The sequence below is a fragment of the Schistocerca americana genome, chromosome 2 (assembly GCF_021461395.2).
Source record: "Schistocerca americana isolate TAMUIC-IGC-003095 chromosome 2, iqSchAmer2.1, whole genome shotgun sequence".
In the NCBI taxonomy this organism is placed as follows: Eukaryota; Metazoa; Arthropoda; class Insecta; order Orthoptera; family Acrididae; genus Schistocerca; species Schistocerca americana.
Window position 1 is genome coordinate 323,074,536 of NC_060120.1, and position 72,089 is coordinate 323,146,624.

Here is a 72,089-nt window from a genome sequence, read left to right on the forward strand (position 1 = left end):
CAATGTATTTACCTTAATAGTGGTGGTGGTTAGTGTTTAACGTCCCATCGACAACGAGGCCATTAGAAACGGAGCGCAAGCTCGGGTTAGGAAAGGATTTGGAAGGAAATCGGCCGTGCCCTTTCAAAGGAACCATCCCGGCATTTGCCTGAAACGATTTTGGGAAATCACGGAAAACCTAAATCAGGATGGCTGGAGACGGGATTGAACCGTCGTCCTCCCGAATTACCTTAATAGTTGGTTCAAATGGCTCTGAGCACTATGGGACTCAACTGCTGTGGTCATCAGTCCCCTAGAACTTAGAACTACTTAAACCTAACTAACCTAAGGACATCACACACATCCATGCCCGAGGCAGGATTCGAACCTGCGACCGTAGCAGTCGCGCGGTTCCTGACTGCGCGCCTAGAATTACCTTAATAGTGTTCAAAAGTCATAATATACAGGGTGTTACAAAAATGTACGGCCAAACTTTCAGGAAACATTCCTCACACACAAATAAAGAAAAGATGTTATGTGGACATGTGTCCGGAAACGCTTAATTTCCATGTTAGAGCTCATTTTAGTTTCGTCAGTATGTACTGTACTTCCGCGATTCACCGCCAGTTGGCCCAATTGAAGGAAGGTAATGTTGACTTCGGTGCTTGTGTTGACATGCGACTCATTGCTCTACAGTACAAGAATCAAGCACATCAGTAAGTAGCATCAACAAATTAGTGTTCGTCACGAACGTGGTTTTGCAGTCAGTGCAATGTTTACAAATGCGGAGTTGGCGGAAGCCCAATTGATGTATGGATTAGCTCGGAGCAATAGCCGTGGCGCGGTACGTTTGTATCGAGACAGATTTCCAGAACGAAGGTGTCCCGACAGGAAGACGTTCGAAGCAATTGATCGGCGTCTTAGGGAGCACGGAACATTCCAGCCTATGACTCGCGACTGGGGAAGACCTAGAACGACGAGGACATCTGCAATGGACGAGGCAATTCTTCGTGCAGTTGACGATAACCCTAATGTCAGCGTCAGAGAAGTTGCTGCTGTACAAGGTAACGTTGACCACGTCACTGTATGGAGAGTGCTACGGGAGAACCAGTTGTTTCCGTACCATGTACAGCGTGTGCAGGCACTATCTGCAGCTGATTGGCCTCCACGGGTACACTTCTGCGAACGGTTCATCAAACAATGTGTCAATCCTCATTTCAGTGCAAATGTTCTCTCTACGAATCAGGCTTCATTCCAACGTGACCAAATCGTAAATTTTCACAATCAACATGTGTGGGCTACCGAGAATCCGCACGCAATTGTGCATTCACGTCATCAACACAGATTTTCTGTGAACGTTTGGGCAGGCATTGTTGGTGATGTCTAGATTGGACCCCATGTTCTTCCGCCTACGCTCAATGGAGCACGTTATCATGATTTCATACGGGATACTCTACCTGTGCTGCTAGAACAATTCCATGCCCTCCACGCTCTCCTGACCTCAACCCTCTTGACTTTCATTTATGGGGGCATTTGAAAGGTCTTGTCTACGCAACCCCGGTACCAAATGTAGAGACTCTTCGTGCTCATATTGTGGACGGCTGTGATACAATACGCCATTCTCTAGGGCTGCATCAGCGCATCAGGGATTCCATGCGACGGAGGGTGGATGCATGTATCCTCGCTAACGGAAGACATTTTGAACATTTCCTGTAACAAAGTGTTTGAAGTCACGCTGGTACGTTCTGTTGCTGTGTGTTTCTATTCCATGATTCATGTGATTTGAAGAGAAGTAATAAAATGAGCGCTAACATGGAAAGTAAGCGTTTCTGGACACATAACATATTTTCTTTCTTTGTGTGTGAGGAATGTTTCCTGAAAGTTTGACCGTACCTTTTTGTAACACCCTGTATATATCAGTTCATGACATCCGGTCTTATAAATTTCGTTTTTCTGACGGACACACGTCCAGATCGTCCGCCCTCAAAATTCTGCCGTCTCTCTCTCCACATGCACCACTGCTAGCGGCTCACCTCCAACTGCGCAACGCTGTTCATATCCAACTGCCCAACACTACAATAGCAAATGTTCCAACACCGCAAATCAGCTACAGTCTGCACACAGCACAGTCAGTGAGTTTCATACAGAGCGCTACCAATGCAAAAACCTAAACAGCCTACTTACACTGTGGATCAAGGAATACTGAATTCCCGAATGATTTACGAAATGGAATGCCACATGCGTCTAGCTGCAACTACCAGTCCTCTTTCAAATTCTTTTAACTCCCATCGTGCGGCCGCAATCAAGTCGGACACATTTTCACGGGAATCACCTGAGCACAAGTGACAGCTCCGCCAATGCTCTGTCCTTTCACACCTTGCTCATGCGATACTACCGCCATGTGTTTACGTGCATATCGCTATCCCATGAGTATTGTCACCTCAGTGTACGAGATCAACAATGACGTATTACACATCTTGCGTTATTGTGAAGTCCCATGAAACTGGAACCGATGAGTCTAGTTCACCGACTGTGTGAGGTAGCGGAGCAGTAACACGCTGGACTCATATCTGTAAGGACAGTGGCTAAAATCACCATCCAGTTTTCAGTGATTTCACTCAATCACTTAAAGCAAATACAAGAATGGTTTCCCTGAAATGACACGGCCGATTTCCTTCCATACCTTTCCCCAACTTGAGCCTATTCTCCGTCACTAATTATCCCGTGTCGACTGGACGTTAAACCGTAATTGTCTTTCTTCTCTTTTTTTCCATCGATTGCTGAGTATTAATTTAGAATCCAGGATTCTCGCGGATTCTGGGGGAAAAGAGGGGACATCACAGTGATTCCGTGATTATGTTACAATCTTTCGGGGAAGATGGAGAAAAGGATAAATGTTAGAAACGACCAAGTTGAAAGAAGGGAAAATTGGGGTGCACTCAGCCTAGTGATGCCAATTGAGGAGCTACTTGACCGAATAGTAGCGGCTTCGGTCAAGAATACCAAAATGGCGACCGGGAGAGCGGTGCTCTGACCCCATGCCCCTCCTATCCGCATCCTTCTCGGAGGATGACACGGCGGTCAGATGGTCCCGATGGGCCACTTGTGGCCTGCAGGCGGAGTGGCCTAATTAGAACATAGCTGCCACGAAATGTTACGAGAACGCAAAATGAAAATACTTTTCGATTCTGCTCCCACATCAGCCTATTCATCACATCCTGATATAAAGTACAATGGCAGAAATAAGTAAAGAATTCTTTATCACGTACTGATTGGAGGTAATTTTTTTGCCTGATTACTACATGATAGACTATACAAATGACAACAATTGGGGGGCACGTGGAAGTCACATGCCCTGAATGAAATCAGAGATCTACGTCCAGGTAGTACAGAGATCACTGATGCCAATACATTGTGCCAAATTTCACAGGTTGAAGAGCTATGTTTGTGTTGACCATCCTCCACATGGAGCGTGAGGTCCCCTTTTAATGAATCCACCTCGGTCGGCGTTTGGGATGAATAGCGGAAGCGCTTACACGTCATCTGTGGTCCGGTCGGTCATAGCGTAAGGTTTCTGCTGAGCAGACGCCACGAGGAAACAAGTTCGATTGCAGATTCAAGATCTGGAGTTCTTTTCACGTGGTCGTGGGCACAGTATCAAGTGCAGAGGTGGGGCAAAATTGCGAAACAATTCGAATTTTTTTATTGAGCAATTTATTAGATAATTTTTTAAGAACAACGTTACAAAGTTTCCTAACCGAATATGTTTTTAAAAAGTAAGTTTGCGCGTCTGCGTCTGCGACGCCCACTCTTTCTATGCCGCAATTCACTCCCTCTCTACGTTAAAAATTTGATGCGGGTTAATTTTTCCTCACAATAATCGAAAAGAACTGCAAATGAGTCTATAAGCCAGTGAGAAAGATTATCTTTGCTGGTTCCCTTGTTCACAACTTAGTTTTTTGAATAGTATGTGCTACAAACTTATTTCAGTTTTAATTTTGCGTGTATGAAACTGTTTTGCTCGAAGTGGGTCGTAACAGTGGATACTTGTTCGAAAACGCGAGTAAATGACGCATTTCACGTGTATGAGGTTGTTGTTGTTGTTGTCTTCAGTCCTGAGACTGGTTTGATGCAGCTCTCCATACTACTCTATCCTGTGCAATCTTCTTCATCTCCCAGTACTTACTGCAACCTACATCCTTCTGAATCTGCTTAGTGTATTCATCTCTTGGTCTCCCTCTACGATTTTTACCCTCCACGCTGCCCTCCAATGCAAAATTTGCAATCACTTGATGCCTCAGAACATGTCCTACCAACCGGTCCCTTCTTCTTGTCAAGTTGTGCCACAAACTCCTCTTCTCCCCAATTCTATTCAATACCTACTCATTAGTTTTGTGATCTACCCATCTAATCTTCAGCATTCTTCTGTAGTACCACACTTCGAAAGCTTCTATTGCCAGTCTACATTTTATATCCTCTCTGCTTCGACCATCCTCAGTTATTTTGCTCCCCAAATAGCAAAACTCCTTTACTACCTTAAGTGTCTCATTTCCTAATCTAATTCCCTCAGCATCACCCGACTTAATTCGACTACATTCCATTAACCTCGATTTGCTTTTGTTGATGTTCATCTTATATCCACCTTTCAAGACACTGTCCATTTCGTTCAACTGCTCTTCCAAGTCCTTTACTGTCTCTGACAGAATTACAATGCCATCGGCGAACCTCAACGTTTATATTTCTTCTCCATGGACTTTAATACCTACTCCGAATTTTTCGTTTGTTTCCTTTACTGCTTGCTCAATATACAGATTGAATTACATCGGGGACAGGCTACAACCCTGTCTCACTCCCTTCCCAACCGCTGCTTCCCTTTCATGCTCCTCGACTCTTACAACTGCCATCTGGTTTCTGTACAAATTGTAAATAGCCTTTCGCTCCCTGTATTTTACCCCTGCAACCTTTAGAATTTGAAAGAGAGTATTCCAGTCAACATTGTCAAAAGCTTTCTCTAAGTCTACAAATGCTAGAAATGTAGGTTTGCCTTTCCTTAATCTATTTCCTAAGATAAGTCGTATGGTCAGTATTGCCTCACGTGATCCAACATTTCTGCGGAATCCAAACTGATCTTCGCCGAGGTCGGCTTCTACCAGAGTTTCCATTCGTCTGTAAAGAATTCGCGTTAGTATTTTGCAACTGTGACTTATTAAACTGATAGTTCGGTAATTTTCGCATCTGTCAATACCTGCTTTCTTTGGGATTGGAATTATTATATTCTTCTTGAAGTCTGAGGGTATTTCGCCTGTCTCATACATCTTGCTCACCAGATGGTAGAGTTTTGTCAGGACTGGCTCTCCGAAGGCCGTCAGTAGTTCTAATGGAATGTTGTCTACTCCCGGGGATTTGTTTCGACTCAGGTCTTTCAGTGCTCTGTCAAACGCTTCACGCAGTATCGTACCTCCCATTTCATCTTCATCTACATCCTCTTCCACTTCCATAATATTGTTCTCAAGTACATGGCCCTTGTATAGACCCTCTATATACTGCTTCCACCTTTCTGCTTTCCCTTCTTTGCTTAGAACTGGGTTTCCATCTGAACTCTTGATATTCATACAAGTGGCTCTCTTTTCTCCAAAGGTCTCTGTAGGCAGTATCTATCTTACCCATAGTGAGATAAGCCTCTACATCCTTACATTTGTCCACTAGCCATTCCTGCTTATCCATTTTGCACTTCCGGTCAGTCTCATTTTTGAGACGTTTGTATTCCTTTTTACCTGCTTCATTTACTGCATTTTCATATTTTCTCTTTTCATCAATTAAATCCAATATTTCTTCATTTACCCAAGGATTTCTACTAGCCCTTGTCTTTTTACCTGGTAGATCCTCTGCTGTCTTCACTACTTCATCCCTCAGAGCTACCCATTCTTCTTCTACTGTATTTCTTTCCCCCATTCCTGTCAATTGTTCCCTTATGCTCTCCCTGAAACTCTGTACAACCTCTGGTTTAGTCAGTTTATCCAGGTCCCATCTCCTTAAATTCCCACCTTTTTGCTATTTCTTCAGTTTTAATCTACAGTTCATAACCAATAGATTGTGGTCAGAATCCACATCTGCCCCTGGAAATGTCTTACTATTTAAAACCTGATTCCTAAATCTCTGTCTTACCATTATATAATGTATCTTATACCTTCTAGTATCTCCAGGATTCTTCCAAGTATACAACCTTTTTTATGATTATTGAACCAAGTGTTAGCTATGATTAAGTTATGCTCTGTGCAAAATTCTACCAGGCGGCTTCCTCTTTCATTTCTTAGCCCCAATCCATATTCACCCACTATGTTTCCTTCTGTCCCTTTTCCTATTCTCGAATTCCAGTGACCCATGACTATTAAAAAATGGTTCAAACGGCTCTGAGCACTGTGGGACTGAACTGATGTGGTCATAAGTCCCCTAGAACTTGGAACTACTTAAACCTAACTAACCTAAGGACATCACACACATCCATGCCGGAGGCAGGATTCGAACCTGCGACCGTAGCCGGCGTGCGGTTCCAGACTGTAGCGCCTTTAACCGCTCGGCCACTCCGGCCGGCTGACTATTAAATTTTCGTCTCCCTTCACTACCTGAATAATTTCTTTTATCTCATCATACATTTCATCAATTTCTTCATCATCTGCAGAGCTAGTTGGCATATAAACTTGTACTACTTTAGTAGGCATGGGCTTCGTGTCTATCTTGGCCACAATAATGCGTTCACTATGCTGTTGGTAGTAGCTTACCCGCACTCCTATTTTTTTATTCATTATTAAACCTACTCCTGCATTACCCCTATTTTGTTTTGTATTTATAACCCTGTATTCACCTGACCAAAAGTCTTGTTCCTCCTGCCACCTAACTTCACTAATTCCCACTATATCTAACTTCAACCTATCCATTTCCCCTTTTAAATTTTCTAACCTACCTGCCCGATTAAGGGATCTCACATTCCACGTTCCGATCCGCAGAACGCCAGTTTTCTTTCTTCTGATAACGACGTCCTCTTGAGTAGTCCCCGCCCGGAGATCCGAATGGGGGACTATTTTACCTTCGGAATATTTTACCCGTGAGGACGCCATCATCATTGAACTATACAGTAAAGCTGCATGCCCTCGGGAAAAATTACGGCTGTAGTTTCCCCTTGCTTTCACCCGTTCGCAGTACCAGCACAGCAAGGCCGTTTTGGTTAGTGTTGCAAGGCCAGATCAGTCAATCATCCAGACTGTTGCCCCTGCAACTACTGAAAAGGCTGCTGCCCCTCTTCAGGAACCACACGTTTGTCTGGCCTCTCAACAGATGCCCCTCCGTTGTGGTTGCACCTACGGTACGGCCATCTGTATCGCTGAGGCACGCAAGCCTCCCCACCAACGGCAAGGTTCATGGTTCATGGGGGTAGGGTATAAGGTGTATAAGGTACAGGAAATTTAAATAACAGTGTTACAGATGCTGCTCTTAGGTGTGAAGTCACTGAGTTCATCGAAGAAGAAATTTTTTGAAGGAGTTGATGATACTATGTACAGTGCCAAAGACTAGTTTTCCAGTGGATTTAGATTACTTAGATGTGGCTGACGCTCGAACAACAGGGACTTACATGCATCGAGAATAGAAAATAGTGCACTGAGAGTGGCTAGCCACTAGCGGAAATCTGAATTTTCGCAATAAAATCTAAAAAAGGGCGACTGATTGCTGCACTCTGTAATTTATAATACCTAGAAATACTTGCCCGTATGATTAAGGCTTCACGCCCATGTTTTAATTGTGTGTCAAAGGGCCTTAGACAGTGACAGAATTGGCATTGCAAGTAATATACGCATTTTGTGCAAAGTTTGTAAATGTGATGTTCAGTTCAAGACTTCTGCTCTCTATGGGAAGATGTATGAGGCGAATACGTGACTGTGTTGCTCCACGAGATGCTTAGGAGTAAGCAGAGACGGCACAAATTTGGTTTGTGGTTAGATGAACATGCCTGCACTAGTGAATACAACAGCGATTACAACAGAACACTCCCCAGTACGCTTGAAGCTGAGTGCAAGGAGGACATGAAAGCAGCTGTTGAGGAAGCTGTAGATATTAACAATGAAGGGGAAGAAGGACACCGTATAGTGAAGATGGATCCATTTGTCTCTTGTGATGAAACCTTGATACCTTCATGAAAATAGACTTATTCATAATGAGCAAATATTGCTCTCGGTGTGATACAAGAAAGAAAAGTGATGCTAGTGAAGAAGAAAGGCAGCGGAACGCAAGTAGATGTGCAGCAAGAATCACCAGGGTCAAGTGGTGGTATGGAAACATATTTTCCAAAGGTCAGTTGAACGATATTGTGTTAGGTATGTGAAGCATCTAGGTGATGGAGATTCCAGCACTTTTGAGACTGTTTTAGAGAGCAATCCTTACGGCTCACAAACTGGAATGTGCGGGTCATGTTGAGAAGCGAGTGGGAGGTAGTGTTCTCGGATTGAAGATAGAAATGGAAGGCAAGAAATTAGAAGATGGAGAGCCAGTGGGAGGTGTTAACCGACTGACAGACAACGAAATTCACATTTTACAAATGTATTATGGAAAATCCATCAGGGATAACTTACATAGCCTAAAAACAAACTGTGTGGGCTATCTTCTTTCACAAACTTTCCACAAATGATAATCCTTAACATTTACTTTGTGACATATCGTGGTGCAAACATCTTCAGGCAGGGGCCTGTGGTAAGCCATACACCCACAAACATCGTCTACCACCAGCTGTTCCAGGTGTTACAAAACCAGCTTTCAGGTACCTAGTCAATCCAGAACTGCTAAAAAAATGTGTACATGTGAAAACACAGAATACAAATGAAAGCTACAGTCACCTTATATGTCTGCACTGTCCAAAAACAGTAATTGTGTTCTCAATTGTTGTGGAGATATCTGCATGTGATGCCCGTCTAGTGTTCAATAGTGGAAATGCAGTTACAATAAAGTGCATGTAGAGACTAGACTTCCACCGAGATGCATTCACAGTGACTCAGAAGCATCGATGAAGCGCGACTGGACAAAGCTCAGGCAGCTGAAGAAAAGCTGCAAAAGCTGAACAGGCAAAGGAAGCAGGAAGACGACGAAGACAATAAATGTTATGGATATGGACAGCATTAGTCACAAGAGGTACAGTAGTATTTTCAAAAATTGAAATAACAACTTTAAACGCGAATTGCTGTAAACTGACTTTTTTGAGCAATAATGTACCTTTTCTCAGGAACTGAAATGTGGCATAGTTCTTAAGAATTACTTACTTAACAATGCAGTTTCCCATTATCTTTTCCCTGAGATAAGTTCTCCTTTAAAATTTGAGTAAAATAGAGCAGTCATGGGTAACACGAAACTGTAAAATTTATTTCAAAGCAACTATGACCTTAAACAAAAACCTGTTCCAAATTTTTAATTATCGTCTAATGCAGATGTTAACTGTGAAATTCCAGTTTTATTACGTGATCAGTTTACGAGAAAATGTACATTGTAGAAACAATAGTAATTAAAAATTCAAATCACTATGTTGTATATAATAGTCTCAAGTTTTACTATTGTAGCTGTAATATTTTCGGAGATATGTTTGTTTATGAACAAGAATGCATTTTGTCAGTCTTTAGAAGTCATCTGTGCTCTGGTCGGGCATAGCGGAAGGTTTCTTCTGAGAAGACACCACGAGGAAACAACTTCTGTGTGCAGATTCGAGAAGTTCTTTTCATGTCGTGATGGACACAGCACCAAATGAAGTGCCGTTTCGTTATTAATGCGGTACGCTAAATTCGTAACGAGACTTTAGTTCACGGAAACGGTATGCAACGATAAATGATAACCACTTTTAAAATTCTGGGAGCTGTCGAGCATTTTTTTTTCTTGAATTCGCCGTTGTTTTCCATTTAACAGTACATGTCCCAGATAAAACTATGTCTTCTAGTCAATCAAGAACCGTGCCTCCGTTCTTGTGAGATTTACAGCTCAGTTCCATAGCGTGCTATTGAGATGTTCTTATCTGATCTCAGTGAATTGTATCTTACAATCTCCGTTTTATTTTCATTGCATCCTTAACTTTCCGAATAGCACTGTCTGCCTTTACTTCACACAAAATTCGAAGTAGTCGTTGTATTTTATTAATCTGTTGCGTAAATATCAATCCATCTGACGACAGACCCACCCCACAGCCTGCAAGGTAGGTGACAGGAGAGTAAAGATTTAAGAATGGGAGGGAGAGGAAGAGAGGAGAGAGAGAGAGAGAGAGAGAGAGAGAGAGAGAGAGAGAGAGGGAGTGAGAGAGAGGGAGTGAGAGAGAGAACGCGTGCTCTGGAGAGAGTGAGAGGTGGGGGGGGGGGGGGAGGGAGGGGAGGGAAGATTTCTGAGCTTGTTCCCGATACGAGACAAATACAAAAGGGAAGACACGCAGGGACAGTGGTTTCCGTGCTCGCAGAGGTCAGCCTGGCGGGGAACCTTGTTTGCCGAGCAGGAGAATGTGCGGCCGGCAGAGCGGAGTGCGGCATAACTCTGGCGCGCTACCTGCGGCTACATGGCAGCCGGCGCGGCGGTCCTGGCTTCGAGCCCCGCGCACCTGCAGGCCGCGCCGTGTCTGCCGGCCTCAAAGGCGCCGCCCGTCGCATAACTCACGCCGGCCGGGCCTGGGCCGCCCACGCGTGTGGCCGCCCTCCGCCCCCGCACTGCCTCCGGCGCCCGCGTGACCTGACGGCGGTAAACCGAGTCAGTCAATTTCACGACAACAAAGGGCACTCCAACTACACCCTCACACTACATCGTTCTCGAGTATCGATACTCAGGAGCACGGGCAGCAACTCCACCTTCAGGTATTATCCTCACACTCTTCAATTCAAGAACTAGATGGATGCTGGTCTCCCTCTTGTCTATTCTGTGTAGACCCTCTTCATTTCTGCAAACTGTTTTGCTTTGGTCTTCACTCCGAAGGCTGGTTTGTGCACTCCTCCACACTAGTCTGCCCTGTGTTTCTTCATCGCTGCATAACTACTGCTACATCATCCATTTGAACCTGCTTACCGTATTGCAGACTTAGTCTCCCTTTACAATTTTAACCACTCACACCTTCCTCCTGTACCGAATCGACAGTTAGTTGGTGCCTCAGAATCTGTCCCATCAATCTTATTGTTCTTTTAATAAAATTTTCCATAAATTTTTCTCCCCAGTTCATTACCTCCTACTTACGCCGCACACGCATTTAATCTTTAGCCTTCTCTTATAGTAGCGCATTTCAGAAGTTTCTAATCTCTTCTTGTCGGAACTGGTTATCGCCCCAAAAAATGGTTCAAATGGCTCTGAGCACTATGGGACTTAACTTCTGAGGTCATCAGTCCCCTAGAATTTAGAACTACTTAAACCTAACTAACCTAAGGACATCACACACATCCATGCCCGAGGCAGGATTCAAATCTGCGATCATAGCGGTCGCGCATTCCCAGACTGTAGCTCCTAGAACCGCTCGGCCACATCGGCCGACGGTTATCGCCCACATTACACTTATACACAAGACTACACTCCATACAAATACCTTCAGAAATGACTTCCTAACGCTTAAAAATATATTCGATTTTGGCAAAGTACTCCTTTTCAGAAATTATTTCCTTGCTGTAGCCTTTCGGAGTTTTATATCCCCTCTCTTTCGGCCTTTATTTTACTAACTTGCCGCCATAATAACAAAACTATTCTACTACCTACATTCAGCGTTTGATTTCGTGATCTAATTTCCTCAGCAGCACTTGATTGGACTCGGTTATATACCATTTTCTTAGTTTCACATCTGTTTATGCTCATCTTATAACGTCCCTTCAAGACACTCTCCGTTCCGTTCAGTTGACCTTTCTAGCTCTTTGCTGACTCTGAAAGAATTATAATGTCGTCAGCAAACCTCAAGTTTTAACTTCCTCTCCATGAACTTTATTTTCTTCCCCAAAGTTTCCTTTCTTTCCCTTTACATCCAGTTTAGTTCACAACAACACAACACTTCGTCACTCCCTTCTCTACTATTACTTCCCGTTCAGATCCTTCTATTCGTCTAACTGCAGACTGGTATCTGTACAAGTTGCATACTACCTTTTGTCCCTGTCTTTTATCCCTGCTACATCTGTGCAACCTAGATCCATTGAAACTGGTTACTTTATTCCAGACTCGATCTCCTTCTGCAATTTTCATCTCCTCCCCTTCCTAACAACTGCCCTACATTGTAAGATGGCTAGAACTTTGTCCCTTACATGAAGTCGTTAAAGATCATCTAACTCACGTTGAGCGAACAGTAGAGCTGAACAAAAATGACTGACAAGGTACAATGCATCTTGTAGAGGGTATAGTATGGACATATTGGAATATTTAATGTCAGGTGATGGTTTTAAAGTAATTCACACGACATGAAAACTTTGTGGAAACGCGTCGATTCACTGGAGGCCAGTTCATCCCAGGGAAGTATGCAGAGTTGACCGTGGCCGGCTGGGGAGCGGCGAAGGGAAGTGACAACAGGCAGCTTAGGATGGCTCAAGCTCTGAGAAAGCGGTAATGGGGCGCGGCCTCCAGCTGCCTTAAGATGAGTGACAGTGAGTGGGTGGTTGACCCCATGCTGGTGTACCGGGAAGTAGACGGAGAACTTGTACGCCTGTTGATAAATGTCCGTCGTCCCGTTTTCAGTGAAACATGCGAGTAAGCCACGAAAAGCTACGGTGGAGCGGTCAACAGAGGTCAAAATATGCTTGTTCGTGACTATAGCAACTTCACACTGAATTCACGGTCCACAGAGTCTGAATTAAATCAGTTGAAGAGCAACAGAATGAAATACGCCAGCCTCTGATGGGAACATAGGACCAAGAAATTGGAAGTACTCGCCTGGGAGTCAGAATTCCGGAAAAATTGGTGTTTTGTGCAGACATTAACCTTGATGGGTGGCCTGGGAGGAGCTAAATAGCAGAAGTTAAGAGGAATGGGAGTTTTGTGGGAATTTGTTCACTTCCCAGAGCAGGCATTGGTAGGCGCTAGGAAGCGACGCATAAAACCGCGACTTGCGCTGCAATTGGCGTAAGTGATTTTACTGGAGGGGAAACCGAGGCAAAGAGTGGACTGGGAGAAGTCCCCATAGAGGTCTTCCGTTCCCAGGTTGCCTAGAGTGCTGACGTGGCGTTCTTTACTCAGCTTGCCTGAGAAAGAGTGAGCATCTCTGCAGTTTAGGACTTAGCAAATGGAAAGATTGAGCTTGGAGATAGGAAGTTTTGGTTCAGCTATGTACTGAGCAAGATAGCTAGGAGTGAATACACGAGCGCAGCCTTGCAGCACCACGAGGCCGGCCGACGTCCGCACAACGACACCGCTCCGCCACGCTGAATTCGGTGATATTGCGCCCGCTCCGGCCACTGATTAATTTGTTGCATCACTTCGGCAAAGTTTCCATGAGGGTTTCATGGGCCGTGTATTGTAGAATTACTCTCGCACTTCGCATTACACCTGGGTCAGTCGATAGGAATTACTTTTGAGTTATCGCGATTTACTCCCCGCAAACGCAATTTATTACCACTGCCTGATAGGAGAGTCCTGTAATGTGATGATTGAAGGTCGGGAGTTAAAATAAATTTGTGCTAATCGACTGCATCTGTTTTCAATCAAGTAGTTGAAATCTCAAGTCACTTTCTTAATTAATTTTATATTCAGCATTTGCATCTGGTGTTCAATAGCTAAATATAACATCAATGTGCACCCCTTTTTAATTAAAATGATCAGTTCTGAATCAATTAATGTCAACACTGCCACCGCAGTTCAATCAGGAGTCACAGGGCGTTATTACTTTTTTTGCGTTATCCGATATTGCGGCAGTTTTGCACTCTCTGTTGATCTGTTAGTCAATTATCTGGGGCGAACACACGCCGAAACCAGATAAGTGACGGATGGGGTGTTACAACATAAGTGAACTTAAGATTTATTTAAGATTACGTAAGTGTCTCAGCAGCCGGTCGCTTGTACTTATAAAGCTGTGCCACATATTTCTTTTCTCTCCAATTCAAGGCCACAACAACACTGCGTCACTCCCTTCTCTACTATTACTTCCGGTTGACATCCATCTATGTAGGGCTGAGTTCTATGTCAAGGGAAACACCACAGTTTGCTATATTCTACTCCCACAGGTATCTCCCAAAATACTGTTAGTTGCCACGTCTGCTTTTAACGTAACAAAATTGTCGAGAATTTAATAATAATGTTACGTCGTAATAACAACAACACATACCGCAAGACTTAACCTTTACTGACAATACATCTGCAAAACTGTCGTGTCTGTCTGTTTATCTATTCGAACACACTTCTCCAAACGCAAAATACGTAACTACTAAAAACAAATTTAGTTTATTGTTGATAGTTTTTGGAAGATGCAATGTGTGAATCCGTGTGTAAAATGTGACGTCGCGTAAGGACTGAATAATTTATTAAAACTGCCTCGGATGATGTTCTTGGGGGAGTTCGTGTTAACCTCGCGTAAATACTAAGATCGTCTGGAGCACTTTACTGTGACTTTTTCGGGGCTCTGGAAATAAACAGTATCCGGAAAGTTTACGATGAACACTCATGTTTATAAGACAAGAGGCATGCAAGATGCCCCCAGTTGTGCTGAGGAAAGTGAGCTTGGATATTATTTATTGAAATTCACCGTGTTTGTTGATGGTGGCACATCTTTTTGATGGTTTTATATTCAGAGACCCACCGTAGAGTGTTTGAGGATTCAATTGATTTTAATAGTATCTAACAACACTCATTTAAACATTACACTTCGCACCCCTGTGCGTGGATGTGTAAGTAGTGTGGTAGACTGTATTTTGAACAAGTTCATATCCAAACCTCAATTACACATTACAGGTTTCGTACCTCAATCGGTAAAAACGGAACCCTTTCTTGTTCATCTGTCCGTTCGTTTGTTAAGACCTTTTTTCTCAGGAACGGATAGTAGTATTGACTTGAAATTCATGTGAAATACGATGGAATTATAAGGTCTATGGTCCCTTGGCGGTGTAAAATAATCTGTCATTCTATGTCAGTGCAATCAAATATTACAGCCATTTATGTCCTCGTATTTCGATACCCGCAAACTCACTCATCAAAACCTATTTGGTACTTCCTACTAACCCAGAATCATCAAATTTGCCTAGAGGCAATGTTTCACAGTACAAATAAACGAAAAAACCGAAAATTGTTTATTTGTAGTTACATGATATAAAAATACTTTTTTGTCATTTGTTGTCCATCTCTCTGTCTGTCTATGTGTTAAGACCACTTTTCTTCAGAAACAGGTAGATGTATTAAGTTGAAGTCCATGTCAAATACGAACGTCTGAGGGTCCTTGCCATTGTAAGAAACTTAAGCATCTAAGTCAATATTATCACAAGATGCGGTCATTTATCTCATGTATTCTGATACTCGCAAACTATCTCGTCAAGATGTACAGATGAACCATCTGTGTACATAATAAAGTTCATACGGAACTCTCGGAATATGAGTCCTACTAACACTAGTCCGTTTTACTTCAGTTTCAATATACACAAAAAATCTGAAGATCTTGGTTTAGTTATTATCGTGTCCATGTCTGAAATGTTTTCCTTGTTGTTTTCCTTGACTTTTAGAACAGAGCATGAGGGATTGCAGGGAACTCTCACTTCTAATATGGTGTTATGCTGCGTAATGTTCTTAGGGAATTGATCTTCATTACTTGGTTGCTATACCTGGATACGATCTGGCTTCATACATCATGATGAAATGGTGGGCAGTAGTTAACTCTCTTGCTTGTGTGCTCTAGTGAAGGAATAGCGATAAGCTTTAATTGCGTTCAAAGTAATAGGGTGCTGATTTAAACGACCACAGTAAAAGCGTATGGCGGCTGGGGCCTATAGGGAGGGTTTTTTTCTGCGGAATCTGGGTGAAAACATTTGCGGACTGCCGAGTTCCACGGTCTCATTGTGCAGACACGTTGGATGGCGCCGGTTGGTCGGCGGCCGCGTCGAGGTAGACTGCCAAGCGCCGAGGAGTCGCCGCTGCAATGGGCAGAATATTGAAGACTGGCAATAAAGCAGAGGATGGGCCCTTGTTAGGCAGAAAGCCAATGAAACGACTTTGAGCTTTCTGCGAATTTCCGTGGGACAGGTCAGTGGCGCCCAGACATTAAGACTCTGTTACAAAACATACTTGTGAAGGCACAAGGCTTTTAGCTGTTCTTCAGAAAGTTCGAAATGGACCCAACAGGTGAGATAACGATCTTTTTATGGAGGGCTGTGGTTCCATCCAGGTCATGTTGCTAGCAAAAGACGTAGTGCAAACGCATGAGAAAGAGGCCACAAAGCTGAATTTATTTTTCTTTTCCCCCAATTGACTTTAAAGTCTCTGATTGGCAAATCTGTGTATGCAGAGCAAGGGGCAGTCTCCCATCTTCAAATGCGGCTCTCCAGCTCGTGGCTGGCTTGTGCTAAAATGGGAGTAGTCTAAGATGTAAATGTGTTTTGGTATCGAGCTGGTGACGAAAGCTGAGAGAAAGAGAAGAGGACACTCTTTTACTGGCGCTTCGCTAGTAAAGAACTGCAGGTCTTTGCCTAAACGGTGAGACTTGTGTCCTTTGCTAGTGTGCCACTTAGAGCCTGTGCCAGTCACCTTCTGAATGGTCAGAGGTACTGCTTGTGGCATCATGCACTCAACGAGTGATGCGTGGGTGTACTACATTGTTTTGAGTTGGCCATCTAAACATTTGACATATTCCGTCTCGTATAGTCGTGGGACGGAGTCAAACTGGCTTGGCAGACCAGCAAATTGGATCCACTTGCACACTGGAATCTAGCGGGGTTTCAGAGGTTCATAGGGAAGTACCTGTGTTCCGAATTGGCTGAAAACGAGACCGCGAACTTGCATTTTTCGGGCGCGCGCCATTAGTAACAGATTGCTGCCGTCCCTGACTTCAGTCATCGAACGCATCGAGATGTGCTGTCCTGGCGAGCAGGAGGGTAAATTATTCGCTGCTATGGCGTAGGACTCCAATATATGCTTCTCAGCACCCTGTTCTTTGGAACCATGTTTTTCTTCATGGAATAGTAGAGTACTTGATTGCTTGATTGCTTGAGTGCTTCATTGTGGCATAATTTTTGTACCATACCCCAGATTCACGTTCATGAAGTCAGATAAAGCGATTAGGTTTCTGGTTAGTGTCGCGTGTCGATCCCAGCTGAACACTTTGTCCACCATAGACCCCATATTAGTGAAAGCGTTTGTCAAATAAAAAACGTTTGTGTGACGTTTCTTTAGCCATTTTTTGTCTTGAGATGTTAAGAATGAACAAGTCTATTGTTATTTAGATCACAACTTCTCCGTGTGTTCTGATTAATATATCCTTGACCATTTTTATTAAAGTCCTGATTACAAAAGAAAGTAGGAAGCTTGCAAGCATGCTGTAGGGTTTTAACTAACAGCGAAGTAGCAGGTAGGAAAACAACCAGAGATAATGCAATGGCAGGCGTTTACTTCAGGTAAATTGTTCTTGGTAAGAAGCTGTGGTCGGTATATAAAAGTATTCCCTGATGTTTCCTTTCCAACTTCGGGAAACTGTAACTGCGTCAAGTGCTCGAGGAGCCTCCGAATTTATAGTGACTTACAGAAGGCATCACAATTCATCACGTGATCCCGAATGCGTGATTCTCTGGCTGTCGCCATCGTTCGCGATTAAAAGTAATGGATCGTGAGTCTGTTGGTGAAAAGTCGACATCCATATTTTATTTTGTTTAACTTTCTTTTCTATTCCGTTAAAATTATTGTACCCTTTGTAAATTTCTGTGGCTTCTATGTAGAGTGAACATTAATTAAACCGACATACTAAAGTGACGGGTTCCTGTCTGGAAATGGAGGAAGAAAGGTTCTATCAACATGTGTCCGGAAATGGAGGGTGTGCGAACAACGACAACAAATCGTCCCAGAACACAGGACAGAGTTGGATCGCAGCCAGATCACAACAGATGTTGAAAGTGGTCTCCATGGGATGCGATGTACGTGTTCACACGTCGCATCATGGACTACCGCACTCTGTCGCACGTTCCGGCGAATAGCGTCACAGGCGTCGTGAACAGGCTGTTGATGGGTATTCACATCAGGAACTGGCTCAGCATACGCAACGCTTTTAAAATGCCCCCAGAGGTAAAGCCTTTGCGTCTTTGGTTTACTGAGAAAATTCTAGGAAAGTGTGGTTCATCTGTAAAGGAAACCGCATTCAGGGCGCTGTAGTGCGACGTATTCTTGAGTACTGCTCGAGCGTTTGGGACCCGTACCTGGTTGGATTAAAGGAAGACTATGAAGCAATTCAGAGGCGGACTGGTTGATTTGTTACCGGTGAACCTGAACAACACACAAATGCTCAGGAGATGCTTCGAGAAGTCAAATGGATTTTCCTGAAGGGAAGGCACCGTTTTTTTCGAGGACATGATTGAGAAAATTTACAGAACTAGCATTTGAAGCTGACTGCAAAATGATTTTGTTGCCTCCAACATACGTAGCGTGTAACGACTACGAAGATAACATACAAGAAATTAGGGCTCATACGGAGACATGTAGATAGTCGTTTTTCCTTCGTTCTGTTTGCGAATGGAACCGGAAGGAAAATGGCTAGTAGTGATACAGGGTACGTTTCGTAGCGGAATATCAACGCAGGTGTAACCTGTAGGTGTAGATAAATATCCCACCCACCCACACCACATTTACAGCACTGTGAAGTTTATTTTTGTAGGCAGGTTAAAATTTTTACGAAAAAATGTCTAAATGCTACCGATCAGCTAATTGCTAATTGAGAAATCTCTTCGAGGGATGATTCCATAAAGTAAATTCTTTAATTTTGCATCAGTTTAGAGCATCCATTTTCACAGAATGATCAAGTACGCGCGGTTCGCATCGAAATTGATCGGAGAAACAACAATCTTTCTGAATTTTAAAGAACTGTGTTTAGCGGTGTCACTTCTGGAACGTGAGTCTGCCTCTAAGACAGTAGCTTTCATTACATGTGCATGGTGGTCTACGAATTTATGTATTGGTTGCTTCTGCGACAAATACCGTCCTGAATTCTGTTCTAGCACAGAAAGTGAGAGCGAGTAAAACGACTATATAATGTATTATGTAACAAAAAGAATGTACATTTGAAGAAAGTTTTCTGTAATCATTCATGTACTAATGAAACTACCAGGCGGAAGTAGCCATTTTTGAGTAATTTTGCGTGACATATACTATTTACCGATAATCTATACGATGAAATTGAAAATGAAAAAAGTACATGAACAGGATTCGAACCAGTACCGCCAGCCTGAGAGCCATCAAGCTTTGCCGCTGCGCTACACTCTCTAGACGGAAACAGCACTAACGTTACGGGTATAGTTGGTACCCATTAAACTTCAATATCAGTTTTCTCTGAAAAGCTCCTATCCAGGTGCACATGACCGGTCCCTCTGCAACATATGTAATGTTGTATCATTAATTTTCTTAGCTGCTGTGTAATGTTGTAACTTTAATTTGGTATGCTGATATCGGTGCTAATTGACAATGAAAGTGGGTTAAAAGCCGTGATCTGTCTGGGGACGTTAACCGTGGATTACTGGGCAACTGTTTCATCAGATATTTAGTCTAGGTTTACCAAGCAGACTAACATTAATGATAATCTTTTAATAGTCATACAAAACCGGTAATATATATATATATAAAAAGAGAATTTAAATAAAAAGAAAGAAATCAGTTTATATTTGGAAATTTATTTTAAGATTGTTCATTGAAATCTCAGCATATTATACGTGAGTTATAACTCAGCTGGTGCCTTATTTACGATTAAAAAATGTGAGATTGTAATCTTACGGAACACATAAAATATGGAGCCAAGATTGGGAGACTGCATACGACACTGCATTCATAAAATAACTCACGAAGAACATTGAAACATAAGCAAGAAGAAATTAACCACAACCAACAGATTCAGTTTTTACCCAAAGAAATTACGTTCATACCACAATCCTGTCCGTCATGTAATTACCACACACTGGTATACTAAATTCATATTAACTCTTTGTGAAGTCTTCGCAAAAAGAATAGCTGAGGGCTACTTTGATGATTACACCACATGCTCCACGTGGTCAACTTGGTTTACAGAAAGCGTATAACTCCACAGTAATTTTGATAATTAACATAAATTCGATCGAAAAGCAATTGACAAAAGAAAAACCTTGAACTGGTTACTAACGTCTTACTATTGACCTGATGGGTCAAACAGTTATATAAGCACGTGGTACTGGTCTCGCAAAGTACACTCCACGTGGGTTGAACATAAAGAAAAGCATAAAGAAAAGTTGCTATATTGTAAAATATTGTCAAGACGAGACGTTATAATCACACAAGCATTCACATTTAAGATTGATGAACTTAGTTAGAGTTACTGATCAACACGTGGTTCCACTTTACTCGCAAAGTAATGACAAAGCAACTACCCCAAAATAATCTGAACTTCACACGAGAATTACACTACGCTGCAATTTAAGATAACCTTAGATATTTTAGAGCTAAACCCGAGATAAAGATGATTAAATTTTCAGTTAGGCTGAACTTAACAAATCCATTGTCCTATGGACTTAGCAGACACGCGCTTAGCCGGAGATCTTACCACTTCAGACGCTCGCCACCGCCAGACTGCCACTGCCTACTGCCGAGTGTGCTTCCTGAGGGTGGCTCACAAAGACCAACGGAAGTGGCCAGAGGGGCAGCTTCCTATACCAACATGACAACGGACGGACAGAACCATACTAAGGATAGAAACCTCTTTGCTTTTAGGAAGCGTAGCTACCTGTTCCGACGTTGGTCCTACTGTTCTCTAGCAGACAGGCTTGTCTGCTACCCTCAAGCACGCAACTACAAATACATTTGCTCATTCATCCTCTCACACAGAAGGGAAGGGGGATGACAGTATCTTATCATACACAGTATATAACAGAAAGCGGATGTAGGTTCCGTATGAGACTGTGTGACATGAATTACATATAAACTGTGTTTTAAAGTATAGTAGTGTGACAGATCGTTCTTGTTTATGTGTAAAAGTAACACGTTCCACTACTCAGTCTCCTCCCAGATAGTCAGAAACGCCACAGTAAATTTAGGAGAGGAATTTACTCCATAAATGACAACAGATTTACGAAATCAAACATGAAAGGAATCCAACAGAGACCTTTCATAACCCCAACGCTCCGGGAAAAGACTGTGCAGGGAATTTTCTGGCCATGCTAGGACATTCCCAAGCAGGCTTCTCACACCCTACTTAAACCAAAAATGTAAAAAAAAGGCAAAAGGTCACCAGCTACTTGCTAAAACACAATAATTTCAACAAATCTTTAAAATCTACTAATTTCAAACAGAAAAAAAAGAACACAATCTGTGACACCTATTTAAAAGATAGTGTAGACCTAATTCGGCCAGCAAGTAAAAACAATGGTTCCTGTGTCATTAATATGAAAACAATTTCTGGTTGTTACCCTTATGGAGTTCACCAGTATTTGCTCATTGCAAGAGCCAACTGATCACAGGCAAATTTAAGACTGTTTACTAACAAGTAAAATTTATGAAAATAGCAAAGATGCCACAGCAATTAAAAAACAACATGAAATAACATCAGTATTATAAAGCAGAACATTACAATGCACAATCCGCAAAAGCAAAAATTGATAAGAAAAAAAAACATGTTTTACAAAGTGGTTATCGCAAAAAAAATTCTATATCTTATAAAACTAATAATTTGTAGAATTAACATAACTATGTGGCATTAATTTAATCACTCTACTATATTTCAGTTAGTTAGCAAACAATGAGCACTGTGTCATTATACTGAAAATACAATTAATTATGTGATTGTTACCCTTACGGGGTTCCTCACCATAAATATGCCCCATGCAAAGGCTAATCGATCACAGTCCAATGAGAATGAATAGCAATCTGACTGATAAACGAAGCAATGCCACATGAATGAATTTAAGAAACAAAATAACACAAATCTAATACATCACACAAGAACAAACATTGATCAATAAAACAGTACAATAGTCAATATCTAATAAAAAACACCAATAAATAAAACACCTGCAAAATACAAGAGTCAAAGTCTAAAATAAACAATAAATAGAACCCCTGCAAAATACGAGAGTCAAAGTCTAAAAAAAAATTAATAAATAGAACACCTGCAAAATACAAGAGTCAGTCTAGTAAACACCAATAAATCGAATCCCTGCAAAACACACGAGCCAAAGTTTCTGTGACAGAAACACACGTATATGCATTGAACTAAGAACCGTATAATCACTGTTCACTGATACACTCACTAGTTCCACTGTTCCGAGGCACAATATAAGGGGAGGGGAAGGGGGTGCGTCGCCGCAGCTGTCAGTAGAGATTTTTTTTGTCCATCTGTTGCGTGCAATCCCGCCGTCTCTGCCCTCTCATGAAGTTTCTCTTGGTGGTCTGTGTCACGTACATCTCGATTTGGTTCCATGTTTGTGTTGTCAAATTCGTGCGGTATCCTCGTTTGACACGCCAGGTTGATATTCCTGGGCAAGGATGGCACTTAGTGGCTCTTCTTTTGTGCCACCCTTAGCGACCAGAGAACATCGAACCATGATTTACTGTCGCTTGACAGTAGGCATCCATCAGGAAATGTTGATAGGCGTCGTTGAAGTCTGTCAGTTTCTCTGGACAGTACCTGTCAAAAGGCTCCATGCCCCTTGTGTTGTCTCTCCGCGGCCGTCTGGTCACGGTCGCGTGCGTGTGGTGCGTTGCCAGCAGATGGATTTCCGCGCGGTGGACCGCTCGCCCATCTCAGGTCGTCGCCTTCAGGAAGGGTCGCACGGGGCGGCCGCCCATTAGCTCCAGGTGCAAGGGAAAGTGTTTGCCGCATGCCCTTCTTTTGTGGTCGACCGCGCTCCCGAAGTGGCCCGGTTGACAGCGTCCCCCGCTGGGAAACCCGCCAGTTTACAACTAGTCCGGCTGCTCCCGCTGTCTCGTAAGAGTTTAGCCGGTTCGCTTTCACGTTCTAAACTGCATTCACAGAGAATTTTTTTTTATCGTAGTTATGTGATTACACAATGTCATACATAATACCACTTAGTATTGTCTTTCACAATTTTTAAGAACAAACGTGAGACTTAATTTTTTTTTTATTAAATTAGATGAATCGACAATATAAAATAAAATTTAAATGACTTGACAATGTAAAAGAATAAAAATGAAATGACTTTACAATGTAAAAAAAATAAGAATTAAATGAACTGACAATATAATATTTAAATCCACATCACTAATGTGGTTCACTTACGTTTTAATAAAGCAAGTGCTACTTACTAATTCACTAAAATGAATAGGACTATGCCTTGTGCAAGTATAGGTCAGGACAGCATAGGGTTCACATGTTATTTACACACACATACATGCACACCTGTTGTCTATTCTACAAACTAACTACCCATAAACATGCATTACTCAATATTCTACTTCTATCCACTACTAGTTAAGCCAATAAGCCGCTACTTCAATGCTATTTCAACACCGTGTATATACCACTACAACATTGTTCTAATTCGTCCTCTTCTTGACGCTCGCGGCATACGTCTTGTCACATGATAAATATGGAGAAACTTTCCTTAAACATACACAGTAAAAAAAACAATGGTTATTTACACACCAAAACATTTATACCAGTTCGCACACCTGAAAAGAGACTCGCAATTATACATTTATCATACTCATATATTCACACATAAAACAGTAAGAAAATTTCATCTAAAGTTACGTTATCACAAGAATTAATCACACAGATGGCTCTGAGAAGGGTACAAATATTTTAATTATACAGGTTATACTACATTTTCTTACCCATTTCGTTGCGATTTCGTTCCTTCTTTAAGTTACCTTTCGCTTCCAAATCAGTTATTTCGCCTGTGGTGGTTATTCTGGATTCATTTCTCATGAATGGCAAAATTGTGGTCACCTCTATTCTGTAAAACAGTATCATCTTAACATATTGAACTTACAACAGACACAAAAGATCCGAATCCTCCTGCAGTTTAAATGACAAATGTTTTGCTTCATCCTTATTACCTTAAACCAAGCTTTCCTTCGTTCCCATAATCAAAATTATTTAATCATCCTCTACCTTCAAGAGGGAAATTTCCTCAGTACAAATCATATAGGCTGCAGTGCATCCCGCACCAGCGAAAACGGTAAGCTGTAATGCTCACAGCATCAGCAAAAATACATAAACGTCGCTTTTCTAGGACAAGTATTAACGCAGAATAATTTTTTTAGGCTCTGGCTCAACATCAGTGAAGACTACAAAAAGGATCCACATTTCCGTTCCATTCTCCATTTGCTGGAAAACTGCTCGTATTTGACTGCCACAATAATATTTCAGGGCTACGTAAATTACACAAACCACAATACTTCTTTCACCTTGAAGGGAATCAATCTACTTACGAAATCCACAGACAGCACTTTCCGTACTCAGCTATAAAGAACAAAAAAGACATATATCATCAATATTAACATATCATCGCATATTGGGAAGCCATTGGTTAAACAATCGTATTATCGCGTCCTGTTTTCAAGATTCCAGATTTACTCATTCCTTTCTCAGAGTTCTCCTGTCTTAAAATATTCATACAGCACGCATAGTATAGTAAGAGATCCTCATTTATACTGACAGATATAGAATAGTAATAGATAGATAGTAGCACTGAAAGCAGAAAATCGGAAACAAGGCTACTTACTAACAGCTGGGGACCTGGGTTTGCCAGACCCATAATACCCACAGATCGGATATTCCCCTGAGTTTTGCATCAATTCAACACAGATCTTGGTTCTCTCAGGAGCGACTCTTTTCAATTCACACAAAAAAAAAACATAAACAGCATTTTACTCGTTCACAAAGATACCTTTTATCTTCACGTTTGAATCAAACTAAATCCTAATTGCACAAGGAAAGAAAAAAATTAAATACATCACTTCAATCAATCACATAGAAACATCTTTATCACTATTTTTACCAACATATGCATGTCACAAATTTAAACTAATCAATTCATTCTCTTCATCGTCCTCTCTACTCCCCACTGTCCTTTCTACACATTTGCCATGTCGCTCATTTGTTCCGATTGGGCGCCTTCTGCGCTGATCGTTAGTCATTGCCGGTTTTGCTCATTTCTATTTGCTGGATTATGTCTAGGGTTAGCCGGCCGAATTTCCACATCATGAGGTGCTCTGCCTACAGTCCTATTCCCACCGTGTTCACCGTGATATCGATTCTGGTTGCCGTACCTGTAGCGTTCACGATCTTGTCCACGTCCTCGATCATTTCTGCTGTTCCACCTGTGTTCGCGACTGTTACCCCAGTTTCTATACGGCCTGTCCCGATTATTGTTCCGTTCGCGTCGCGACGACCAGTCACGCCGTTGATTAGTAATACGGCCACGACTGCGGTCGCGCTGCTGTGCCCCGTAATAACTTTGTGCCTGATTAGGCGGGCATTCTCCTGTATTGTATTCCAACTCTTGGAGAAGCGTCTTAAACGTTTCCACGTCCTCTTTGCATCGTCCCGCAAGAATGACGTGCCGCAAGTGCATCGGCAATTTGGTGATGCATATCCTAATTAGTTCCGCAGGCCCGTATGGGTCGTATAAAAATTGATTTGCCTGCAGCATGTGGTCGAATAGGCGTGCAGGGCTGCCGAAACCAGACTGGTTCAAATTTGGCAGCATAATTATGCCATGTTTGACCCTATCTTGTGCCGCTTCCGACCAATAGGCGGAGAGAAAGGCTTGTCGAAACTCCCAAGTGGAGTTGCAGTGACGCGCTGCCGACCTCATGCGAATCGCCGGTTCGCCTCCCAAATAGCCACACATATATTCTATCTTATGTGAACTTGCCCAGTCGGGAGGAAGACAGAACTCAAATTGCTCGAGCCATGCTCGTGGATGTATTCCTTTTTGCGAATTTCGGAATATCTCAAACTTTCTCACCGTAAGGAAATGTTTGAAATCAAATCCCCGCATTTCCTCCTGGCGAGGCCCTTGAATGTTTCTATTATTCTCATGTCTGCCCCTCAAATTACATTCTTCCCTGTCGTCAAAATCTCCCTCGTGGCCGGAGTCCCTCTCTGCACTGTTCGTACGGCTATTTTTAGTGCTATTGGCGAGTTCGGAATCACACGCCATGCGGTTTTCCAGATGCGCCACGCGTTCTTGTAATTCGCCTGTTATAGCCTTGTGTTGCCTGTTCACTTCGAATTGTCCCTTGTGAAATCTCAGAAGCGAATGCACTTCTTCGGTCTCTGCGGCCGCTACCGGTGTAGTATTGTTCTCGCTTTCCGTCAGCTTCATCGTGCCTACAATGTCCGCTAATGCCGCAATCTTATCATCAATTTGTCTCTTGTCCTCCGCCCCAGTCTGCTTCAATTGTTCTACTTGCTGTTCCAACGCGTGGATCGCTAAACTGTTGTCCGCTATTGTGTTGCTAACGGACGTGGGACAATGCGTTTCTGCCTCTTGGACCCTCGAGAGTACCTGCTGGTGCTCCCTTTGGCATTCTTCCCTCAGCTCTTGGAAATTCCTAAGTAGCCGTTCTTCGCTTTCTTTAGATTCGGCATCGCCCCTCCGCTTGCTCTGTTCTAAGGCTTGCAGACGATCATCGATTTGTTCAAATGTACGGCCTAATTCTTTCATAATATCACTTTTTATCTCACTTGCCAGATTGTTTATTCTTTGTGAGATATCATCCGACACTCTCTGCATCGACTTGTCGACTTTATTTGTCTGCTGGATTAGTTTTTCGTCTATTTGTTCGCCTAGCTCTCGGATCGATTTTTCAGATGATTCTTTTTGTTCTCGGAACGATTTTTCTGATTTCTGCGTCATTTGTTCCCCTAGCTCGCGGATCGATTTCTCTGTGTTTTCTTTATTTTGTTGCAATAAGGCTTTCATGAGTTCTGCTAAATCAATTTGGTTAGTTGGAGGCAAATTAATTTCTGGCTCTGCTGTGAGCCCGTTCGTGCTGTTTTGCATTTCGTCTGAAGTATTCCCCATTGCATTTTCGGAACCGCCCGACGCGTTAATATTGGAAATCAAATTATCCCCTTGGTCCATGTTGCTTAAGTTGTTGGACCGCTTACTTTTAGCTTGATTACGTGTTTGCATTAGTGCAATTTATACTCAGTACGCAACACACTAATCACAATAAATGTGTCCCCCAAAAATTACGACAGTCACACGAAAGATACCCAACCTAGTACACACTTTTTCACACGCAAAACAAATTTTTATCTTTGATCGAAACAGTGGAATTTACAAGCGAGAATAAAAAACACACAGACATATAAAACACACAAATATAAAAAACAAAACAAGACAAACAACGCAACGCCGATCAACAACGCCGTGAATCTTTTGAAAGTCTGCTCGGAAACAACACAGAAGTTGTTTGAGCGCTGTAGGAAAAAAATTAAGATTATAACACGCTCGCAATCTAACGTTTCAGAGATTCCAGAGTCTAGCGGAATCACAGAACAGGGTCGCCATGTGTAATGTTGTATCATTAATTTTCTTAGCTGCTGTGTAATGTTGTAACTTTAATTTGGTATGCTGATATCGGTGCTAATTGACAATGAAAGTGGGTTAAAAGCCGTGATCTGTCTGGGGACGTTAACCGTGGATTACTGGGCAACTGTTTCATCAGATATTTAGTCTAGGTTTACCAAGCAGACTAACATTAATGATAATCTTTTAATAGTCATACAAAACCGGTAATATATATATATATAAAAAGAGAATTTAAATAAAAAGAAAGAAATCAGTTTATATTTGGAAATTTATTTTAAGATTGTTCATTGAAATCTCAGCATATTATACGTGAGTTATAACTCAGCTGGTGCCTTATTTACGATTAAAAAATGTGAGATTGTAATCTTACGGAACACATAAAATATGGAGCCAAGATTGGGAGACTGCATACGACACTGCATTCATAAAATAACTCACGAAGAACATTGAAACATAAGCAAGAAGAAATTAACCACAACCAACAGATTCAGTTTTTACCCAAAGAAATTACGTTCATACCACAATCCTGTCCGTCATGTAATTACCACACACTGGTATACTAAATTCATATTAACTCTTTGTGAAGTCTTCGCAAAAAGAATAGCTGAGGGCTACTTTGATGATTACACCACATGCTCCACGTGGTCAACTTGGTTTACAGAAAGCGTATAACTCCACAGTAATTTTGATAATTAACATAAATTCGATCGAAAAGCAATTGACAAAAGAAAAACCTTGAACTGGTTACTAACGTCTTACTATTGACCTGATGGGTCAAACAGTTATATAAGCACGTGGTACTGGTCTCGCAAAGTACACTCCACGTGGGTTGAACATAAAGAAAAGCATAAAGAAAAGTTGCTATATTGTAAAATATTGTCAAGACGAGACGTTATAATCACACAAGCATTCACATTTAAGATTGATGAACTTAGTTAGAGTTACTGATCAACACGTGGTTCCACTTTACTCGCAAAGTAATGACAAAGCAACTACCCCAAAATAATCTGAACTTCACACGAGAATTACACTACGCTGCAATTTAAGATAACCTTAGATATTTTAGAGCTAAACCCGAGATAAAGATGATTAAATTTTCAGTTAGGCTGAACTTAACAAATCCATTGTCCTATGGACTTAGCAGACACGCGCTTAGCCGGAGATCTTACCACTTCAGACGCTCGCCACCGCCAGACTGCCACTGCCTACTGCCGAGTGTGCTTCCTGAGGGTGGCTCACAAAGACCAACGGAAGTGGCCAGAGGGGCAGCTTCCTATACCAACATGACAACGGACGGACAGAACCATACTAAGGATAGAAACCTCTTTGCTTTTAGGAAGCGTAGCTACCTGTTCCGACGTTGGTCCTACTGTTCTCTAGCAGACAGGCTTGTCTGCTACCCTCAAGCACGCAACTACAAATACATTTGCTCATTCATCCTCTCACACAGAAGGGAAGGGGGATGACAGTATCTTATCATACACAGTATATAACAGAAAGCGGATGTAGGTTCCGTATGAGACTGTGTGACATGAATTACATATAAACTGTGTTTTAAAGTGTAGTAGTGTGACAGATCGTTCTTGTTTATGTGTAAAAGTAACACGTTCCACTACTCAGTCTCCTCCCAGATAGTCAGAAACGCCACAGTAAATTTAGGAGAGGAATTTACTCCATAAATGACAACTGATTTACGAAATCAAACATGAAAGGAATCCAACAGAGACCTTTCATAACCCCAACGCTCCGGGAAAAGACTGTGCAGGGAATTTTCTGGCCATGCTAGGACATTCCCAAGCAGGCTTCTCACACCCTACTTAAACCAAAAATGTAAAAAAAAGGCAAAAGGTCACCAGCTACTTGCTAAAACACAATAATTTCAACAAATCTTTAAAATCTACTAATTTCAAACAGAAAAAAAAGAACACAATCTGTGACACCTATTTAAAAGATAGTGTAGACCTAATTCGGCCAGCAAGTAAAAACAATGGTTCCTGTGTCATTAATATGAAAACAATTTCTGGTTGTTACCCTTATGGAGTTCACCAGTATTTGCTCATTGCAAGAGCCAACTGATCACAGGCAAATTTAAGACTGTTTACTAACAAGTAAAATTTATGAAAATAGCAAAGATGCCACAGCAATTAAAAAACAACATGAAATAACATCAGTATTATAAAGCAGAACATTACAATGCACAATCCGCAAAAGCAAAAATTGATAAGAAAAAAAAACATGTTTTACAAAGTGGTTATCGCAAAAAAAATTCTATATCTTATAAAACTAATAATTTGTAGAATTAACATAACTATGTGGCATTAATTTAATCACTCTACTATATTTCAGTTAGTTAGCAAACAATGAGCACTGTGTCATTATACTGAAAATACAATTAATTATGTGATTGTTACCCTTACGGGGTTCCTCACCATAAATATGCCCCATGCAAAGGCTAATCGATCACAGTCCAATGAGAATGAATAGCAATCTGACTGATAAACGAAGCAATGCCACATGAATGAATTTAAGAAACAAAATAACACAAATCTAATACATCACACAAGAACAAACATTGATCAATAAAACAGTACAATAGTCAATATCTAATAAAAAACACCAATAAATAAAACACCTGCAAAATACAAGAGTCAAAGTCTAAAATAAACAATAAATAGAACCCCTGCAAAATACGAGAGTCAAAGTCTAAAAAAAAATTAATAAATAGAACACCTGCAAAATACAAGAGTCAGTCTAGTAAACACCAATAAATCGAATCCCTGCAAAACACACGAGCCAAAGTTTCTGTGACAGAAACACACGTATATGCATTGAACTAAGAACCGTATAATCACTGTTCACTGATACACTCACTAGTTCCACTGTTCCGAGGCACAATATAAGGGGAGGGGAAGGGGGTGCGTCGCCGCAGCTGTCAGTAGAGATTTTTTTTGTCCATCTGTTGCGTGCAATCCCGCCGTCTCTGCCCTCTCATGAAGTTTCTCTTGGTGGTCTGTGTCACGTACATCTCGATTTGGTTCCATGTTTGTGTTGTCAAATTCGTGCGGTATCCTCGTTTGACACGCCAGGTTGATATTCCTGGGCAAGGATGGCACTTAGTGGCTCTTCTTTTGTGCCACCCTTAGCGACCAGAGAACATCGAACCATGATTTACTGTCGCTTGACAGTAGGCATCCATCAGGAAATGTTGATAGGCGTCGTTGAAGTCTGTCAGTTTCTCTGGACAGTACCTGTCAAAAGGCTCCATGCCCCTTGTGTTGTCTCTCCGCGGCCGTCTGGTCACGGTCGCGTGCGTGTGGTGCATTGCCAGCAGATGGATTTCCGCGCGGTGGACCGCTCGCCCATCTCAGGTCGTCGCCTTCAGGAAGGGTCGCACGGGGCGGCCGCCCATTAGCTCCAGGTGCAAGGGGAAGTGTTTGCCGCATGCCCTTCTTTTGTGGTCGACCGCGCTCCCGAAGTGGCCCAGTTGACAGCGTCCCCCGCTGGGAAACCCGCCAGTTTACAACTAGTCCGGCTGCTCCCGCTGTCTCGTAAGAGTTTAGCCGGTTCGCTTTCACGTTCTAAACTGCATTCACAGAGAATTTTTTTTTATCGTAGTTATGTGATTACACAATGTCATACATAATACCACTTAGTATTGTCTTTCACAATTTTTAAGAACAAACGTGAGACTTAATTTTTTTTTTTTAAATTAGATGAATCGACAATATAAAATAAAATTTAAATGACTTGACAATGTAAAAGAATAAAAATGAAATGACTTTACAATGTAAAAAAAATAAGAATTAAATGAACTGACAATATAATATTTAAATCCACATCACTAATGTGGTTCACTTACGTTTTAATAAAGCAAGTGCTACTTACTAATTCACTAAAATGAATAGGACTATGCCTTGTGCAAGTATAGGTCAGGACAGCATAGGGTTCACATGTTATTTACACACACATACATGCACACCTGTTGTCTATTCTACAAACTAACTACCCATAAACATGCATTACTCAATATTCTACTTCTATCCACTACTAGTTAAGCCAATAAGCCGCTACTTCAATGCTATTTCAACACCGTGTATATACCACTACAACATTGTTCTAATTCGTCCTCTTCTTGACGCTCGCGGCATACTTCTTGTCACATGATAAATATGGAGAAACTTTCCTTAAACATACACAGTAAAAAAAAACAATGGTTATTTACACACCAAAACATTTATACCAGTTCGCACACCTGAAAAGAGACTCGCAATTATACATTTATCATACTCATATATTCACACATAAAACAGTAAGAAAATTTCATCTAAAATTACGTTATCACAAGAATTAATCATACAGATGGCTCTGAGAAGGGTACAAATATTTTAATTATACAGGTTATACTACATTTTCTTACCCATTTCGTTGCGATTTCGTTCCTTCTTTAAGTTACCTTTCGCTTCCAAATCAGTTATTTCGCCTGTGGTGGTTATTCTGGGTTCATTTCTCATGAATGGCAAAATTGTGGTCACCTCTATTCTGTAAAACAGTATCATCTTAACATATTGAACTTACAACAGACACAAAAGATCCGAATCCTCCTGCAGTTTAAATGACAAATGTTTTGCTTCATCCTTATTACCTTAAACCAAGCTTTCCTTCGTTCCCATAATCAAAATTATTTAATCATCCTCTACCTTCAAGAGGGAAATTTCCTCAGTACAAATCATATAGGCTGCAGTGCATCCCGCACCAGCGAAAACGGTAAGCTGTAATGCTCACAGCATCAGCAAAAATACATAAACGTCGCTTTTCTAGGACAAGTATTAACGCAGAATAATTTTTTTAGGCTCTGGCTCAACATCAGTGAAGACTACAAAAAGGATCCACATTTCCGTTCCATTCTCCATTTGCTGGAAAACTGCTCGTATTTGACTGCCACAATAATATTTCAGGGCTACGTAAATTACACAAACCACAATACTTCTTTCACCTTGAAGGGAATCAATCTACTTACGAAATCCACAGACAGCACTTTCCGTACTCAGCTATAAAGAACAAAAAAGACATATATCATCAATATTAACATATCATCGCATATTGGGAAGCCATTGGTTAAACAATCGTATTATCGCGTCCTGTTTTCAAGATTCCAGATTTACTCATTCCTTTCTCAGAGTTCTCCTGTCTTAAAATATTCATACAGCACGCATAGTATAGTAAGAGATCCTCATTTATACTGACAGATATAGAATAGTAATAGATAGATAGTAGCACTGAAAGCAGAAAATCGGAAACAAGGCTACTAACAGCTGGGGACCTGGGTTTGCCAGACCCATAATACCCACAGATCGGATATTCCCCTGAGTTTTGCATCAATTCAACACAGATCTTGGTTCTCTCAGGAGCGACTCTTTTCAATTTACACAAAAAAAAAACATAAACAGCATTTTACTCGTTCACAAAGATACCTTTTATCTTCACGTTTGAATCAAACTAAATCCTAATTGCACAAGGAAAGAAAAAAATTAAATACATCACTTCAATCAATCACATAGAAACATCTTTATCACTATTTTTACCAACATATGCATGTCACAAATTTAAACTAATCAATTCATTCTCTTCATCGTCCTCTCTACTCCCCACTGTCCTTTCTACACATTTGCCATGTCGCTCATTTGTTCCGATTGGGCGCCTTCTGCGCTGATCGTTAGTCATTGCCGGTTTTGCTCATTTCTATTTGCTGGATTATGTCTAGGGTTAGCCGGCCGAATTTCCACATCATGAGGTGCTCCGCCTACAGTCCTATTCCCACCGTGTTCACCGTGATATCGATTCTGGTTGCCGTACCTGTAGCGTTCACGATCTTGTCCACGTCCTCGATCATTTCTGCTGTTCCACCTGTGTTCGCGACTGTTACCCCAGTTTCTATACGGCCTGTCCCGATTATTGTTCCGTTCGCGTCGCGACGACCAGTCACGCCGTTGATTAGTAATACGGCCACGACTGCGGTCGCGCTGCTGTGCCCCGTAATAACTTTGTGCCTGATTAGGCGGGCATTCTCCTGTATTGTATTCCAACTCTTGGAGAAGCGTCTTAAACGTTTCCACGTCCTCTTTGCATCGTCCCGCAAGAATGACGTGCCGCAAGTGCATCGGCAATTTGGTGATGCATATCGTAATTAGTTCCGCAGGCCCGTATGGGTCGTATTAAAATTGATTTGCCTGCAGCATGTGGTCGAATAGGCATGCAGGGCTGCCGAAACCAGACTGGTTCAAATTTGGCAGCATAATTATGCCATGTTTGACCCTATCTTGTGCCGCTTCCGACCAATAGGCGGAGAGAAAGGCTTGTCGAAACTCCCAAGTGGAGTTGCAGTGACGCGCTGCCGACCTCATGCGAATCGCCGGTTCGCCTCCCAAATAGCCACACATATATTCTATCTTATGTGAACTTGCCCAGTCGGGAGGAAGACAGAACTCAAATTGCTCGAGCCATGCTCGTGGATGTATTCCTTTTTGCGAATTTCGGAATATCTCAAACTTTCTCACCGTAAGGAAATGTTTGAAATCAAATCCCCGCATTTCCTCCTGGCGAGGCCCTTGAATGTTTCTATTATTCTCATGTCTGCCCCTCAAATTACATTCTTCCCTGTCGTCAAAATCTCCCTCGTGGCCGGAGTCCCTCTCTGCACTGTTCGTACGGCTATTTTTAGTGCTATTGGCGAGTTCGGAATCACACGCCATGCGGTTTTCCAGATGCGCCACGCGTTCTTGTAATTCGCCTGTTATAGCCTTGTGTTGCCTGTTCACTTCGAATTGTCCCTTGTGAAATCTCAGAAGCGAACGCACTTCTTCGGTCTCTGCGGCCGCTACCGGTGTAGTATTGTTCTCGCTTTCCGTCAGCTTCATCGTGCCTACAATGTCCGCTAATGCCGCAATCTTATCATCAATTTGTCTCTTGTCCTCCGCCCCAGTCTGCTTCAATTGTTCTACTTGCTGTTCCAACGCGTGGATCGCTAAACTGTTGTCCGCTATTGTGTTGCTAACGGACGTGGGACAATGCGTTTCTGCCTCTTGGACCCTCGAGAGTACCTGCTGGTGCTCCCTTTGGCATTCTTCCCTCAGCTCTTGGAAATTCCTAAGTAGCCGTTCTTCGCTTTCTTTAGATTCGGCATCGCCCCTCCGCTTGCTCTGTTCTAAGGCTTGCAGACGATCATCGATTTGTTCAAATGTACGGCCTAATTCTTTCATAATATCACTTTTTATCTCACTTGCCAGATTGTTTATTCTTTGTGAGATATCATCCGACACTCTCTGCATCGACTTGTCGACTTTATTTGTCTGCTGGATTAGTTTTTCGTCTATTTGTTCGCCTAGCTCTCGGATCGATTTTTCAGATGATTCTTTTTGTTCTCGGAACGATTTTTCTGATTTCTGCGTCATTTGTTCCCCTAGCTCGCGGATCGATTTCTCTGTGTTTTCTTTATTTTGTTGCAATAAGGCTTTCATGAGTTCTGCTAAATCAATTTGGTTAGTTGGAGGCAAATTAATTTCTGGCTCTGCTGTGAGCCCGTTCGTGCTGTTTTGCATTTCGTCTGAAGTATTCCCCATTGCATTTTCGGAACCGCCCGACGCGTTAATATTGGAAATCAAATTATCCCCTTGGTCCATGTTGCTTAAGTTGTTGGACCGCTTACTTTTAGCTTGATTACGTGTTTGCATTAGTGCAATTTATACTCAGTACGCAACACACTAATCACAATAAATGTGTCCCCCAAAAATTACGACAGTCACACGAAAGATACCCAACCTAGTACACACTTTTTCACACGCAAAACAAATTTTTATCTTTGATCGAAACAGTGGAATTTACAAGCGAGAATAAAAAACACACAGACATATAAAACACACAAATATAAAAAACAAAACAAGACAAACAACGCAACGCCGATCAACAACGCCGTGAATCTTTTGAAAGTCTGCTCGGAAACAACACAGAAGTTGTTTGAGCGCTGTAGGAAAAAAATTAAGATTATAACACGCTCGCAATCTAACGTTTCAGAGATTCCAGAGTCTAGCGGAATCACAGAACAGGGTCGCCATGTGTAATGTTGTATCATTAATTTTCTTAGCTGCTGTGTAATGTTGTAACTTTAATTTGGTACGCTGATATCGGTGCTAATTGACAATGAAAGTGGGTTAAAAGCCGTGATCTGTCTGGGGACCTTAACCGTGGATTACTGGGCAACTGTTTCATCAGATATTTAGTCTAGGTTTACCAAGCAGACTAACATTAATGATAATCTTTTAATAGTCATACAAAACCGGTAATATATATATATATAAAAAGAGAATTTAAATAAAAAGAAAGAAATCAGTTTATATTTGGAAATTTATTTTAAGATTGTTCATTGAAATCTCAGCATATTATACGTGAGTTATAACTCAGCTGGTGCCTTATTTACGATTAAAAAATGTGAGATTGTAATCTTACGGAACACATAAAATATGGAGCCAAGATTGGGAGACTGCATACGACACTGCATTCATAAAATAACTCACGAAGAACATTGAAACATAAGCAAGAAGAAATTAACCACAACCAACAGATTCAGTTTTTACCCAAAGAAATTACGTTCATACCACAATCCTGTCCGTCATGTAATTACCACACACTGGTATACTAAATTCATATTAACTCTTTGTGAAGTCTTCGCAAAAAGAATAGCTGAGGGCTACTTTGATGATTACACCACATGCTCCACGTGGTCAACTTGGTTTACAGAAAGCGTATAACTCCACAGTAATTTTGATAATTAACATAAATTCGATCGAAAAGCAATTGACAAAAGAAAAACCTTGAACTGGTTACTAACGTCTTACTATTGACCTGATGGGTCAAACAGTTATATAAGCACGTGGTACTGGTCTCGCAAAGTACACTCCACGTGGGTTGAACATAAAGAAAAGCATAAAGAAAAGTTGCTATATTGTAAAATATTGTCAAGACGAGACGTTATAATCACACAAGCATTCACATTTAAGATTGATGAACTTAGTTAGAGTTACTGATCAACACGTGGTTCCACTTTACTCGCAAAGTAATGACAAAGCAACTACCCCAAAATAATCTGAACTTCACACGAGAATTACACTACGCTGCAATTTAAGATAACCTTAGATATTTTAGAGCTAAACCCGAGATAAAGATGATTAAATTTTCAGTTAGGCTGAACTTAACAAATCCATTGTCCTATGGACTTAGCAGACACGCGCTTAGCCGGAGATCTTACCACTTCAGACGCTCGCCACCGCCAGACTGCCACTGCCTACTGCCGAGTGTGCTTCCTGAGGGTGGCTCACAAAGACCAACGGAAGTGGCCAGAGGGGCAGCTTCCTATACCAACATGACAACGGACGGACAGAACCATACTAAGGATAGAAACCTCTTTGCTTTTAGGAAGCGTAGCTACCTGTTCCGACGTTGGTCCTACTGTTCTCTAGCAGACAGGCTTGTCTGCTACCCTCAAGCACGCAACTACAAATACATTTGCTCATTCATCCTCTCACACAGAAGGGAAGGGGGATGACAGAATCTTATCATACACAGTATATAACAGAAAGCGGATGTAGGTTCCGTATGAGACTGTGTGACATGAATTACATATAAACTGTGTTTTAAAGTGTAGTAGTGTGACAGATCGTTCTTGTTTATGTGTAAAAGTAACACGTTCCACTACTCAGTCTCCTCCCAGATAGTCAGAAACGCCACAGTAAATTTAGGAGAGGAATTTACTCCATAAATGACAACAGATTTACGAAATCAAACATGAAAGGAATCCAACAGAGACTTTTCACATACCTAGCACAAAATCCGTTATTAACAGCTGTGATGACCCCTTTTGAGAAGCATTAAGCACACGTCCAGCTTTTGTTTGTCGTATGTCCATATGACAACGGTATCACCCACAAAGAAAGATGAAGTTAGCCAGAAATTATCATGCATTCCACCACATGAAGAATGGTAGTGCCCTCTAAAGAGATCTGGAAATACAGAGAGTCCTCGAACTCTTGACTCAGTTCCTGTTTAACCTCCAAAAGTAGTCTTCCGCCGTCGGAGACGAAATGTCAGGGAACAGTTTTGTGTATCCACCGTGGCCTCTCAGCACGGAAATTTTGACTGACAGTTTCAGCCAGAAATTCGTTTAATATAATTTGCAAGTTCACCTCTTGGTTTTACATCTACTGCGGCTGATTGCAATACTTATTACATCTGTAAGATGTGTTTGACATTAGTTAATCGTTGGGGACTGAAAGTTATATTCTTCTTGAAGCATCAAGTTTGCCAAGACTGCTAGCAATTCTTTTTATTACTGTCACCTGTTTCAACAGATCTACGCTGTCATCATCAAATCTTGTAAGATTATTAGGTATACACGCTTTTTACAACACTGAAAGTGACATATGTATGCTGTATAACCTGTTGTATGTGTTAATTCTGTGTTTTAATGTATGGAGAGTTATGGTTGAGCGTTACGAATTATTTACGAGTAAAGGAGACGTTTCACCGAAAGACAGAAGCACTGTGTCGTCGATAGGTACACAAACTGTTGTGTACATAGTTCCGCGTATTCAGCGCGTACACAACTTTCCCACTAGAGCACGCCTCGCTAAGCACAACAGCGCAGGCGCAGCGCTCGTCCGTCTCCGCACTACGAGATGGCGCTGCCTTAGAGACTGACCAAATTCGGCTTCCGCCGATCCGTGTATTGATATGTAACGCAGCCAATGAGATCGCTGCTAACGTAGAACCTTTTCTCCTCGCGGATCACACTCGCGAAGTGATACCTGAAGGCGCGAGGTATTATAACGAGTGTACAGACCTCCGATTACCCAGTCTGCATTTGTCTGCACCAGTCTGTACGAGCCTGCATTAGTCTGTACCACTCTATAGTAAGTTTCAGTCTGCGCCTAATAAGATTATCACATTCCTGTACATAGCCATGAAGAGAAATGTATAGACATTTTGTCAAGTATCAGAGATATGTGAGAATAAGATTAACGTACCAAGACCAAAGGAACTTCAGATTGTCAATTGTAAACAGCATCCAGAATCAAGTTCCATAATATCTATGCTTTTTATTATTTTAATAAATGTGTGTGAAACTTAATGAAGTTCTGTTTAAAGTTGGTCACCGTCAATCTGCTACTCTAAGCATGCAAGTGGCATTTCTATCGTCTGACCTAATAGCAGAAGATAAACACGCCACAATAAGACCACAAGACATATTGCTGACACTCGTCTACTTCGTTAGAGCGACAAGTCAAATAACCTGATGGTGTGTGTACCGAAGGTCTTACAGTACGCACACCACACAAACAAAGTGAGCAGAGTTTTGCTATATTACGGAATGAACTACCTTTCTCACGCTTGTAGGAGAAATGTGCACACAAAGACACACACATTCACGCACTCACAAGCACACACCTGTCTCCCTACATTGTGTTCAGTTCACAATCTAGGGAGATAAGCGAGTACTTGTGTATGTGTGTGTGTTTGTGTGTGTGTGTTTCTCCTATAAGCTTGAAAAAGGAACTTCATTCCGAAAGCTAGCAAAGCTCTGTACCTTAGGTCTGCGCCTCTTGTTTGTGTAACTATCGACGAGCAGCGCTTGTGCCTTTCGGTGAGATGTCTTCTTTACCCCAAAATTAAATGCATGTTATTCTATTTCTGATATGCTGATGTTTCCTGCCACTTTTTATTACGGTTTGATGCAACATCACTATGTAAGAACAATTAATTCTAGCTTGATAGTAGACGGAATGTCACTGATGAAACACATGAGAAACAACAGTGGACCTAAAACTGAACCTTGTGGAACACCATGCTATTGGATGTATACAACACAGTTATTTGTATTACTTCCGCCATGTAAGGTGTAAGAGATTTTGTAGTCTCGTTTCACACAGTAAAGGGCCTCGCACGCAGTATTCTCGGAACAGAGATTTTCTGCCCCTGCACTATAGCTCCATGCCCAGACCTGTCCCGGCGCCTCTGTGACCTCGTGCTCTGTAATTACACAGGGCGCGTAATGTCCGGGTGCCTTACCGAGCTCCAGCAGATCCCCTGGCGGCCGCATTAAAAGCGCCCCTGACAAATGGCTCTCCACGGCGGCGGAGCCCCGCTCCGGGCGCCACTTTGCGGTCCGCTGATTGCCCGGGGCAGCGAGGCGGGCAGCGCCTTAGCGTGACCACAAATCAAAAGACAGCCCGTGCCGCCAGCCATTTCTGCCGGCATCGGCACCGCTAACGTCCAGGGTCGCAGGCCCAACGACTTCCGGAAGGATAATGGTGCACCGCGCGACGCCGCACAAACCGCACGCTGCCTGCTGTTATACCACACCACACAATTTATATGTTCCGCTGTTTGACAGCTTTCAATGAGACCTGTCATGCACTTCTCGGCATCTGCTCATTATTTACTACTGTCAGAAGCTTCTGACGCAATAAATGCTACAGCCGTACCAATATAGTTGGTGTAGGATATGGGGCACGAAAATCGTCCAGAGATTTCGCAGAAACCAGCCCACATAAACGTTTTTAAACTTTTTAAGAGCGGCCCTCTATTACTATGTCTCGAAGGCTATTTTCTTCCCAGGCAACTCCAAAACGGCATCAAGAATCAATCTATGCTAGCTAAGACAGTTTTTTCCCCCTTGTGTTTGTAACAGTTTCAGACTCCGATACGCCATTGCATAAAGGATACTCCAACACGTCTTGCCTTCACTGTTGTTTAACATATTTTCATTATTTGCATTAAATGTTGACCTGTTTCTTATCATACAACTGCACGAACCCCTTTCGAGTGACTCATGTGTTTTCTTTTTCAGTACTGACTTCCATGTAACTTATACAGTGGTTAGCCTTTCAATATGGATACAGAACATCGCTTGCAGCTCATTCGCAGTACGTTAGCCACTTCGCTACTTCTCTCGGTTCGAAGGTTGAGGTAAGTACAGGGATCAGTGCAGCGGAGTACTAGCATCATTTAGTTATTAGCTTGTCTTCATTCGATTCCCACATACTCATAATATATATTAGCTGCTACAAAAAGCAAGTTCTGTATCCACTGCGTACCTGGGGATATGAGCGGAGAAGGAATAAAGTAGCAACCCTTGTGAAACTAATCCTTTCAATTAAGATTGATGAAAAGATAGATTTACTTTTAATCAAAACCGAAGCAATACCAGAAAGCTGGGCAACTTCGTGACTTATTACTTTGTGGCAACAAGTTGTGTTGCTCGGTTAATATACAAGATATAGCTCGTCTTTAGTGATGAAAGCTAAGAATACGTGCATTACATCTGAGTCGATCACGAGGCCATTTTGTTTTCAGGTGGAAAAACATAGTTGTAGATTACTTGCAAACTTTCTACTACGGCTGGTAAGTGTGAACAAGTGTCTGACTGAAGATAACTTATTGTAAGTAAGTTTTATGTGCAGAACACTCTGTGTAAGAGTGAAATTTTACAAAAGAATTCTACTGGACTTGGGAATCGAAATAAGTTATTTCCGTACGTTATAGGGTCAGCTTTGTGACGGCACACATACCTATAGAAAACAGTGTGACAATTGAAATCTCAGAAACCTAGTCTAATTGAACCAAGGTATTTGTCAATAGATTGGTAAAAAAGACGAAGTTTTATTGGCATTGTAACTTTGTTTCTAAATGTAACATACAGTTGCTCAGAATATTGTATTGAAAGTGTCCTGACTTCTTTTCTTTCACACAGCACTGAACTTGTCACTAATTTTATAACAGCTTGAACTGGTCAGCTTGCTTACAGGATATTGTGGCTTACTTTCTTCCCGCCCCCCCCCCCCCCCTCCGCCTTCCCGCCCACCACATGGTTTCCTGAATAGACGTTTAAATAAGTTTGTAAAAGGTTTGTCTGATTCTTCTTCTTCTTCTTACTTCTGAAACGTTTCTGCTTATGCAGGTCGTTCACAGAGCCTATTCCAAGCTTCTCTTTTCTCCCAGAGTCTATTCTGCCATTGCAATCCTCTTCTGTTCACATCAACCTCCACCTGGTCTCTGTATCTTGTAAATTGGCCTTCGTCCAAATTCTGCTCATTCTAGCCTCTGCTTCGAAGTTTTTCTGGTCCCATTCTTTTAATGTGGCCAAACCATTTGAGCCCGTTACTCTCCAAAGTTTCTTTTAGGAGCTTGATCTGAGGGGTATTTCCTATTATTTCATTCCTTATCCAGTCTTTTTCTTCTTATCGAGGATCCCTCGTAGAAAGAGCAGCTCTGTTGCTTCTATTCTACTCATATCTTTCTTTGATATTTGTTTAATTACCTTGTTTAATTTGTTTAATTACTTTTTAAAATCGAGTTTTGTTTCGGCGAGGACAGACCTGTAATTATTGGGGCTGCTGAATTTAATTCTACTTCTCGATATTAGACGTAATGTGAAAATGTTGTACTGAACTGGGGGTAATTTTGTGAGAATTACTACTCCATGTTCTGAACATCTCGTTGCACATAAAAATCTTTATTCCTACAAAAATTAAAGGTAAGGGTTTTAAAAATCAGTATATGAGAAAATTAGATGTCGCAGTACATATTTATAAAACGTTATGTTACAAGAAGCCCTAAGTAAGTGTCACAAAGTTCTCCAGTTTTAAGGCAGCAGAAACTCAGGCATTCTGTTTGATAGTGCACATCTTTGCATTTATGTCAAATGAAATTTAGCTGTGTAAAATTTGTGCATTACAACATAGGTGGATCCACCTTAGCAGTTAGCATCCAGTCCACGAGGTATTGGAGACGTTATTGCTCAATGTGTCCCACTTTTGGACGACGCTGCCTTGAGGTCATCGAGTGTGTGACGAAGGTTCCTACGACAACGCACTGCAAGTCTCAACTAGTCCAGAACATACTGAATCGGGTTGATGTCAGCAGATGCCACACACCATTCCGTGCGGTTGATTCCTGCCTCGTGGAGACAGCCTTACTCGGGGAGGGTGCAGTGTGCTCGGCCGTTAATATCTTGAAGGACGAAACAAGCGCCGAAATGTTCACTGTACGGTTGGCTCTTAAGGTTAGGTGGTGCTGTCCAGACACTTCACAGACGTCAAATTACCCTCGAAGGCCATGAGAATTACAAAATGAGTTAGCAAGATGTCTATACGGCACGTACAGTGATAAATGACCCGCAACAATACCTCCTCTGTAGGAACCAAAACATGGGTTCCGAAAACAACGATCTTTGTGGAACCTAGGTCTCCCTGTTCGTCCGAGAGACCCAGAAAACACAAGATACAGCCTTCCAGATGCCATGTTCCTTGACTTCAGGAAGGCTTTCGATACAGATCCGCACTGCCGCCTAACGAACAAAATACGATCATACGGAACATCAGATCAAATGTATAAACTGGACTGAGTAGTTTCTAGCAAACAGAAGACAGCATGTCATTCTGAACGGCTAGGAGTCTTCAGACGTAAAATTAACTTCCGGTGTGCACCAAGGGAGTGTTGTAGGACCATAACCTTTAACGACATATGTAACTTATATAACAGATAACACCGAAGTCGCAACGCTACGTAATTGTAGCGAAATGTAGAAGGACCTGCAGACAAATGTTCAAATGTGTGTGAAATCTTATGGGACTTAACTGCTAAGGTCCTCAGTCCCTAAGCGTACACACTACTTAACCTGAATTAACCTAAGGACAAACACACACACCCATGCCCGCCGAGACCAGCCGTACAGTCCATGACTGCAGCGTCTTAGACCGCTCGGCTAACAATCGGCGCTTGGTGCGTGGAGTGGTAGTCAACAATTAAAAGTAACGTATTGAGAATACATAGACAGAAATACCCTTTATTGTATTATGACACGATTGTAGAACAAACACACACTGGAAGCAGTTACTTTCATAAACATGTAGGGGTATGCATATGTAGCGATTTGAAGCTGAGCGACCACATAAAATTAATCGCGAGTAAGGCAGATGCCAGATACAGATTCATTGGAAGAATCCTCAGGTAATGTAGTCCATCAGGAGAGGAAGTAGCTTACAGTACTCTCTTTCGACCAGTACTTCAGTATTGTGTAAATTGAAGGTGGATGGGGAGGGGGGGGGGGGAAGAAAGAAAAAAAAACTGACGATGTCAGCTGCAACAGGACTTCATGTGGAATCAGCGGCGATGAGTGAAAACGAGTTCTGGACCGCGACTCGAACCCGGGATCTCGTGCTCATTAGCCAGTTACGTTAACCACTGCACTATCCAGCCCCAGTGTTTATTGCAAATGGACGGACTATCTTGATACGCTCCCCTGCCGCCTCCAATCCCCATCTAGCTCCACCTATCCGCAGTCCTCCTGGTGTTTGTTTTTTCGATCATGTCGGAAAGAACAGACACCACGCATTTATACAGGGTGTTACAAAAAGGTACGGCCAAACTTTCAGAAAACATTCCTCACACACAAAGAAAGAAAATATGTTATGTGGACATGTGTCCGGAAACGCTTACTTTCCATGTTAGAGCTCATTTTAGTACTTCTCTTCAAATCACATTAATCATGGAATGGAAACACACAGCAACAGAACGTACCAGCGTGACTTCAAACACTTTGTTATAGGAAATGTTCAAAATGTCCTCCGTTAGAGAGGATACATGCATCCACCCTCCATCGCATGGAATCCCTGATGCGCTGATGCAGCCCTGGAGAATGGCGTATTGTATCACAGCCGTCCACAATACGAGTACGAATAGTCTCTACATTTCGTACCGGGGTTGCGTAGACAAGAGTTTTCAAATGCCCCCATAAATTAAAGTCAAGGCGGTTGTGGTCAGGAGAGCGTGGAGGGCGTGGAATTGGTCCGCCTCTACCAATCCATCGGTCACCGAATCTGTTGTTGAGAAGCGTACGAACATTTCGACTGAAATGTGCAGGAGCTCCACCGAGCATGAACCACATGTTGTGTCGTACTTGTAAGGGCACATGTTCTAGCAGCACAGTTACAGTATCCCGTATGAAATCATGATAACGTGCTCCATTGAGTGTAGGTGGAAGAACAAACTAAAATGAGCTGTAACATGGAAATTAAGCGCTTCCGGACACATGTCCACATAACATCTTTTCTTTATTTGTGTGTGAGGTATGCTTCCTGAAAGTTTGGCCGTACCTTTTTGTAACACCCTATATACCTGAATATTTCTCGAAAGTCTGGGATCCGAACCAGATTTGACTGATTGAGGAAATATAAGAAAACCCAAAGAACAGCACCACGTTTTGCTTCAGTTTTATTTATTTAATAAGCGCGACAGCTCACGGAGATGCTCAGTGAAGTCCTGTCACACACGCTGCAAGGGAGGCGTTCTGCATCACAGGAAGGTCTACTGTTAAAACTCCGAGAGTGTACATTTCCAGAATAGTCACCCGACATATTGCCTCCTCCTACCGTACATATATGAAGATACAACTAGAGAGATTCAAACCAACATGGAAGCTTACCAGCAATCGTCCGTCTAGCGAACCTAACGCGACCGGAACAGGAGAGGGGGAAGTGACAGTGGCGTACATAGTATCTGCCGCCACACACCGTAAAGTGGCTTGCGGGCTGTAGATGTAGGCATAAAGTCACAAGTTCTCCTCGTCAGTAGTAACAAGAATCCATTAGATTTCCTTACACGATAAATAATCAAACTTAAATCAAACTAAATATCTAGGAATTACAGTTAGGAACAACTTAAATTGCACTTGAACTCGGTATCTTTGCCTTTCGTGGGCTAGTGTTCTACGAAGCTCGACTCACGACCCGTCCTCACAGCTTTACATTCGCCAGTACCTGATATCCTACCCTCCTAACTTCGCAAAAGTTCTCCTGCGAAACTTATAAGACTAGGCCTTTTCTTTAGAAGGGTGTTGCAGAGATATGGCTTCGCTGCAGCTTCGGATTCTTTCCAGAATGAAATATTGAAGTGCAGGACGGAGAAGGTGAGGTCCTGGCGGAAGTAAAACTGTGAGGACGGGTCGTGAGTTGTGCTTTGGTACAGCACTTGAAAGCGGAAAACAAAGGTCCCGAGTTTGAGTCTCGGTACGGCACACAGTTTTAATCTGGAGGAAGTTTTATCTCAGCGAACACTCTGCTACAGAGTGAAAATTTAATTCTGGTTACTTACACTGGAAACATCACATGGAAGACGTTCAAAAAAATGTGTGTGAATTCCTAAGGGACCAAACTGCTGAGGTCATCGGTCCCTACCCTTAGACACTACTTAAACTAACTTATGCTAAGAACAACATACGCACCCTGAAACTTCCCCTTAGAAAATTAAGAATGACAGCTGGAAAAACTCTTACGTTGAAATGAACACCCTTAGCTGCTTACAGGACTCGAACCCGGGATCTCCTTCTTACATGGCAGACGCTTCATCCATCTGTCCGGAAGAACAGATACCATCTTAGTATATAAACTCTTACGTTTTTTGATACAGAAACAGCTGAGTAAAACTCAACGTACTCAGACAGTTTTCTCTTTACTTATTCTGATCATCACTAAACTGACACGCAATATTTTAGCGCAACGGAGTCTGACTTTCAATAATTCCTACAAAAGAATAGCCCTGACTAACAATAACTTATACTTTTCACGAATCACTTACCTCACAAAAATCTTTGCTACACGAACTACTGCAATACAACGAGCGCCCATACTGCCAACTAAATAAAATATTCTAACTACTGAAGGCATTAACTACTGATAGGCATAGTTAGCAAATGAAAGATTTTGATAGACAACAAACACTGTATTTACCTTAATAACGTGCAAAAGTAATAACATGTCTAAAAATATGTATCCACTGTTTAAAAGTCCATAACTGGCGAACTAATTGACGGAGTTGTCTCATTTTTGGTGAAAGTGTAGCTTAAAGTCCAACTTAAAGATATCACTGTAGGTGTTCGAAATGGTCACCATTAACATCCACACACAAACGATGCCGCCGAATTGCAGCACGAACTACTGACTGCAACGTCTTCAGTTGGATATTTGCACATGAATGTACGATGGATTCTCGAAGTTCATCCAATGTGCGTCGCTTTTATCGATAAACGACGTCGTTTAGTGTTTCCCACAGGTAAAAGTCCAGAGGAGTTAGGTCTGGGGAACGTGGTGGATACTCCACAGCACCTCTACGGCCCATCCAGGTTCCACTGGCACAGTTACCGATGAGGTGTACCTTCAGAAGCTTCAGACATCCATTTTACCTGCCATCCGAGACTTGTATGGAGACGGAAGAGTTTACTTTCAACAAGATGGTGCCCCAGCTCACTACCAAAATCGTGTTAGGGCGTATCTAGACGAAAATCTACCAGGAAGATGGATAGGCCCGAGAGGTGCTGTGGAGTATCCACCACGTTCCCCAGACCTAACTCCTCTGGACTTTCACCTGTGGGGAACACTAAACGACGTCGTTTATCGACAAAAGCCACGCACATTGGATGAACTTCGAGAATCCATCATACATTCATGTGCAAATATCCAACTGAAGACGTTGCAGCCAGTAGTTCGTACTGCAGTTCGGTGGCATCGTTTGTGCGTGGATGTTAATGGTGATCATTTCGAGCACCTACAGTGATATCTTTAAGTTGGACTTTAAGCTACACTTTCACCAAAAATGAGGCAACTCCGTCAATTAGTTTGCAAGTCATGGACTTTTAAACAGTGGATACATTTTTTTGGACCAATATATATATATATATATCCAATTAAACAAATTTCCTTTTTCTGACGGACACACGTCCAGATCGTCCGCTCAAAACTCTGGCATCTCTCTCCCCACATCCACCACCGCTGGCGACTCACCTCCAACTGCCTAACGCTACGAGCTGTTCACATCCAACTGCCCAACATTACACTAGCGAATATTCCAACAGTGATTCCAACCAGCCGCAGACTGCACACAGCGCAGTCAGCGATTTTCATACAGAGCGCTACGTGGCGTCACCAACATAAAAACCTAAACAGCCTACTTACAACCCATGCCCGAGGGAGGACTCGAACCTCCGACGGGAGGGGCCGCACAGCCGTGACATGGCGCCTCAAGACCGCCATGGAAGATGTTGTCGAGAAAGCGAAACAAGGCAAAGTTATTTCGGCAGAACACTTAGAAGATGAAACAAATCTAATGAAGTGGCTGCCTACACTGCGCTTTCCGTCCTCTACTAGAGTACTGCTGCGCTGTGTGTGATCCTTACCAGATAGGATTGATGGAGGACGTCGAGAAGATCGAAGAAGGGCGACTCGTTTTGTATTATCGCGAAGCAGGGGAAAGAGTTTCAATGATACGACACATAAGCGGGAGTGACAATCATTTAAACAAAGGTGTTTTTCTTTAGGGCGAGAACTTTGCCCGAAATTTCAGTCACCATCTTTCTCTTCCGAATGCGAAAAAATGTTGTTGACTTCCACCTACACGGGGGAAGTGACCATCGTACTGAAGTAAGAGAAACCAGAGCTCGTATGGGAATATCTAAGTGTTTATTTTGCCGTGTTATTCGAGAGTGAGGCGGCCGCTGTGACCAAGCGGTTCTAGACGCTTCAGTCCTGAACCGCTCGACTGCTACGGTCTCAGGTTCGAATCCTGCCTCGGTCATGGATGTGTGTGATGTCCTTAGGTTAGTTAGGTTTAAGTAGTTCTAAGTTCTAGGGGACTGATGACCTCAGATGTTAAGTCCCATAGTGCTCAGAGCCATTTGAACCATTTGATTTCTATTCGAGAGTGGAAGGATCGAGAAATAGTCTGAAAGTAGTTCCATGAACCGTCTGCAAAGCACATGGCTGTGAATTACAGATTAGGCTTGTAGATGTCGATATAGACCACTATGAGGCATATTTTCAATTTTCTGTGTCTCACAAAAGCAGTCGAACGTACGATTATAATCGCTTTGGTATAGTGCAATTCGACAGGCAACTTCCCTTGATAACGAACTGTTCTTGCAGTAAAGTAACAATGCGTGCGCGGCCTACGCTTAAAAAGATCTTTGGAGGCACGTAGACAGAGTGTAGAGTGTAGTGTGCGTACAGTATTTTACGGTCCCTAGCAGGCTGAAAGTGCGATAGGAGAGAGGACAACGGGTGGGAGGCAGGGATGTAGTTTTATAGCTGAACATTTCACGCAAACGGCTGTCTCGCTAAACTCGTTGACTACAGCCAGCAAGTGTAAAGTCTTTTTAACAGCATATGTCAGTACATCCAATAATTCGACAAGTCAACCGTTTATTATTAAAAACACAGTGGCTGCAGGATTATACAGTTATTGCAACAGAGGGAGCGATTGATTGTCTCCAATGTCGTTCATCTCTTTTCTTTCTCTTTTTGCTACGTTAAAATTAGCTTCTTTTACCAAAACAAATCAATGTTTACACAATTTCACATCATTAACATGCTAATGCCGTTGCAATTGCGACAGAATCTTAAAAGAGTCTACTAGTAAGGTCAAACTCGTAATAAAAATTTGATACTTTCACTTATGTTACTACGAACTCATACTATTTCTCATTTCATCATATATCTGTGTTTCTTAAAATAGACACACCATTTCAATGAAAAAATCTGAATTCACTCATATACTACAGTATGAGTATATAAGAAGGCTACGTGGCAATATATTCTCAACTTTGCATACTATCATTTGCCAAAAATTTGTTTCTGTATCTAGAACCAATTATGAGATAGGAGGGATGTTATGAATATTTGACTTCCACTCCATCGTTTCCACAAGTGATCGGAAGTGAGTGCATTGGTGTTGAAACTTCTACATTTCTGTTTAAACTGCTGAATGCAACTCAGCCTTCTTAAACTGCTGAGTGAAACTAAACCTACTGTCTCTTACTTGTTTTCTTCATTTCAACACTGTCCTACAGAATTTTCCCTTACGAATACGACTCAAAATTATTCATTTATTACTCACAATATTCAAACGCAACGCAATCTGACTGCAAATAATTAACATAAAAGAATTGCCCTGAATTAAAAGAAATCCTGACAATAACCCATATATTTCCTAAGTCACTTACCTCACAGAATACCTTCATGACACGAACTACAGAAAATATAGCAAGCAGCAACTACAGCCAGCTAAATAAAAAGATTCTAACTAATGTAGGCTCTAACTACAAATAGGCATGCGGTAGCGAAGGAAAGATTTTGTTGCAGAGCAAACAATGCAACTAGCCGATTTTACCTTATTCTTGTTACATTCAGTTCCAAAATTAAATAATCGACAATAATTCCATCACCCAAACATTACGAGATACATCAGTCATCAGTTTACAATCCATGTCCAACCAATACTAAGTCCCCATGAAGGACACACGCCCAAAGCGCCCGCCCGCACAAACACTGTTAACATCCATCACTACTAACCATCAACCGCCGATTGCAAGTCCGTCCAGCCACAGAGTCTCTTAGCGAGGGCGCAGAGCGCTGTCAGTGATATTAATGCAGTCTATAGCGCTGCAAACATAAAGACATATTAACAGGCTACTCACAGTGTATGAGTTAGAGGCATGTGTAGAGCTCGTCAAAAGTCAGAAAAGAAATCACCATGTTAGCTGCACGTCGTATGCGGGAGCATATGTTCCATCCTCCACCAAATGCATTTATTCCAATAGTTTACTTTGGAGGGACTGCATCCATTATTTTGGGCTACAAAACTTAAGACGATTAATTCCCTTCCATATTCCCGCTTCGTTGGTTGAGGCACTGAGCGTGTGAGACATAACATATCTGAAGAGTGCCATATTATGTTGTTTCAGGTAACTAGATGTGTTACCAATGACAACATTGATGGTTGCGGGTTTTCTGTACATCTCAATAAACCTGTGGCGCAGTAGTTCATTGGGCACGTGTCAGACTACAGATCCAAAAGGCCAGTGTTCTGCCCCCAATCGAACAAAAGCATCTCTCGTTTATCGCTTCTTTCAGCTGGGGAATTATTTATGTATGTGACAAATACTAGCTGTACAATATGTCGGAGACCACATTAAACTGTAGATCTCTTAAAACTCTCTGGGGCAGTTTGTTCGAAGGTCAGAGGAAAGGAAGGACTTACCGCCCGCAACAATAGGACCATGTCTACTGAAGAACAATGGTGTTCAAACCAGCTTTCAGGTTATAAGCTTTACTTTATCAATATGAACGGCATTCTTTTGTAGGAAATACATTGACAAGAGACAGCACACTGCATTTTAAGCTTTCTTCTGTGTAATATTTACAAGTGTCACCGCAAGTATTCTCTTATAATGAATTACGCGAGGTCTCTTAGCAGATGTAGCCGTTCTGTCACCTATCCAAGGATTGTTATGGAGGTACTGTCTTAATTAACATTACACAAGTATTAACGTTTCGAAAATCTTTTGAGTGAGAAAAAATTATTCTATTCGCTTATTTAATTGAAAATGTAACTGAATCTGTTAGTTTTAAACCCCACTAAGTAACTCTTTTTGACAATTCCCTTTTATTTGACAAAATTAAACTTGAAGGGTAGATACATCACTTACGCGTAAAGTGTAGAAACCCCCTTAAGTGTGCTATAAACAACGGCTGTGGGGGATCGTAAATACACTAACGAAAAAAAAACACAACACAAAAAAATAATTAATGTAGAGTAACGAAATTTCGTGAATACATTTGTCTAGGCAACATATTTAAGTGGTAAACATCACAAGATCACAGGCTATCGTAAGCGCGAGATAAGCTATGCAAATGTCAAATGCTGGACATTAACAACCGGTGTAACTGCAAGAATGTTGAATGCAAGCATGCAAATTGGAAGCATTGTTTTGTACAGATGCCCGGATGTCAATTCGTGGGATGAAGTTCCGTGCCTGCTGCACTTGGTCGGTCAGTACACAGTTAATGATGGTTGTGGATGACGCTGGATTTCTCGTCCGATGATGTCCAATATGTACTCGACTGCATACAGAACTGGTGATGACCAGACCAAGGCAGCACGTCGACACTCTGTAGACCAGCGGTTGCCAGTCTTTCTGAGATCATTACCCCTCTGTGAAATCAGATATGCTAGTGCTAGTACCCCCTCTCCCTTCCCCCTGCCCGCTATACCACCATCACTATCAAGCATCAGCAAAAGCGCCTTACTAATCTTCCTTTGAACAGTTCCATTTCTAAACGACGTAAAATAAATGATATGTAGTGTTTGTAGCTGTTTCATTAAACCGTGGAATAAAGAGTCAATCAGACAATTGGTACTTCTTTTTTTGAAGAACGATGAAGCAGTTCTTAGTGTATCTCGGAAAAGAAAGCGAACTACCCACATTGAGGGTAGACCCTTGTTATAAAATATGATTGTTGTCACTGCTTCTCTCCCTAGCGACACTTGCTTCACTCACACTCTGCATCCCCATTTAAAATCAGCCAAATTAAAATACATACAGTAAACTTGTTGTCTGAAAATCACTTGACTGCTGGACTCCTCTCTTCTGAACTGGCAGAAATTGGACAACTTCAGGCTGTGGATGCTTTGTGTCTGAAGACTGCCGCTGATAATAATAACAATAATAATAGTAATACAGTGTGGGCCCTACATCAGAGAAGTAGCCATTAGGTAGTTATTGTAGTGTTGCGCTGTCATTTAACTGGTTTATTGTTGCGAAATGAATAATAAAGCAATTTCCAGTCTATTGCGGGAGCTACCTACAAATTAGAAGAGGCATTTTAATGAGATATATATGTGATGTATAAGATTCCATTTTACTGTCTTAGATGCATAGTAGGAAGTAGATAAGTAATAGATGGACTATGTGAGGAAAATTTTGTTCATAATTTCGTTTCACAAGGCGTAATCTCCACCACATTGTGCCACACGTTGATGCTAGTGCTTAAGAAATGAGTTTTTGGTAATTAATGTCATCATTTTCACAGACTCACGAATTAGCGACAACAGAAATGACTTTTAAAGATTACTTAGTTTCGTGACCGAAACTCAGTTGAACACTTCTGTTTTTATCCCTCAGAAATTTTGATTTTACCACTCAGGGGGCAATTCCCTTAGGTTGGGGACCACTGCTACAGGTCACGTAGGGTTACAACAGCAGTATGTAGACGACCCTTATCCTGCTGGAAAACACCTCCTAGAATGCTGTACATGAATGGCAACACAAAAGGTCGAATCGCCAGACTGGCACAAATTTGCTGTAAGGGTGCGGGCAATAACCACGAGAGTGCCCCCGCTCTCATACGAAATAGCACCACAGACTGTGACTCCAGGTGTAAGTCCAGTGTGTCTAGCACGCAGACAGGTTGAGTGCAGGCAGTGAACTGCTTCTAACGAACACACGGCAGTCACTGGCACCGACTCAGAACCAGGTTTCATCAGAAAACACAAAAGACCTCCAACTTGCCCTCCAATGAGCTTCTGTTTGACCCCACTGTAGTCGCGGTGGTTTCGCGTCAGTGGATTGCACGCTACAAGGCGTCTAGTTCGGAGCTGCCCTTGAAATAACCGATTTATAACAGTTCGTTGTGTTACTGGGGTGCCAACTGCTGCGCTAATTGCTGCTAAATATGCAGCACGATGCACCAGAAACATACACCAAACACGATGGTCTTCACTCTCGACAGTGCCACGTGTCCGTCCGGATCCCGGTCTTCTTGCAACCCCACATTCCAGTGACCACCGCTGCTAGCAACCAATTACTGTGGCTACGTTCCTGCCAAGTTTTTTCTGGAATATCGCAGAAGGAACATCCAGCTTCTCGTAGCCGTATTATATGACGTCGTTCAAACTCAGTGAAGTTCCGATAATAGCGTCTTTGTCATTTTAAAGGCAGTCTTGACTAATATCATTTCGCCCCTTCCGGCACAAAGGTAACTAACGCTCACGACTGTTACAGCATGTGTTTACAGCAAACCTAATCGTATCCTCATAGAGGCGCTGCTAGCGCCAATCTTATGCGACTAGCGCGACATCTCAGTAGACACCATCTTTCACATGCAGAAACACGCTTACCAACTGTCGTTTATGGCGCACGACTGCTTCTTGATGTTGAGACCTTTTTTTCCCTCAATGTATTTGCTTTGGGTTTGAAACTCCATAAGTCACTGACTTGTGGAGGTTTCCAGTGTAACAGTGTTTTACAGCTAAAGGATGTTGTTAGCATCGGGTCTTCGTAACATGAGTGTTAGTAATACTCCTGAAAATGTAAAACATTTGCACATATTCTCATTTGGGTGTTTGCCCGAAACGGGAATAACACCATAATGAGAATCGTCTTGCACTTGCCAAGCCAGATTTCATTCTGTAAACAAGTATTTTCCATTGAGAGATTCTTCCTCCCTTCCTTTGACAGAAACGTTTCTGTGATCAAGAGAAAGGGAAGGATATGTGATAGCGTACACACACTGATAGATTACGTGTTACTGACTGCTAACGCATCCAGGTGTAACAGATCCACAGTCAACATAGAAGAAGGTATTGATATTGTTGCTGATAAAATCTGATGACCTTCCCTGTTCAAGAAAACTGCCCTATCCACTGAATCCCATGACAGTGCAGTGTCTCGAGATGAAACAGTATCAGGTATAACAGTATAACCATTTTGTTTACTTGAGAGAGCCTTTTGGTGTAGGTAAGGCTATCAAATGGATGAATGGCCTTATGTATCACACCTGCAGACTTCTAGACTGTGATCCCAGCACGACTTGGATGCCAGAAAAAAGAGTGTACTTCAGCAGTCTTCCAGTCGATACAAAGAAGCTGGAGGATCCCGAGAGACTCAAGGAAAACCTACCTAATGAGGAGGAAATTAAAAATTTCAGGAATACAGTCAGCTACAAATTATTATTTCCATTTTCATTTAAGAAGCACATTCCATATAGCACTCTGTATTAAAAGGTTATTCATGTGAAAGTTTGGCGTAATTTATTGCTACTGAAAATGTTTAGTACTTTTTGTACTCGAATAAAGTAGATACACACACGAATAAATCCTATGAGCATGAATTTTGTTTTCTCTTTAACAATAATAAAATGTTGTTCGTTTAGTTTTAAAATCCCATAAGTCACATAGTTTTAATCTTATCTATAGGGATATTTAATTAGTAATTGAAATTCAGATCGTATTTCCATGCTGTCTTTGCATTGGTATTAATCCTCAGATGGAAAACAATTTACAGATAGTTTCTCGTATTTTCAGCAATCAGTTTGTACTGCTTTCTGACAAGTTTATATAACATCACAGATGGGATTTCAAAAATAACCGATTCAGTTACCAATAAGACTCGAAGTAATACTTGATTGATACTTTTGATATCGCCGTACATTCATAGCACGGCCTCTGCGTGGCGTTTTCACTTAAAAGATGTAATTTAATGGACGATACGTGAGATTTACTAAGATGTGCATGGATGAATGTAACATTTTCTCAATAATGAGAATACACTAATATCGCTGATTAAACCCCTTCTTTCAAAACTGCATCTATTATTAATGAAGATGTGTAGCTGTATTACGTCTATTCGAACTTCAAGATGTGAAATCGGGCAGTTACTCTAAGAATTTCATAAGGAATCGGATTGTCTTAAGTGGAATCATTGAAGCTTCATTTGGGTGAAGTAACTACGTGGAGTTCTACAAGACTAATGCAATCAGCTGGTTTCGGGAATGACGAGTTGTTGATTAACTTTCTATCGTCTATAAATTTCAGTGCGATAAAACTCATTAAAATGTAATTTATCTTGGCGAAAGTGAAAATTTCACCGACAAAATAAGCTGATTTATTTTTAAAAATCGTCTTTTTAAACATTAAGTTTTCGTTATTTAATATTTTCGTTGCCTGTAAGTCGTAATCCTATATACGTTTCTCTCCAACATGTTCGGTGCAGATGCTTGTTGTCAAAATAAACTACCAAGGCTCGCTCAACAGTAACTCGAACTTCACCTAGATTCATTCGCCAAGTACTTATGCAGTTCTTATGTATGGCGTTTTCTCTGCTCTCACGGCAAATACACATTCAACAGGATCACACACACGCATACACACACACACACACACACACACACACACACACACACACACACGCACCCATACACACACACATTTAATTTCATCGCCATTTTTTTCCGTCTTTCCTTAGTTACTTCAAAATTCTGTCTGAAACAGTCTTTCATTGAGTTGCATGGGTGGAACATATCTCCATTAACACATAATTTCGTTCTCAGACAATGGACAATACTGACACAGAAACTAATAAAAAATTGCTGCAGTCCACCGCTTCCGACCACGTTTTCCGGGAAATTCCTCTGGGTCATTAGGTGAATGCTCTTCCTACAAATTTCATATTAAGAACGGTTTGTCCCACTCTCAGCTTGCTGGAATATTTGAGTAAACAGTAGCAAATTCTACGGTTATTCTGCTGTCAGGAGTAGGGACAGAAAGAAGCAGAGAGGGAGAGAGAGAGAGAGAGAGAGAGAGAGAGAGAGAGAGAGCGAGCTAAGGAACGAACGCGTCAGATTCTACAGAACAAATCACTGGCGGATGTATTTTAATCTTTTCTCGGCTTCATGAAAAATATATTAAATTTCGGGTACCTGTGAAAATATCATTTCTACCACCAATATTTCGATCTCGTATGTTCAGGCCATCCTTGAAGCGAGCTAACAGACTATCAGCAACCCTCTGGGCTTACTCCAAAAATGGCCGGAAGGTACCCGATCGATATATTGGTGGCAGAGTTTGAATTTGCGTGGGTGAATGTTTGAAATTTAGCGGAGTTAAATACTGACTCATGCCTTTGACACATACAGGTATGTGCACATACACTAGTCACACAATTTCATAAACCAGATGGCACAACAAAAAATGAAATTCGTTACAATCCCGTTGCCGAGTCCTCCCTCTCCTATCCCCCTCCGGCCGGTCCCCCCCCCCCCCCCCCCCCCCCCCAACTTCCCTTTCCCACACTTCCTTTCACGAGTTTGTGGAAGTTTGGTTTTAAAGACAGTTGACCCAGTTCCACTACTCCACGTACCACGTACCGTATCATTCTCAATGTTATGCCTTCCGTGCTGCAGAAATGGCCACGCTACAGGATTGTCAGACAGAATATTTGAAAAAAAAAAAAAAAATGGTTCAAATGGCTGTGAGCACTATGGGACTCAACTGCTGTGGTCATAAGTCCCCTAGAACTTAGAACTACTTAAACCTAACTAACCTAAGGACATCACACACATCCATGCCCGAGGCAGGATTCGAACCCGCGACCGTAGCAGTCGCGCGGTTCCGGACTGCGCGCCTAGAACCGCGAGACCACCGCGCCCGGCAGAATATTTGAATATTCCTGTTTCAGAGCACATCGCAGATTAGCAAAGGCACGGAAGCGGGTAGAGGACTGGAAGCGACGCCTCCCTGTGTCAGTGGACACCCAGAAGCGGGTCTGGCGTGGGAGAGTTGGCAGGCCTGCGCGGCGCCGGCCGGTAGATCACGGGCTGTCATTAGCGGCACCCTCAGCAGGCGGCGGTTTGTTTTGCGAGGGGTGGGGGCGGCAAAATGCCGGGGTCGGTGCGGCGCAGCGGGGGCGGGGACGCGCGTAATCGCTGCCACTCCATGGGAACGCTCGCAGCCCCTGCGCGCTGGCCACCTCTGGTATGCGCCTGGGAGCAGCGCGTGGTCAGCACCGTTGTAATAGCGCGACCACTGCGTCTGACTGCAACCGGATCCTCGCCTTTCTCCAGTCGCACGACGTACAGACCTGTTAGTTCTTTTTTTTGTTTTTAATAATCTTCCTAGTGATGTCATACCCTAATAGCGGGACCGTCCTTAAACCTTCCTGCAAAACCAGTGTGTACCTGATGTCGTCATTTGAGTTCTTCTCTATAGAATCTGCGGTTCGGTTGTTACATAAATGCCGTCGTAAATGGTAGGCTTAACGGTAGTATTGGTAGCATTGCTAGGGAAGGAAACATAAACGTGAGAGAAGAAACGGGGAGCCGACGACTTCTCTTTGTTTTTCGTTATTTTTTTTGTTTTGCCATGATTACAATCGCTCATCATTCAGTGTTATTAGCTTATTTGTGTATTCTGTATCCTTACAAAATACAAACTGCATTTTATAAGTAATAAAAATTAGGTGATCCCGTAACATCTGCGCTTTAATGAAACCAAAGCAACTGTTTTTCATGAACATGCAGTTTACATGAGAAAACATAAAACAGTCTGTATTATTATTGTTGTTTTCTGTACCAAATAGAAAGTTCTTCATTGTGGTCAGAAGCAAGAGTTTCAGGCTATTGTTAATAAGCGCGAAAGTTGTTTATGAATAACAGTAACATGTTTTATATAAGCTATGTGGAGTACTGAATCCATGTTCAATATGTTTCTCTTTTGCGTTTTTTCTAATTGTACTTATTTTGTGGATATTGCGTTTTCTTTCCTTTTATGATAAATTTGTATTGTTTTAATACTTTTACTACAGCGTCCCTCTATTTCAATTTAAAAACCAACAGTTTTCGAGTAAAATCTGAATAAAATATTGACAGTTTCAATTCTGCTATAAATAGTGTTTATTTTTAAGTAATAGACAGGAGGATAACTATGTAGTACTAAAATGTTTCTTAGGTTGTGCAGTTCCGTACGTATTCTCACTCAGTTTCTAAACTGTTCACCGCTTCCGGTTTCTAGAGGAATCTAGTAAGACACTGATCACATCCGCAAAGTGATCGAAACGAAGTAACGAAGTGAATCACGAGGTATGCAACATACCTAATGTACAAGTAATGTGGTTATGATCTTCACTGATCAAAGCTACTAGGAAAACTAGGAAAAGTACCACACTCTGCGGTAACCTACTATAGTTTTACAACTCTAGTCGTCACATCTGTAGCGACAGTGGATACAAACGGGGAATGTGTTGCCTATCACTGTTTCCCGTTCAACCAAGGCGTTTCACTCAACACCCGGCCCTGAACTGTGGAGAGATCGATGTTCTTCACTTACTGCAGAAGAGACCCTTAGAATAGAGCCCTTAGAATAGCAGAGGCCTGTGCTCCAAATATGCCTCTTTGACTTTCACTTGCAAAATATTTTATGAAGCGTATTATTTCATGCATGCTAAATCTGAAGGGACGATACGCCTTCGCTATGAACGAACTCGCCATTTGACTACAGCCTGACCGGCCAGGCAGCCCTTGTGGCCGAGCGGTTCTAGGCGCTTCAGTCTGGAACCGCGTGACCGCTACGGTCGCAGGTTCGAATCCTGCCTCGGGCATGGATGTGTGTGATGTCCTTAGGTTCGTTAGGTTTAAGTAGTTCTAAGTTCTAGGGGACTGATGACCTCAGATGTTAAGTCCCATAATGCTCAGAGCCAGACTGCAGTTGAATCACGAGACTAGCACAGGTGTATTAGCCAATCTGCCGACAGGGGCCGGATATCTGTCGAGTTCAGTCTGCTGAGTGTGAAGACAGTTGTAAATGCCATCTGGTGGCTTGTAGCTCACGCATTAAGGTTTATTGAGTACATGTCGTGTTGTGTAGTGAAATTAGTGTTGTCTAATGATGATACAATTCAATAAACCTTTAGTGCATTTAGCGTAATGATGTACGTTTATTAAGTGCCATGAGTGATACAGAAGGTAATTCCATGTCCCGTCACGTAAGTCATACTAGAAAACGCTGCGTGCAGCAACACTAAAGGAAAGTAAACGTTGCCAAGAAGGAGACAAATACAGGTAAAGAATATGTAAGTCTCATAATATTATGAAGGCTAAAGAAGTAGAGCCGGGTTGTTGGTGTGGTTGTTTTGAGAAATATTTCAAACAATTTTAGGACGTGGGGGATTATAACCTACAAAACAATTTTTTAAATAAATTAATGACAGGTGTGGGTGTAAAAAGAAGACGTGTAAATTGCAGGCAGTCTCGTAGATTGCAATTATAAAGTGATCCGTGGAAAAACAGTTACAACATTTGCGGAGTTGCTTTTCGCAGCATACGTGGTTTGTATGAAAAGCGACTGCGGACTGCTCGTGACAATGTTTCAGGAACTGGAACCATAGATGTAGATCACCGTGGGCATCAGGAAGAGACACGAAGAATGTCTGGTTCGGATAGGCACAAACTGAAGGTACACATTAACGATTTCCCTGCCTTATCCAACCAGTACAGCAGACCTAAAAGCCCACACAGGAAATAATTAGTCTCTGATTTAAACATATCCAAAACGTACGAGGCTTATTGTACTGGATGGTTGTAAATCATGCTGAAGATCGTCCAGTTTCTGAGTCATTTTACCGTCATATCTTTAACACAGAATTTAATCGTGGATTTACTCCTCTAATGTCTGAGACCTTTAACTGTTGTGACAAAACAAAGCTACAACTGGCGACAGTGAGACAAGACATGGATTCTGAAAAAAATAACAGAATTAAAACACGAATAGTGTTTGCATGAATGCAGAGCTATGATGGCTTTAAAACAAATGGTTGATAACATGGATCCAACAGTTGTTGCTGTTGCCATAGACATGCAGCAAGCGCTTCCCACACCCAAAATAAATTGTGGAATTCGATTTTACAAGTGAAAAGAATTCACTTGCAATTTCAGTGTCCACAATATATAGGATAGAACAGCCTGAGTGTATCTTTGGGATGAAAGTACTGGAAAACTGGAATTAAACGTTACGGGAAAACAGTTACGGCTTTCTCACATATGAATGTATACCTTATACAAATAACATTGGTATTGAAATCAGCGTTCACAAACGTTGTGTTTCTGTCAAACAGCGTTTTACTATTATACTTTATATGTTGACACCTCAATACTTCTTAATGTCTTTATCGATTGTGTTAATATAGCGCAGTAAACATTTAATCGCATTGCTCTCCAAAACTTGCTTTTGGCGCATATGCCTATTCTAAGTGCCTCAATTGCTTCATCGCATGAAATGGTTACATACAGTGAAGCGCCAGAGAACCTGGTACAGACATGCGTATTCAAATATAGACATATGTGAACAGGCGGAATACGGCGCTGCAGTCGGCGAGGGCTATATAAGACAACAAATGTCTGGTGCAGTTTTTAGATCGGTTACTGCTGCTACAATGGCAGGTTATCAAGATGCAACACCCCACCCGTCCCTTATCTGGTTTTGGCGTGTGTTCACCACAGCTAATTGACTAACAGATCAACAGAGAGTGCAAAACTGCCGCAATATCGGATAACGCAAGGAAAGTAATAAGGCCCTGTGACTCCTGATTGAACTGCGGTGGCAGTGTTGACATTAATTGATTCAGAATTGATCACTTTTAATTAAAAAGGGGTGCACATTGATGTTATATTCAGCTATTGAACACCAGATGCAAATGTTGAACATAAAATTAATTAAGAAAGCGACTCGGGATTTTAACTACTTGATTGAAAACAGGTGCAGTCGATTAGCACAAATTTATTTTAACTCCCGACCTTCAATCATCACATTACATGACTCTCCTATCGGCATTGGTAATAAATTGCGTTTACGTGGAGTAAAGCACGATAAATCAAAATTAATTCCTATCGACTCATCCAGGCGAAATGCGAAGAATTCCCCGATACACGGCCCATGAAACCGTCATGGAAACTTTGCCGACGTGATCCGACAAATCAATCAGTGGCCTAATTCAAGCCGGAGCGGGTGCGATATCACCGAATTCAGCGTGGCGGGGCGTCGTCGTTGTGAGGACGTCGGCCGGCCTCGTGGTGCTGCAAGGCTGCATTTGTCTATTCACTCCTAGCTACCTTGCTCAGTTCTATCTCCAAACTCAATCGTTCCATTTGCTAAGTCCTAAACTGCAGAGATGCTCACTCTCTCTCAGGCAAGCTGAGAAAAGATCGCCACGTCCGCACTCTAGGCAAGCTGGGAACAGAAGACCACTATGGAGACTTCTCCCAGTCCGCTCTTCGCCTCGGTTTCCCCTACAGCAAAGTCACTTACGCCAATTGCAGCGCAAGTCGCGGTTTTATGAGTCGCTTCCTAGCGCCTACCAATGCCTGCTCTGGGAAGTGAACAAATTCCCACAAAATTCCCATTCCTCTCAACTTCTGCTATTTAGCTCCTCCCAGGCCACCCATCAAGGTTAATGTCTGCACAAAACACCAATTTTTCCGGAATTCTGATTCCCAGGCGAGTACTTCCAATTTCTTAGTCCTATGTTCCCATCGGAGGCTGGCGTATTTCATTCTGTTGCTCTTCAACTGATTTAATTCAGACTCTGTGGACCGTGAATTCAGTGTGAAGTTGCTATAGCCACGAACAAGCATATTTTGACCTCTGTTGACCGCTCCACCGTAGCTTTTCGTGGCTTACTCGTATGTTTCACTGAAAATGGGACAACGGACTTTTATCAATAGGCATAAAAGTTCTCCGTCTGCTTCCCGGTACACCAGCATGAGGTCAACCAACCACTGTCACTCATCTTAAGGCACTGGAGGCCGCACCCCATTACCGCTTTCTCAGAGTTTGAGCCGCCCTAAGCTGCCTATTGTCGCTTCCCTTCGCCGCTCCCCAGCCGCGCGCAGCCAGCCAGCCGCGGTCAACTCTGAATACTTCCCTGGGTTAAACTAGCCTCCAGTAAATCGATGCGTTTCCACAAAGTTTTCATGTCGTGTGAATTACCTTAAAACCATCACCTGACATTAATTATTCCAATATGTCCATACTATCCCCCCTACAAGATGCATTGTGCCTTGTCAGTCATTTTTGTTCAGCCCCACTGTTCGCTCAGCGTGAGTTAGATGATCTTTAATGACTTCATGTAAGGGGCATGGTTCTTGCCATCTTACAAAGATTTAAGTGAGTTTGAAGGTGATGTTACAGTCGGCGCACAAGTGACGTAAACACTATCTCAGAGGTAGCTACGAAGTGGGGATTTTCCCCTATGACAATTTCACAAGTGTACCGTGAATATCATTTATCCGGTAAAACATCAAACCACCGACATTGCTGCGGCTGGAAAGAGATCCTGCAAGAACGGGATCAACGACGACTGAAGAGAACCATCCAACATGACAGAAGTGCAACCCTTGCGCAAATTGCTGCAGATTTCAATGCTGGGCCATCAACAAGTGTGAGCATGACAACCAAAAATCATCGATATGCGACCTATTTAACTGCTGCATACGCCTTGTCATAAAAGAAGCTAATCAAACTGGACTGCTTTCACAAAATGTAACGGCAGACTTGTGTATCGAAATGGCGATAACTTCGTCTCTACTACTACCCGTAATATGAAGACACCAAGGATCTGCAACCAGATGGGGTCAGAAAGCGTTGTCTCTGTGCTTTTGTAACCTCGGCCACCACACCACACTGTGCACCCACGGGTACAAAGACGTCCCTGTGGGCAACACGACGGGGAGTAGAGGTGGAAACGTTGGTGCAGCCTCAGACAAGTGAGGTGGCACAGCCTCTTGGCATGTAAGTTGGGAGAGCTGTCTTGACTCCAGTTCTTCAACTGCGGGAGGAGTTTGCAGCCCTCCATACCGATGTGGCTCCAACTTAAAGTCAAATTTAACGGCCACAAACTTTACGATTTTTGCGTACTTCGTAAATTAGTTGAATGATCAATATGAAAATTATTGCCCCTACCCACTCTCCCCGTCAATCGATACTTCTCCATATGGGCCAACTATCAGTGGTGTCAGCTGGCCACAGAGTATGAATCTTATTACATGAAATGATTCATTCAGTTTAGTAACTCCTTAATTACTCGGTATTCAGGGCTGAAATTTCTATCAATGATCTTGGAATCTTGCAACAAACTCGAAACTGTGGTTGAGATCATGAAATTAATTTTATTCAGGTATCTTTCTTTGTTACGGTTGCTCGACTGGACTGCTGTTTTGGTTTTGTCGCATGCATTAGATGCATTCAAAATGTCTCCACGGTTCAGCGTGTTTCGTTAGTTTAGCGCATTTACTCGGGTTAAAATGACTATAGTGTACTGCGCGTCACTCTTACAAATTTCTGTTAGTGAAGAAGGCATAGTTAATTCGAAGAAGCAATTTACTATCGCTGTTGAGTTCTAGAGGTGGGGGGAGGCAGGAGTTGTCACATTTCGCTATTTTCTCCCCCATCAACCTCTCCCCAGTCCATCCTAAACACAAATCATCCCCATTTTCAACATATCACGGATGATTATGAATGTAATAATGATAAAAATAATAATATGTGTAAAATGTTTTTTGAGGAATCCATCACTACATCTTTTAATGCATTGGGACCTAGGGTTCTGGGTAGTCCCAACATTTGGCGTGATGAAGAGCTGGACTGTACTGAATAGCCTCCTAAGTTTAAGATCAAGAGGAGATATTACTTCGTAACATTTAATTTAAATATCTTCTCAAAATTGGGAAACAAAACAAATACAATTATTTTTACGGAAGAACCATACGCATATCTTAGCAGTGCAGGAAACCAGGTTCTTAGATGAGAATGGAGATTTAATAAAGGGATACAGTCCAGATACATTGGGTACACCTGTACCACCTCGTACAATTGCAACAGTTAGCCAGCCGTTGCCATGGGAAAATGTATCATTCAGATCAATACTGAAGTTCAGTCTACATCCACAGAAGACAGCGGGTCCATCTAATAGTGAATGTGCAGCGACAGATTTTATAGTATTCTTCTTCTTGTCAGCAGCAGATGTTGTCATTTCGACGTCTTCAGTTGTTTTATATATTGTCTGTCTTGCACGGCGGCGATATCTTCTATATGGCATACAGAAGATATCGCCGCCGTGCAAGACAGACAATATATAAAACAATTGAAGACGTCGAAATGACAACATCTGCTGCTGACAAGAAGAAGAATACTATAAAATCTGTCGCTGCACATTCACTATTAGATCGACCCGTTGTCTTCTGTGGATGTAGACTGAACTTCAGTATTGATCTGAATGATACATTTTCCCATGGCAACGGCTGGCTAACTGTTGCAATTGTACGAGGTGGTACAGGTGTACCCAATGTATCTGGACTGGAAAGCTTTGTCGACCGTGACGTCATAGCCTACCGCACGCCGCCGTGCAAGACAGACAATATATAAAACAATTGAAGACGTCGAAATGACAATGGAGATTTATAAAGGGAAACCAGCAGTAAGACTAATGGACAACATGCCAAGTCTGGGATCTCGATTATACCTAAAACAACTTTAAAATACATCTCGGTGGCATCGGTGCACAAGTTGGCAAGAAAAATAAATTTAAGAACATTGTAGGCGAATATCCAGCACACTTTAGAGCAAAGAAAAATCGTGGAAGACTGAACAGTATGTCTAAAATGTTCCAGTTGAAACTCATGTTCACACATTTTCGCAAACTACCAAGAGAAAAAGTAGAGTAGGTAAATTTTGCACAACCTGCAGCAAGAGGCTATCTTAAAGCCAATGCGAATTATCTCTTTTGATCATAAACGATGTTCCCATTTTTAGTGTCTCTAATAGATTGTACTTGTTACCCCGGTTTGTTCTTGTTGTCCATGGGGAACCAGGGATTTGAAAATAAATGGCTTAAATGAATCACACTGAATATGTTTTCTTTCGTAGTACATTGTAGTTCACTCCGCTGGAAGCTGTCACATTGTACTGGAATGTTTGTTGCTCCACTAGCCATTGCGCTTAATATTTGGTTTGAGCTCTTAACAGTCGAAGAAATTTGGATGATTGACCAATAATAGCACAAAGTTAACAGAGCTGTTCCTTGGGCTTGGACAACATCGTTTCTCGTTCTCCATAAGGAATGAATGAAAGAAAAAACAAAAAGAAATTGTATACATAATTAATGAAGTAGAGGTGTAATGGGTGCCGTTTTTTATGCAGTGTCAATCATTTTATCGGAGGTAGCACTGACATTTCCAAAACATGGAGCGACTATGCAACAGAAATGAGCGTTGGACAACATTCAGAGTCATATACGCCAACACGTCCTTCGACTGTCCATCATACTTGAGCTCTAAATTGGAGTAGAATTTTCGCTTCATACAGAACGTCTGTGACTTTAGACCATAACATCCATGCTTCTTTAACTCTCACTCGTGCGTCATTTCTGCGACCATTGCTTTTCGTTCGGGATCCAAGGTCCCTCAAACTCTCTATATTATCTAGCGTGCTGTTGCTTAACGTACAGGGACCAGGGGTATGTATGGTTCCCACGAATTTTGTTTAGAGGACATCTGTCCGGAGGCCACATTGTTGGAGTCGACCATGTCCTTTTCCCTTGTCTTGGTACACGATTTCGCATGCTGTGTCAAATAACATGAGGTCATCAGCGTAGAGTTGAGCTTATGGCACTCCGTTTGAAGTAAGTATTCCGTCCCAATTCCACAAATTGCGATTAGCGGTTAAATCAACACTTTGCCACTGTCTTAGGGCGCATTGAGAAAATGACGAACTGGTGATGTGACTGATTATTGTATCTTGAAAATGGACGCTTCACTTACGAAGCCGGTCACTGAGTCAAATTTGAAGAGCAAGTGAAACTACATACTCCATTAGAAAAATTTAGCTAAATATTGCGGCGAATATTACCAGTTCCTCCGTTAGATCTCGAGTGGTGATCACTGCCACAGGGGAACTCCCGATAATTCTGCGTGGCATTTCACTCTTCTTTCGATAATTTCGATAACATCTTCCTCGACATGTATCTCTGGAGCACCATCATCCTTGAGCGAATACCATATCGGGTGGTTGGATAACGAATCGAAGACTTTTCCTGATCGAGGAATGCTAGATGCAGGAGCTTCTCTTTCGCTTTGTGTTTCTCTGTTATCTGGCCGACAAGAAAAATCGCAACTTTGATACCACCTCTTCTGATGAAATCATATTGACTGATTGACGGATGTACAGTTTTCACTAGTGCTTACACGTATTTACTGAAGCTCGAATAATTGTCCTATTTCCGCTTTGCAGGCCAGTTCCGACAGCGAGCACGCGAATTGGAATATCCACTGTTAAATAGTCGGATAATATTACCTGTTGTCACATGAAAGTGGCCTGTAATAACGAAACTGGCCAACTGTACGAATTTAAATAAAGTTAAAATAGTGTAAGCAACAGCTGAGTTGGAAACCTTACAATATCTTTCAATATGGCCGTGGTACCACACATATACGGCTGTGGTACCACACATAAGGAAAATTATTGATACTGATGGATATCTAAACGATGTCTGAGATTCCATGTTTTATCATGCTTCCAAAACTTTCATGTCGTAAGATGGTAGCTGTTCGAGAAGTCTGCTGATTATCATTTGTTACTGAATAAGGGCAGTGCGATACTGAATGACTGATCGACAGTGAAAACATGTTTTTGGATGATGAAATTTAAAAGCAGAACAGTCATTCCTTACAGAAGATTGCCCTGCACATTCCTAAATAGCTTGATATCAAGAATGACAGATACTAATCGATAATGTATGCTGAGGGACATATCATATTTAAGAAGAATGGATCGCAACGGCTTTTCGCAGCTCCACTCAATGATTTAGGAACCTTTTAATCTGAAGTGCATATTACTGTTGTTTTGATCTCTTCGTTCGTCAGTCACATGGTGCTCCGACACATATATCAAAAATCGTACTAAATCATGGTTTCAAGTCACAAACGAAGGAATGCTTCTCATAACTGTATTTTTTCCTTGTCTGTTTGCTAGTTTGTGGAGGTCAATCACTGTATCCTTGTAAGTATCTTGCCGCTGAGAATGGCCAAGTCATTACAACTTTTTTCACCAAATTAGGTGTTCCATAAAAATCTTTCACTGTGTTTTCCCGTGACTGACAGTTTAAAAATGGTGCTGCGTCGAAGGATATAGACGGATGCGTGTGTGATTTACCCTGCATTTTCAGCTAAACTTGAAATGACGTATCGTATTCAGCTGTCTAGCACAGCCAATATTCCGACAGAAGGAGAAGCTGCGGTTTATAGCCACGAACAAATTAGTGGCATCTTTGGGGAATCCGTACTTAGGAAAGATTTGTTGCCCCCAAACTACTGGGGGGATACTGGGCTGCCGGCAGAAGTTCTTCCAGCGCAGCTGTTAATCACTGGAGAAGAAACGCCGGTTCCAGAGCCAGATCTCCTTCCCCCTCCCACTGCGCTCCGCGCTAACCCGTGGTCCTTCGATTCCAGCTAATTCTCGGTAACCTGTGCTTTTCGCAGGAAATGTTGTGCAGATGGCAGATTTCAGGTTTCAGCTCTAGTTCATAACATGAACCAACGTGAACAAATGGCTTCAGAGATCTAAGAGGCTTTCACTTTCTCGTAATATGGATATCACATTATCAGAGAGAAGAAATTAGTTCCATTTCGAAGAACATCATGTACGCTCTGTACCAAACTCCATCTCGTCTTCTTATCATCGTCCAGGAGCTCTGGGCTTTTAATATCCTGCTATAGGCCTACATCGCAATTCCACCGCTTTGGAATTGTTACTTGACGGGTGCAGATCAATCGAATGCACTTGCGGTGGAGGCAGGTATGTGATCTCAGTTAAACAAAAACTGTTCTTTTTAATGCCCAGACCGGTTTCAGCACCTTTGTGCCATCATCATTTAGTACTTTGACTCAGTTATTTTATAGAGTGATGGGTTCCTCAGCATCTGCTATATACACTACTTGACGATTCCTAAGAAATAGAAACGTTGTTGGACAAAAACGACGGGCAATGATGGACGACATGTACATACGTAGTAGAGGCGTTAGTATACTTATAATGAAAAATGGTACAGATTTCACCACGTGTGAAAGTAGAATACAGGCGTAAAAAACGTTCATGTTTGACACAGAGCACACTCCCAACATAAAAGTCTATATAGGACTCTCAGTAAGGGATATGCAATCCTCGGGCACTAGTGCACGTTTAGCACCTGTTATTCATGTTGGCCCCAAATTGTTGAGGAGTCCTCTCTCAAGGAGGTTTTCAGTTCTTGTACGCTCGGAAAGTGGGTGTTTGTTGAGGAACAAGTCTGCCAACAGGGTCTCAGGCATGCTCCACAGGGTTTAGGTTGGGGAAGTACACACGCCATTCCTTACGTTCAGTATCTTCACTTTGCAACGAGTCTGACACCTCAGATGTCCTTTGTGGGTGGGCACTGTCGAACATGTACAGGAAGTTGGGACCTACGGCACCCCTCAACAGACGGAAATAATCGAGAATAATCTCCCAGCAATATCGCTGTGCTGTAATAGTACCTCGCACAAAAATATACGGCGGTCCTTGGCCATTGTCATAATGCCTGCCCACACTGTAAGGCCCAGGCCATACAGTTGACGTTCATGAACGTTCTGTGGTGTGTAATGTGCTCCCCTCTCTCTCCTTATTAACTGATGGCCAGAATCACTTGCCACAGTGAAGCAGGATTCGTCGGAAAACATGTCTCAGGATCACTGTTGTTGACCGCAACCAACATGCTCCCTACACCAATGAACCCTTTCTCTACGATTGGGTGGTTGAGTGGGATGTATTTAACAGGCTTCCGATAAAGCATACCTGCCGGGTTTAATCCCTACAAAATATTTCTGACAGAGAAATGTGTAGTGGTAGCGGTTGTAAGGTTTGCAGCGATCTGCCTAGGAAGGATATGTCTGTTCCTTTTCACCAATAGATATTGAATCTTTTGCGGTGTGGTAGTTCGCCTACGATCACTGACATGCTTTCGCCTAGCATTTCCACCTTTAGTGGCCTTTGTTATTCGCGAGATGACATTTTTGGACACACCCATTACTGTGGCCACAATTATGACACTTTGACCGGCTACGCGCCGTCCATTTATTCGTCCACTATCGTAAGCATTCAAATGGCAGACATGTTGGCGCACCACATGGAATGTCGCACTAATAGGTTCCACAACAACCTTCATCAAACACTGTACTGCATGAAATGTCGAATACATACAGGGCGTTCGTGCATAGGCTTCGCTGCGGTTAACACGTTCCGCCGTCTAGATTTCCCTGTACTACCATATTTCGGGTGTTCCGTAACACTTTGTAACGTTGTTGCTTTAATTTACTATGAAAGCGGTGCTGATAGACAATAAAAGCGGTTTAAAAGCTGTGAGCTGTCTGGGGAAGTTAACCTTGCATTACTGCGCAACTGTTTCACCAGGTATCCAGTCTAGCTTACCAAATTCCCAACCAGACTAACATTAATTATAATCTTTTAATAGTCATACGACAACCGGTGATATTTATATATATATATATATATATATATATAAAAGAGAATTTAAATAAAATGAAATAAATCAGTTTATATTTGGAAATTTATTTTAACATTGATCATTGAAATTTCAGCATTGAGTCATAACTAAGCTGGTGCCTTATTTAGGACTGTGAAAATGTGAGTTTGTAATCTTACGGAACACATGAAATAGGGAGCTAAGATTGGGAGACTACATACAACACTGCATTCATAAAATAACACACGAAGAACGTTGAAACATATGCAAGAGGAAATTAACCACAACCAACCGATTCAATTTTCAACCAAAGAATTTACGTTCGTAGCGCAATCCTGTCCGTCATGAAATTACCACACACCGGTGTACTAAATTCATACTAACTCTCTGTCTTCCCGAAACGAATAGCTGAGGGCTACTTTGATGATTATACTTCATGCTTCACGTGATCAACTTGGTTTACACAAAGAGTGTAACTCCACAATAATTTTGATAATTAAAATATATTAGATCGAAAAGCAATTTACAAAAGAAAAACCTCGAACTGGTTACTATCGTCTTACTGTTAACCTGATGGGTCAAACAATTGTATAAGCACGTGGTACTGGTCTCACAAAGTACACCCCACATGGGTTGAACATAAAGGAAAGTTGCTATATTGAAAAATATTGTCAAGACGAGACGTTATAATCTCACGAACATTCGCATTTAAGATTGATGATCTTAGTTAGAGTTACTGATCAACACGTGGTTTCACTTTACTCACAAAGTAGTGACAAAGCAGCTACTGGAAGATATTCTGAACTGTACACTCGAATCACACTGCGTTGCAGTTTAAGATAACGTTAGATATTTTAGAGCTAAACCTGAAATAAAGGTGATAAATTTTCAGTTAGGCTGAACTTAAGAAATCCATTGTCCTACGGACTTAGTAGACACGCACTTAGCCAGAGATCTTACCACTTCAGACGCTCGCCGCGGACAGACTGACTGGTCCCTTCCTGAGGGGTGCCACACAAATACAAACGGAAGTGACCAGAGTGGCAGCTTCCTATACCAACATGACAAGGGACGGACAGGATTGTACTAAGGATAGAAACCTCTTTGCTTTTAGAATGCGTAGCTACCTGTTCCGACATTGGTCCTACTGTTCTCTAGCAGACAGGCTTGTCTGCTACCATCCAGCATGCAACTAGAAATACATTTGCTCATTCATCCTCTCACACAGAAGGGAAGGGGGATGACAGTATCTTATCATATACAGTATATGAAAGAAAGCGGATGTAGGTTCCGTATGAGACTGTGTGACATGAATTACATATAAACTGTGTTTTAGAGTGTAGTAGTGTGACAGATCGTTCTTGTTTACGTGTAAAAGTAACACGTTTCACTGCTCAGTCTCCTCCCAGATAGTCAGAAACACCATAGTAAATTTAGAAGAGGAATTTATGCCGTAAATGACGACATATTTAAGAAACTAACATGAAAGGAATCCAACAGAGACCTTTCATAACCCCAATGCTCCGGGAAAAGACTGTGCAGGGAATTTTCTGGCCATGCTAGGACATTCCCAAGCAGGCTTCTCACACCCAACTTAAACCAAAAATCTAAAGAAAAGCAAAAGGTCACCAGCTACTTGCTAAAACACAATAATTTCAACACATCTTTAGAATCTACCAATTTGTAAGAGAAAAACAACACAATCTGTGACACCTATTTAAATGATAGTGTAGACCTAATTCGGTCAGCAAGTAAAAACAATGGTTCCTGTGTCATTAACATGAAAACAATTTCTGGTTGTTACCCTTATGGAGTTCACCAGTATTTGCTCATTGCAAGAGCCAACTGATCACAGGAAAATTTATGACTGTTTATTAACAAGTAAAATTTATGAAAATAGCAAAGGTGCCATAGCAATTAAAAAAGAACATGAAAATAACATCAGTATTATAAAGCAGAACATTACAATGCACAATCCGCAAAAGCAAAAAAAAAAAAAAAAGATAAGAGAAAAAACATGTTTTACAAAGTGGTTATCGCAAAAAAATTATAAATCTTATAAAACTAATAATTTGTAGAATTAAAATAACTATGTGGCACTAATTTAATCACTCTACTATATTTCAGTTAGTTAGCAAACAATGACCACTGTGTCATTATACTGAAACTAAAATTAATTATGTGAT